At 33.3% G+C, this 72,089-nt stretch overlaps 3 protein-coding genes and 1 long non-coding RNA gene across 6 annotated transcripts; 3 read left to right on the top strand and 1 right to left on the bottom strand.

Annotated features, from left to right (window-relative positions):
- The first annotated feature begins 21,072 nt into the window (after nt 1-21,072).
- On the top strand, nt 21,073-24,695 carry LOC111409834 (serine/threonine-protein kinase SRK2A-like). The gene is made up of 9 exons (XM_023039915.1): nt 21,073-21,782; nt 22,052-22,126; nt 22,236-22,337; nt 22,459-22,512; nt 22,645-22,737; nt 22,839-22,931; nt 23,111-23,215; nt 23,329-23,427; nt 24,093-24,695. The coding sequence occupies exons 1-9, from the start codon at nt 21,663-21,665 to the stop codon at nt 24,426-24,428; spliced, it is 1,077 nt and encodes a 358-aa protein (XP_022895683.1). The 5' UTR covers nt 21,073-21,662; the 3' UTR covers nt 24,429-24,695.
- A 3,016-nt stretch (nt 24,696-27,711) lies between these two features.
- LOC111409836 (E3 ubiquitin-protein ligase RNF170-like) lies at nt 27,712-31,812 on the top strand. Of its 3 annotated transcripts, XM_023039918.1 has the most exons (6): nt 27,712-28,536; nt 29,455-29,651; nt 30,492-30,590; nt 30,809-30,860; nt 30,945-31,011; nt 31,303-31,812. In XM_023039918.1, the coding sequence occupies exons 1-6, from the start codon at nt 28,383-28,385 to the stop codon at nt 31,328-31,330; spliced, it is 597 nt and encodes a 198-aa protein (XP_022895686.1). In that variant the 5' UTR covers nt 27,712-28,382; the 3' UTR covers nt 31,331-31,812. The 3 variants fall into 3 exon arrangements, with proteins under 3 accessions (XP_022895686.1, XP_022895684.1, XP_022895685.1); XM_023039916.1 differs by lacking the exon at nt 30,945-31,011; XM_023039917.1 differs by lacking the exon at nt 30,945-31,011 and having other exon boundaries at nt 27,712-28,518.
- A 3,069-nt stretch (nt 31,813-34,881) lies between these two features.
- Nucleotides 34,882-37,813, top strand: LOC111409837. The gene is made up of 3 exons (XR_002705562.1): nt 34,882-36,035; nt 36,753-36,869; nt 37,253-37,813. It is a non-coding gene; the product is annotated as an uncharacterized LOC111409837 (long non-coding RNA).
- Nucleotides 37,814-56,943: 19,130 nt separating this feature from the next.
- Nucleotides 56,944-64,746, bottom strand: LOC111409838. The gene is made up of 12 exons (XM_023039920.1): nt 64,336-64,746; nt 63,476-63,600; nt 62,771-63,215; nt 62,567-62,685; nt 61,601-62,384; nt 60,254-60,694; nt 59,925-60,113; nt 59,569-59,796; nt 58,712-59,066; nt 58,410-58,599; nt 57,480-58,050; nt 56,944-57,059 (listed from the first exon to the last, which is right to left on the bottom strand). Exons 1-11 carry the CDS (start codon nt 64,525-64,527, stop codon nt 57,579-57,581), a joined length of 3,540 nt encoding a protein of 1,179 aa, XP_022895688.1. The 5' UTR covers nt 64,528-64,746; the 3' UTR covers nt 56,944-57,059; nt 57,480-57,578.
- Nucleotides 64,747-72,089: the final 7,343 nt, after the last annotated feature.

The following is a 72,089-nucleotide window of genomic DNA, read 5'->3' on the forward strand; positions in this document are numbered from 1 at the left end:
TCCATTTTCATACATTATGGTTATGCCTTTTCTAATATCTGGAGATGCAATATCTACAATAGTATTGAATCCTATTCTTTCATCCCATCCTGATTTTAAAAGCTTCAAAATTATTTCAATTTCAACACGCAACCATCGTTTCCATTTCTCTTTCTCCTATATACAATCTTCTGTTTCTTCATTTTTCACACAAAAATCAAAGACTACAAGCAACCCATTTTTCACACAAAAATCAGAGCCTACACACAACTAGTATTCTCATGTCTTTGCTTGTAGTTATTGGAGCGACAATGGCCAAAGAAGCAGTCGAACACTGGAGGCACAAAGCAGGATTTCATTTTTATTACTTTTCTGAGGTGCTCTTCCTATAGTTTTTTTTTTTTTTTTTTTTTTACGAATTTCGCTTGCTTTAACTCTAATCTCTCTCTCTCTCTCTCTCTCGATGGTAGGAAAAAATACAAACAATTTACAGGAATTGAGACATATGCTGGTAAGTATACTTCTCACGTCTTCAATTTCTTACTCTTATGTATGTTTCTTCTGGTTTTTAAGTTGTGTTGTTGAATGATCGATTTTTCCCTATTTTGTTTTCGATCTTTTAAGAGATCCAACCCAACCCAAATCAAAGCAAATATCCTTTGACGGGTGTTTCCCTATATATGTTTGAGCTTCAAATTTTGTGTAATTTGGTTATAAATTAGGTTTTAGATTGAGCTTGATTTCATTACATATTATGATCAAAATGTGCTTCAAAAGGGTGATATTTTGAAGCTATCATGAAATCTTCATTTTCCTCTTTTTGTTTATGATTGTTCCATTTCCTTCAACCTGTATTTTTTGTGTTTGATCTTTTTTTTTTCTATCTTTGTTCCAAGTTTAACGAAACCTCCTCAGAAAAGTGGAAATTTTGCCCAAAAATTGGTGATTGGCTCTCAGCTTATAACTCTAATTTTCGCTGACGGTGGCCCCCTTGGTGGGCCTTGCTTGTCATTCGCTAATGGGTTTGGATAGATCAGAGTCTCAGCTTGAAGCCCAGTTTTAAACAAATTGTGGATAGTGTTTACAAGGCAACTTCTAATCCTGTTGATTTTCAAACTAAGGTTAGTTTAATTTCTATTTTCAATTATAAAACTCATTAACCTGTTTATCGTTGATGAAGGTTTGAATGTTTCCTTGTAACATTTTTTTGCTTATTATTGGTGTCAAGAGGTGGTTTGTATGCTGTCAAATTTCATTTTTTTAATCGAGACTTGATTGTGTATGTTTCTGAAATTCAATTTGATGGCTTTGACACAACTAATATGATCACTTTTGGGCAAAATAAGCAATGAAATTTTCAAAACTAATTTCAAAAATTATTACAATTGGTACATTTCATCCATTTTTATTAGTTTGGTTAATGGGAAACCTGTTTCTTCCAATTGGATTGTTGATCTTAAAATTTATTGCAATTGATTGTTTTATCCATTGTTTTTTAATTTTGTTAAGGGAAAGCTGGAGTGGATGTCCAGTATTACCAATGAAAAATGAATTTAGTTCAATTAGTTAAACTACTTTTGCTTGTTTCTATAAATTATTTGTGAACACTCTTTTTATTTACACATTTTGAGGAACCATTCATTTCTATCCAATTGTAATTTGAACTGTTTAAAAACACTCCCTAACACGTTATTATTTAAATAAACACAAGCAAGTTTAGCCAGAGGAATTTGAGCTCGAATTAAATATAGATTTTGGAATTCCCTTGACAAACTTGTTTGGTCCGAGTCAGTATTTCTCAAAGAACGATTTGTTCATTTTATGAATTTTTCCAAGTTTCAATGGAATTGAACTTGATGTTAAATATCTTTTCTGATGGTGAATAAAAATGGTTCGACTTCTTCTTAAAGTAAAAAATTTGACTTCTCTGATGACAGGCAAAAACAAAAAATTCGACTTCTCTGATGAAATTACTGGGGTACTGCTATTCATCGGGCACGTTCTTAATCATCTTCTTGGCTAATCAAATGTACTGAACTAGACTATTACGTATACATAGTCTTATATAATCGATTGAGCTCTGTATTTTTTTAATTCTGAAAGCTTCGACTAGCTGTGCTTATGATACTGTATTTGTTGCCTGTCATCCGATTTCTCTAGTTTTTGTAAAGGTGGTTCCATGCATACACTTGACTGTTATGTGCTTTCTAGTATCTTTATATGAGCATTTTCTGAGACTGATCAACATGTTTCTTTTCTTAAATTCATTTCAACTTAAAACTGGAATATTGATTGCTGGAATGCCCTTTACATTGATGTGAAGTCTGGACTTAATAACGCTTTGGCTTTCACGTCTGTTGAGGAATTCAATAAAGCAATATTGTATGTTTTAGTTCAAGAAGTGTTGGGAGAGTATAAATTTTCTGCTCCATCGGAAGGGCCTTCATTTCACTATACTAACAAAATTGAGTTAATCACTTGCTTTCTCTACTCCACATGGCATAGATTACTTTTCTGGCGATAATTAAATTAGAAAAGCCCATATTGATAGTAGAATGAGCGCTTAAATTATATATCACATACATTTAATATGTGTTTAAACGTTATTAATTTATTGAAGCACCAAATTCACAACCACGAATAAACATATGCCGGGAAAACTCATATCTAAGATCGTTTCAAAGTTGCCCTCCAAATCTGTGCTTCATTGTATGTTAGTTAGCAAATCATAAAACAAGGTATTTTTAAACTGTTAATTACTGATATATCTTCTATCTTTACCCCCCCCCCCTTTTTGGGATTTTTTTATGGTCAATGTTGCTAATGAAATGTTATTTATTTATATTGCAAATTTTGTTGGTTTCTTTCGATGAGGCCATATTTATTTCAGGTTTAATAAACTTTTAGGTTCAAACTCATTTTCCTAATTTTGTGGCCTCGATTTGACTATGTTATGGTGGTAATTGGGAAATAAGTTGAAGAAAAAATGTTTCTTCTCTGTATTTCTATTGTGGTTGACAATTTTACTTGTTTATTGGTTAGGACTTACAATTTGAATAAGGGTATTTATAAATATATATTTTGCCATTTACTATTGTGCTGTCTTTGGAGTTTATTTGACTAAAAGGTATTGAAAATGGTTGCTTTGTGAAGGCTTAATGTTAGTTAAATTGGTCGAACATCGTGTACAATAATTTTATTTTTGATTATATGCTGGTTTATGGACTCAATGGGTCATTTCGTCTCTATGTTGCCCACCGTTTTGGTGTTAAAAGACAGGAGCGAGACAAGGCTGTACCATAAGTATAATTTATTTACTTCATATCAAATCAGTTTTTATTTGGCTATTTTTGGATGGAAACAAGTTAGTAGCCTATTTTTGTCGAGTAAAACTTTATGACAAAAATCTGGGTTATATCATAATCATTAAACTTAATGAATTTTGTCCTTATTAATAGGATATAGAGAATGATTTACCTCTGGCCTTGGAGAAAGAGGGAGCTTGATAGCATTTGTAAGAAGCAAGTAGTTAAAATTGAGCATCTAAACCAACTGGTAATAGAATATTTTCCTGTTGTAAACTGTTTGAACTATAACTGTGTTTTAAATTGGTCTAACATGTAAATTTGGTCTAACGTTTCTAACTTCTTATAAAAACGGCAGTGAGGGACTACTGTAAATGCAACAGTAAATTAATCCAATTTTACTGTGCGTGATGTCATTTTTGCATTTTTCGAAAAATTTTGTTTATGGTGATCTGGCAAATGTTTTTCCACACACATCATGTCATCACAATTAAAAAAATAATTTAATATATATAAACTACCATGAGCAAAAAAAAAAAAATAAATAAATAAATTTATAGAACTTTTATGTTTGAATTTTATATACTGACAAAAATTAACTTACATTGTGTAAATCTCTATCATTATATATAGTTTTTCTAATTCTTATTTTCAATATTTGGTGAATTTGACTCTTTATTTGATCAACTATTGGTTGAATTATTCGAGACCAATGAATAGACTTGGTTTCCTCCCATGTATTATAAACTGTTTTAAGTTACAATGATAAATAAAAAAAAATAACAAAAAAAAAAAAAAAAAAAAAAAAAAACACTCCACACAGTGCGGAGAGTTGGAGACTATCTCTCTGCACTGTGTGGAGGCATCTCTCCATCTCTTCTCACTGTGCGGAGGGTTGGAGAGAACTCTCCGCATAGTGCGGAGAGCACTCTCTGGAGAGATTTTCTTTCTTTTTTTGGTATTTTTTTCTTTTTTTTCCTCCACTCTTTCTCGCTCTCCTTACTTTTCTCCATTTTTTAGGTAATATCTATTTTTCCTTACTTTTTCGACGTAGTATATATAAATTGTCATGAGCGCAAAAAAAAAAAAAACTCTCCACACTGTGCGGAGAGTTAAACAGCATCTCTCCGTACTGTGCGGAGAGTTGGTCTCTAACTCTTCGCACGGTGCGAAAAGATTTTCTTTCTTTTTTTTGGTAATTTTTTCTTCTTTTTTCCCCTTTTTTTTCACTCTCTCTCGCTCTCCCTAATTTTCTCCACTTTTTGGGCAATATTTATTTTTTTCATACTTCTTCAACATAGTATGTATAAACTGTCATGAGCAAAAATAAAAACGACAATGAGGCAAAGAATTTTGTTTATGAATGTTCTTCAACACGCATCGTGTCATCACCATTAAAAAAAATTAATATATACAAACTGCCATAAGAAAAAAAATACTCTTCGCACTGTGGGGAGACCATCTTTCCATCTCTCCGCACAGTGCGGAGAGTGCGGAGCCATTTTTCCATTTCTCCGCATTGTGTGAAGAGTTGGAGTGTACTCTCCACATAGTGCAGAGAGATTTTATAGTAATTTTTTTTCACTCTTACTCGCTTTTCCTACTTTTCACCATTTCTTTAGCTAATATCTATTAATATAAACTGCCATGAGCGCAAAAATAAATAAATAAGTTCTTCGCCCTGTGCGGAGAGGATTTTTTTATATCGATAATTTTTTTCCACTTTCTCTCCCTACTTTTCTTCATTTCTTTACGCAATATCTACTTTTCCTTACTTCTTCACGCAACATTTATTTTTCCTACTTGTTTACGCAACATCCATTTATCTTTCTTCTCTCCTCCAATTTTCAACCCATTTCTTTTTCTCTCAAACTCCTTTCTCTCATCCAAATTGTAAAATTTTTGCTCAATTCATATTTTATCTCTCAACATACCATGTATTGATAGCTTTACTATACTTCAGATGTCTACAGCAGATGAAGTAGTGGATCTTCGATTTTTTGGATCCAAAAAGAGGTTTTGACCTAATTTTTTTTAAAAAAACTTTTACGGTTTCACAGTACAAAAAGCCTTTTGCTGGATGTTTGGTTTTCATTGATGATTATATAATTAAAATTTTGGTATCATTCTCTTTTTACAGTTGTCATAATAAATTTAATAAATTTCCTGAATATTAAGCTTGAGTTTTTGGCATCTTACAGCTGTGGATGTCAGATGTATATTTCTTTACTAATGTAATTTTTCTGTTTTTAATAATAGATTTCTTATATACTTTGGCTTTTCTTTTCTTTTTTCTGCTATTTTTTAATTTTTTTTAATCTTTCTTATCCTACCTCCATACCTACCTCTTCTTTTAATCTTTCGTTTCCTTTTTTTTTTTTACTTTCACCTACAAGATTTTCTACTTTTGTTTATCCAAGGCTAAATGTAGTCCTTCATTTGGGAAACGAGATATTTTGACTCTTGAGAATTTATTTTTACAGATAAATGGATGAACACTTGTGCTGGAATAATTTTCACATCACACGCCTTAGATTTTGGAGTTGTAAATGTATATTTTTAAAATTGTATTTTATTAATCATCGACAATGCCTTTAAGTTTCTAGTGAATATCAAGTTTTTCATCCATATAACTACGGAGTACTTGTTTATTTTCTGGACTGGCTATATGTTTTATGAGGAATATGGAAGAATTGCATCAATACAGTTAAAATTTTTTGCTTCCCAAGGCAAGCATGCTGAACAATTATTGGTTAGTTAAACTTGCATTGCTATTCTGATATCATGTATTAGCAAGAATGGATTACTGCAGTTATTAAATAGAAAATAAAAGTTGTTTGATTTTTGTTTCAAGGCACCTTATTATTTCATTGAATGGCTATTGATATCTATAGCATTTTTTTCAATTAAAAGTATAAAGAAGTGAACAAAAAAGTAAGTAAATGGTATACTAAATGAAGTAAACTTGATATTTAATGCTGCGCAAAGTGGATGCTTCTATTTCATTTCCTGTCCACGTGCATTATGATTCTCATTTAATTCAATTATTATAAGAATTCCTTTCGATAAGTTAATGTGTGTCTTTACAATGTTTTACTATAGATGAGTGACATATAACATAATTGCCTCCTAAAATCATCTTTTCATTGTCGAATATGATATCAGTGTTGAATATGTTGTTGCAATAATCGAGTAAAAAGTTCCAGCATCCACATTTGTCTAACTCTTTTACAAACATATCTCATACTCCCATGTAACTAACTTGCAACTGAAAACTAATATATCAAAAGGTTTTTTCATATATCCTTGGATTCATCCCCACGCAACTAACTTGCAATTGAGTAAAAACTATATTAGACCACTTGTTTCATTTTCAAGTTTGTTGGTTGTGATGATTTCTTGCAAGCTGTTTTTTTTTTATCGATTGAGTTTGACATTTTCGTCAATTTTGTTAAAAATCATTGGACTAATCAGTGCTTAACTGGAATTATATTCCTATAATCCGTGTACAGCTGATGAGTCATTGTTTAGAATTTCTTTTGCGAAGCATCCGATGAAAGTTTAATAGAGAAAATGGGTCCCATTGTTTAGAAAGTTGATAAATCGCAAAGGATAGATTATTGAATTGAATAGAACAATGTATGCAGGCTTCCAATATTTTCCTTGACTTGGTGCAAGTGTTTTTTTGTCAATATCTTAAGAATTCCATACTACTCAGTTTAGACATAATGATATTACTAATACATTCAGCTTTTCTCACACACTTGCCTAAACTAATCAAACACATACACTAGATAGTTTTTAATTTTTGGTTTAGAAGAGAGTGATTTTTGAGATAGTATGAGCATTATTTACTTTAAGTTTATTTAACTAACTGCAACATAAGTCTATGCATGAGGATTTTATAGATAGAGCATTGGCGAAACAATAATATGCTCCAAGACTCTTGAATAATGTAATAAATCGTCAACATTTTTTTTAACACCTACAATTTCTACACTAATAAAAACACAATAAATACAACATTCGTGCAATGCACGTGACAAGGACTAGTTAATGAAATAAATGGAGAACAACGAAGACAACACCTAAAATGAAGAAATTAAAATTATCCAACAGAAAAATTATAGCAAAATAACATGTGATAACACCTAAATGTAACAATAAAAAAAGTTCATACGCAAAACTCATAGAACAAAATCACATTTTTAGCATTAAAAAAATGAAAATCTCATTTTTGGAAAAAAAAATCCTTAATTTACTCGACTAGGATTGAATTGTGAAGGAAAATCAAAAGAAAACCTCTACTGATGGTGGTGTTTTTGGTGTGCAAAGTATTGAGATTTTACTTCAAATGAAATATCTTTATTATTGTTGGAGTCGAAACTTGTTCTCCTCAATTGATGCTTCTAGAATTTGATTTGTGAAAAAATCATGTTTTTTATAAAACATGATTTAATAAGTGATGACAATTTACTGGATGGCCAACACGTGGACTATCTTTGGACGTTAGATTAAACTAGTTTATCTGCCCTTCGTTAAATGGTGGAGCTTTCTGGAACGTCACACACACAACCCTTCATCTTGCTTTCATCTCTAGGGTTTTCAGAGAGAAAATATTGGCGATCTGAGAGATGTTAATTTTCTTTGAGTGTTTCATGTGTAGAATTTTTGATTTTACGTACAGTATAGTGAGATCTTCTTTTGATTGTTGTATTCAGTGTGAATAGTGAAGAAATCTGAGTGATTTCTCTGTTGTGTCATTTTGGTGGTGTTCAAAGGTTTTGCGGGCTGAGATCTGAGTGAATCTATGTAGATCCATTACTATACTTGAGAGATAAGTTTCATTTTCATCTTTCTGAACAATATGTAAATCTGTTGCCATTTTGGGCTGTTTAGTGCAACCGAGCATAATCCAATTCTTTGGATGCTCAACGGGGGATGTAGGCATTAGATGTGGTCGCCGAACCTCCGGGGCTTAGGCCGAAATAATTCCTTTGTGTTCTTTTAATTTCCTGCAACTTTATTTCTGTTCGATTAAGGTTTTCTTGTTTCTTGAGTTCAATATCGTGTGATCCTACCTTTACAATTACCATTTGCGTTCTACGATGAGTTAAAAGGCTTGTCTTTTGTTGAAAAGAAGATTGATGGATGCTAAGGAATTATAAAATAATGATTTGATGGGATTTTTGAGCGAGAAGCTCCTTTCTTCTAGTGTTGAAAGAGTGCGGTTTAGCATTTTTTTTACTTCAATTGTTCGTAGGTTCTTCAATTTTTTCGCTTTATAATTGAAAGTGTGCTTCAGCGCACACTAGTTTGGGGGTATTAGTAGTTTTATGATGTATTAATTACTTGTTTAAATAATTTAATTAATTTAAAATTTCATTATTCAAATTAGTTAATTTAATAGGATAGAGGGCCTAATTTCCCAAAATAAAATTGGGTTAGTTTAACATTATACATATGTTGGAGAAGAGAGATATTTGATGATATTCGAATGATTTGCTAATATTGGAGAATATTGTGGCGCAATCACGTTTTGGAAGATTTTCATAATTCGTTATTCTCTTTCCTTAATTGCCTCATCCTTAATAACGGAATGTTGATGTAATGCGAATATATATGGTTCATTGTAAGCTCCAAATATAAGTGAATAATATACAAGCTCTCTCTTCTCTCGTGGATATAGGTTGCTACATTGGCGTCGAACCACGTAATTCTTTGTGTTCTTTTTTAGTTTGTTGAATTCTTCATGGTATCAGAGCGGATGTATTGTTTTGGTCCATTGCTATTCAAACAAAACCTATTCTGAAATTCAGAAACGTTCCATAATCTCCACGAAAACAGATTTTTTCAGCTTTGCGAGACCTCCACGGAAATGGCTGTATCTTTCAAATCATAAATCGGAATTACGCAAGGTTGGTTGTTGGATTCGTATCGTCTGTATCTAGCTAAATGTCTTTCGGGCTATTTTCGACAATGTTTGGTGGGTTAAAATCATCTTCAAAGTCAGCTGTTCGCGTTTTTCAATTTTCTGCTTCACGTTTTTTGGGCTCTAATTATTTGCTTTTTAGTTTATAATAACTAAGAAAGTAATTAATCCATCTATAATAATGGAGAATGATGTTAATCCCGGATGGAAGTTATCTATTATTCCTTTGAATGGTATAAATCATATACCATGGTCAAGAGCCGTGATGTTGTCTCTTGGTGGAAAGAAAAAATTGGGTTTCATCAATGGCACTTGTTCTTGTCCAGATTCTACCGATCCAACATATGAAGGATGGATATCAAATGATCAACTTGTTCGTTCTTGGCTTCTAAATTCAATGGAAGCGCATATTGCTGAAATCTTCACTTTTTCAGACTCGGGAGTTGTGGAAATCTATTGAGGAACTTTATGGAAACCAAAATAATGCTACTAGAATATTTGAATTATACGGGAAATTACTGTTGCTGAGCAAGGAGATAAGCCATTCATTGAACACCTTGGTAATCTTAAGAAGATGTAGGACGAATTGAGTATGTATCGTCCACATACGATCGATGCAATAATTTTACTAAAAAGGGTTGAAAAAGACAAGATCTTTTCCTTGTTGAGTAGTTTGAGACCAAAGTATGAGAATCTTCAGAGTAATATCCTTATGAGTCATACGCTTCCATCCTTTTCGAGTGTGTGTGCAATTGTGCAGCGAGAAGAAGCTAGAAAAAAGACAATGAATTCAGAATTAAAGAATATACCTGACTTTTCTGCTCTTACCGTTAAAAGAGATGAAAAATGGAAAAATTTTAAGAACAAGAAAAGATGAGAAGCTCCCAAATGTGACCACTGTCAGAAGCTAGGACACTCTTAGGATTGTTGTTGGGAACTTCATCCTCATCTTAAGCCATCTACTATGAAAGGAGAAAATAGGGAAGGTGTTGCCGTTGCTGATACTACCATTTCATTGAATCAATTGGCCCAAATTCTACAACAACTTGGTCATCTTGGTCCTTCTACTCCAAAAGATTCAACTCCTTCTAGCACTCATGTCTTCGGTAACCTTAAAGCTTATTTCTCTTCGTGTACATCTAAATATTTGAATACTTAGATTATTGATTCGGGTGCTACAGATCATATGGCAAATGATGCAGCATCTTTGAGAGATTTCTCAAAAAATTCATTCAAACATGCTGTCTCAGTTGCTAATGGTACATCAGTTCTTGTTTGTGGATCTAGAAAAATTACTTTTTTTCCTGGTCTTCCTAATTCGGATGCACTTGTGATTCCTTCATTTCCAACTCAACTTCTTTCTATTGGAAAAATAACTAACTCTTTAAATTGCAATGTTATCTTTTCTCCTAATGATGTTATATTTTCGGATTGAACTTCGAGGAAGAAGATTGGTGAAGGTGTATACTCACATGGACTTTATCTGTTGAAACCATTCGGTGCCACTACTACTAATAGTGCACTGTTAGAAAATCATATTGTGCATCAAAGATTTGGACATCCTTCTAGTCGCGTTTTATCTTTTTTGTTTCCATCTATATCTTTTGGAACACATGTTTGTAACATTTGTCAGTTTTTCAAACAAGTTCGTCTACCATTTAATAATTCGTCATCTATGTCTGTTAAACCTTGTGAGTTAATTCATTCTGATTTATAGGGCCCATGTCGAATTGATTCATATGATGGTTTTAATTATTTTCTGCTGTTTATTGATGATTATTCTCGCGCTACTTGGATTTATTTATTGAAATCAAAGAATGAAGTCTACCCTATTTTTAAGGATTTTCATAGCGTGGTGGGCACTCAATTTGATAGTAAAATCAAAGTTTTTCGTTCGGACAATGGAACTGAATTTGCAAAGGGTCCCCTTCCTGCCTTCCCTTGCGATAAGGGCATTATTCATCAGACTAGTTGTATTGGTACACCCCAACAAAATGGAGTGGTCAAAAGAAAAAAATAGATATATTCTGGAGACTACGAGAGCCCTCATGCTTCAAATGAATATTTTGAAGAAATTTTGGTCAGATGGAGTTTTAATAGCAGTTTACTTGATAAATAGGCTCCCAAGTTGTGTTATCCATTTTCAATCACCATTGAAAGTTTTAAAAGGGAGGAAACCTGACGTGTCTCACCTCCGGGTATTTGGTTGTGTTTGTTATGTACACCACCAGTCTCTGCATAGCGATAAACTTGATCCTCGTTCCATTTGATGCGTCTTCTTCGGATATTCTTCGACAAAAAAGGGATAGTATGCTATGATCCTCAATCTCAGAAGCTATTTGTAGCACGAGATGTGCGGTTTTTTGAGAATGAACCTTATTTTACTGCGCAAAGTTTGAACAAGAATTTACCTCAGAGGGAGAGGGAGAGGGAGAGAGAGAGTTTGAACGATCCGCTTCCCACTATATGGACATCTTCTTTCAACATTGCAAGCCCTAACCGAAATGAAACTATGGAATAGAATGGAGATATAGAAAGAACTGAACAAGATGGAAACAGTAGAGACACCGGATGTTCTTTGTCACCAGAGCATGTACCAGATGCTCCAGAAGAGGTTCTTAGAAGGTCAAATAGAATATCCAAGGCTCCAGAAAAATTAAAGGACTTTGTTACTTATGAAGCCTTAAGTCATCCTATACAGGCTCATCTATCATACTCCAATATTTCTGCATATCATTCAGCATTTTTGCTTCAACTCAAGAGCCGAATGACTTTGAACAAGCAAATTCTAGTCCTATTTGGAAACAAACGATGCAGGAAGAGTTACAAGCCCTTAATGATAACAACACTTGGTCAATTGTGACATTCCCTCCAGGAAAGAAGATAGTAGGGTGTCGTTGGGTTTATAAAACGAAGTTTCGAAGTGATGGATCTATTGAACGACATAAAGCACGTCTTGTTACCAAGGATTTTACTCAAACTTATGGAGTTGACTACGATGAGACATTTGCTCCGGTAGCCAAAAGGAACACGTTTTGTGTTCTTTTATCTCTTGCCGTTAATCATGATTGGAAATTGTTTCAGATGGATGTAATGAATGCATTTCTACATGGTGATTTATGAAGAAGAAGTTTACATGAGTATATCTCCTGGTCATCCATTGGAGGATCGTAGTGATCTCACATGCAGAATAAGAAAATCCATATATGGTCTTAAACAATCACCTCGTGCATGGTACGCTAAACTCAGTCACATTCTTATCAAGAATGGTTTAAAGATAAGTAATGCCGATTCTTCCTTGTTCGTGAAAAGAGGTATGCGTGGTATTGTTATTGTTTTGATTTATGTTGATGACATAGTTCTTACTGGTGATGACCTTGTTGAGATATCAAGGCTTAAAAATATTCTTCATACTCAATTTTCTATTAAAGATTTAGAAATTTTGAAATATTTTCTCGGACTAGAGATTGCATATTCAAAGAAGGGCATATTTCTCAAACAAACAAAATGTGTTGGATTTGTTACAAGATACTGGTAAATTAGGTGTTAAACCAGCTCAAACGCCTATAGAGTGTAATTTAAAATTACCACTTGATGGTGACCCGATATTTGATGTGGGTCAATTTCAAAGATTGGTGGACAGACTGATTTACCTCACAATTACTCGACCTGATATCTCATATGTTGTCAGCCTGATTAGTCGTTTTATGCAATCTCCACGAGTTACACATATGGATGTTGTTAATCGAATTTTGCATTATCTTAAGGGGTCACCTGGAAGAGGTATATGGATGCGTAAGAATGGTCATTCTCTTATTACTACATACACAGATGCGAATTGGGCTGGTAGTACTATTGACAGACGATCTACAACAGGGTATTGCACGTTTGTTGGAGGAAATTTGGTGACATGGAAGGTAAAACACAGAATGTCATTGCCTGCTCTAATGCTGAAGTTGAGTATTGGACAATGGCTTCTACTACAAGTGAAATTATTTGGCTTCGATCTTTGTTAAAAGATCTTGGATTTGGCTCGTCACACCCCACACAGATGTATTGCGATAATCAATATGCTATTCATATTGTTTCAAATCCAGTTTTCCATGAACGGACAAAACACATTGAAGATGATTGTCATTTTATATGAGAACAAGTCCAAGCCAAGGTTATTTGTACTCCCTTCGTTCATAGTAGTGAACAATTTTGCAACGTTTTTGGAAAGTTGCGAAATTTTTTGCAGTGTTTAAAAAACTTTGCGAAAAATCTACCTTTTGCAATGTTTAAAAAACGTTACGAAAGCTCTACCTTTTGCAACGTTTAAAAAACATCGCAAAAGATACCTTTTCACAACATTTTTTAAACGTTGCAAAAGGTAGAGCTTTCGCAACGTTTTTTAAACGTTGCAAAAAATAAAACTTTTTGCAACTTTTCTTGCAACACTTAAAAAATGTTGCAAAAAGTATCATTGGCAACATTTATTTTAAAAATGTTGCCAAAACTCAATATCATTGACTAATTGCAACATTCACTTATTCAAATGTTGCAATAGACCATTTTAGCAATACTTAATTACCGAATGGTGCATTTTATGTGTTGCAATAGACCATTTTTGGTGTAGTGATGATTTCCTCAGTTAGTTTAGGTAAAGTGGAATTTAAAGTCTTATCCATGATTAAGCGCAAGTTTTAACGGTTCATTCCTAAAGTAAGTCAAATTCTTCCAATCAACTTTCGATTTTGATAATAGATAATAAAATACTACTTTTTCTGAAATCATATAAGAGTTTGATAAATTTTTGGTGTCCTACTTATCTTAACATATTACTACTGCTACTGCTACTGCTGCTACTATTATTATTATTATTACACACACACACACACACACGTGTGCATGCACATGACAACAACATAATTAGGATTAAATCAAATTTAATTCTGTTTTAAATAGAACTTATCTATTACTTTGGCCTCACATTTTACCTAAAGAAAATAAATAGTCAAGGCAGAGAGAGAAAGAAGCACAAAAACGGGGTCTTCGCGTGCATTATTTAACATTCTTTTGCAACCTTTAAACAAATGAGGTAAGATATTTTATGTGCAAGTGGTTATTTTCATATACTTTTATGTTCAATTAATTATGCATGAATTGTCAAAGGACCTTCGGATTCAACCTAATGGAATGTGAACTTTATTGGGTTCTTTATAACGGAATGTGAAATCCTTCGGGAATTCAAAATGACAAATGATGGGTATCTCGCTTGGTCACCGAAATACTCTATGAGAGAAATGTGGTATGCAATGTTTAATTTATTCTGATATAATTGTCTAAGAAAATTACACGTATCTTACTGGGTATTTGTAAATACTCACTCTTACTATATTTTACAAATTAGTTCAAGTCAATTTGAACGATGGCGGGATGTAACGCATGCTACCAAGTGGGTCGAAGGAAAATGATAACAACAGAAAAAGAATCACTTTAAGCTTCCATGTTTTTAAATTCTTAGTTAGTTTAAATTTGTTCGAAGATATGTTTTTTAATTTGTTTGATGAACATTTTTGTTTTTATTTCATGTTTAGTTTTAGATTTTAGATATTTTTTTATTCTTAATGCAATTTATTTTTATTTGATTCCGCCTTTAATATAAAGAAAAGAAAATTTTGTTAACACCTAAAAATACAAGATTTATGAAAGTTTGGGGCGTTACCCCCTCCACCTAACCTGACCGATAAGGGTCTTAGTTCTTACAGCTAGAACACGCTCATAATGATTGCTTCTTTTCTAAACTAGTGGAGCTTAGCTTATCGATGATGATTTAGTATCTTTTTGTAGGAACTCTCAAATTGTTGGTTTCCTTCTCAATTTGTTTATTAAAAATGGGGTTTTAAGTGAGCGTAAGAGTTGGAGAGACTGAAATACTCTCTGAGGTTCTATAGATTTTGGTCATTTTTACTTTTTTCAATGCAAAACTAACAAATACAGATGATAGGGAGTATTCTATAAGTTTGAGTAATTTAGGAGGGGTTTTTAGACCAAATGAAAGGCTAGGGAGGTATTCTACAAAATATGAAAATGCTGAGGGGTATTGATCCAATTATCCCTTTGAAAAATATTTATTTCTTTGAAAGCTAAGAATTAATTTATTTGTTTATAACTGAAATTTGAAACTTAGCCAAACATGTTGTTTATAACTGAAATTTGAAGCTTAGCCAAACATGTTGTTCGCCTCAATTTTTACTTCTTCAACAAACTTTCTTTAAGTTGAATAAAACAAGAAGAATTTGGCCAAATGGTTTCGTTGGGAAATAAGTTTAGAGAAATGACCTTTGACCAACATTAAAGAAAATAAATTAAAATATTTTAATTGGCAAAATGACAAAGTTGCCCGATCAATAGCATAGCTCTTTCTTTCCCCGGTCTCCTTTCGAAGGAGAGTGCATGATTAAGGTGTTCAAACACAACTTGAAAGAAACATTGAAGAATTACACAGGTTCTTAGCGATATTTGTATTCTCTACATAGATTTCCTTGTAGTCATGGTAACGTGTTCTAAAAATATATTATACATTATATTTTATTAAATTGTGTTACTGAAATTAAATTTATAATTCTACAAATTTGGGTGTTTGAAGCAATTCTTGATGTTGGAAAGAGGATCGATCGTGTGGCAGGTAATGGTAGAATTCCAAGAATGATGGACTGAGCAATGTACAAGCAACTTAAGGGAGAAATACTTGGCAAGTTTTTGGAATTTTCAAATGTGAGTTTCTTTTATTAAAATCTAAACGAACATATTGATAATGATAACTAAGCGATTTTTTGAATAATTGTAAGTTTTGATTTTACATATCGAGGTACATAGCATGAATCCTATAGATGACAAAATTGTGGAGCCATTTTGGCATAAATCAACACCTTTTGATGATGATGTTTATCTATAGTGGATAATAAAGCGTGTGAGGATGGTGGCGGAGAATAATCTGAGAGTGATGATGCACCATCTATTTCCAGTCACCCACAATATCCTAAGACATCAAATCGACCATCTGTGCTAGCTAGCAACATTCTCCTAAAATAACTGAGTGACCATCACCATCTCATGATCACTATATCCCTCAGGTAGTAAAACAGAAATAAGAGAAGTTGATGAGAGATATCGAGCACTTTGATCGAGTAAAAAAGGAAAATTAATTTGTTGCTCCAATTAGTTGGTAGAGGCGAATTTCAGTCACAAAGAAGTGGATTTGATGATGGTGTTTTTAGTACGGGCAATTGAAAAGGTAAGATTGGAAGAAGAGGGGATTATTGAAGATTGCTCTCCAAAGAATAAGTCACCCCGAACAAACGACATGAGGCTTTCACTATATATGATGATATATTTCCTTTTTTCATTTTTGCAATAAGCTGAAGATAATTACTTTTTTACTAGGTCCCATTAGGATTTATGCCCGATCCTTCATTTAGCATAGTTGTTTAAAAATTTTAAGATTAACGAAGCTCTTCAAGATGAGGAAACTATAGAAGCTCATTAAAATTAGGGAGTCCATTATTAGAAGTGGCTCCGTTGAAAAAATCAAAATAGAGGTAAAAACTACAGAATATCACAAGTGCTATTCTAGACACGAAAACGACCATTGTGTCATTAAATGAGCAAACATGAGTATAAGCAATCAAGTCCCATTCGTGCTCCAAGAACTAATAAATGGAAGTTATTTATGTTGTAATGTACATGATATATACAAGAGTTGAGAGATATCATCGTTGTCTTAATCGACACGTATTAACAGGTTGAGTTGTGCTTTCACCAACTTGATAATATATAATCTGTATCATTTCGATCGTTCTCTGTCCCATGTCAACCTTTTGTGTCATATACATTAGTAAGTCCATTATTAGATGTTGTTTCATTATAAAAACTAAAATCTACGTGAAAACTACAAAATAGATCAAGTGCCATTATTGGACATGAAAACGGACCTCGTGTCGTTATGTGTAAACACAATAGGAATAAATGACATCATATATATGTTGAAGATAATTGATATTAAATCCATAATATGTAGTTGTTGAACCTTATCGCTATGTTTTCCATGTAAAATAGTCAAAACAATACTAATGATATTTTACGATTACCAAAACAGCCCCGCCTGCCGTTATATCTTCATCTTTCATTCTAAAACAATAGAAAGTCAACCATTCTAAATATTATAAATAGTTTACATTTCAAAATTATGAAAGTAGTACATCATTACACCACTACCATTTTTTAATATTCACAAATTGCTTATTGCATTTTAATTTCAAAATAAGATAATCGGTCCAAAAATAGAATAAACCGTATAACATATTGCATTCGATAAAATAAAATAATACCTATTCTGCACTTGTCATGCTGAGGGGTGCACGATTTGTACACATGATGAAGTTATACCCAATTTTTGAACACCTACTATACTTGCAAAACTTGCGCAACTCTCAAGTTTATTATTTCCTTTTTTGGTGGACGTCCGCTGCCTCTTTGTTTCAATGGTCACATCACCTTTCTTGACCTAACATTATAAAAAATTTCCCAGTCCACCTTATTTAGTAATAGGTGTATATAAATTCACATACGCTTTTTTCCAAAGAAAAATACTATAAAATAGTGAGTAAAACCTGAACAGTTATCTCCAACATCTCTTACTACAACAATTGCACGTGTTATGGAATTTGGTCCAAATCAAAATCCTTGCATGAACATCTCTCTCGCTCTCTCTCTTCCCCCAAATTAACAAAGAAACTTTCCACTTCCTACTAATTGACATTTCATTTGGGCTAACAACTTTCACCTCCAAGCCTTTTGATTCATTATACTTATTGTCCATCTTCTCCTCCAAAGACGAGATGAGGTGGCTTGTACATTTTTTGACATCAATATGTCTATCAAAAAACCATTTTGCATCATTTCTCTGATACTCTCAATTGAAGCAAGTATATGAAATTCTCGAGCACTTTTCAACAATGCATTCAACGATTCTACATTGTTTATGACCATGCTATTGTATCTCGTCCCATTGAAATGTGCTCTTGACCAAAGCTACACACCAAAATCCTTTTCTAAGTACTCTTGGATTTTCTTATGTTGATTGTATAATGCTTGCATGCTGATCTCAAAATTTGCCAAACTATACGTCTCTGACCATTTTGCATCATTTCTCTGATACTCTCAATTGAAGCAAGTATATGAAATTCTCGAGCACTTTTCAACAATGCATTCAACGATTCTACATTGTTTATGACCATGCTATTGTATCTCGTCCCATTGAAATGTGCTCTTGACCAAAGCTACACACCAAAATCCTTTTCTAAGTACTCTTGGATTTTCTTATGTTGATTGTATAATGCTTGCATGCTGATCTCAAAATTTGCCAAACTATACGTCTCTGCGGTAGCTTTGAACAGTTGCACGATAATAATGTGAGAAAATATGTTCTTCGGGTTATTTTGCGAACGCCATGTGCAAAATAAGTGATATGCATCATTAAGATAGACATTGCTAAAATAAATTGATATGCTTGTTGCATGATCAAATATAATCACTAGCTTGTCTAAATCACCAATTATTTGTTACAACTTATGAGAGAACCAAGTCCATAAAGCACTGTTTTCTAAATCTACTATGCCTTATGCGAGTGGATATATTTGAAAATTTACATTTAGCAGGTGGCAACAAGTAAAGTACCTTGATATTTAGAATTCAAAAGTGCTCTATCCTTACAAATTGTTGATCGGATTGAAAAGCAGAATCTATATATGCTTCGTCCTAATACCATTAAAAAAATACTTGAAATGTCCATCTATATCAGTTTCAAAAAAAGTCAACGTACCATTTTTACTTTTTTTTTTTTCCAAAACATGACAATATAATTGCAATGTTGCATAATTTTCATTAGGGCTATCTCGAACATCTTCGTACCCAAATTCTTTAGCCATATACGCCTTATGATATTTTACAATTATGCCAAACTCCCATGAGTGACATTGATGATGTTTCTTGGTCTATACACTATGTTGACATCATGATACTTTAGAGCTACATGCTTTCCAATTTTGAATAGGAAGCATGTCTATTATCTTCGTGACGAATACTATGGAGCAAGTGTGATGATCAAAGTATTTTCATACTTGAAAAATCTCAAATTCAGTCATGTTCATTGCCATCAAAGCTAGCTGCAACTTTCCTCAACCCAAGCAACTAAAGTTTGAATTCAAATTGGTACTTCATAGCAAGCAATTGAAGTTTTGATATTAAACCAATTTTAGCTGTAAATAATTCTTAATCTTGTACATCCTCATAATGAATTTAAGTCAACTTGTGTTGAAGTACCTATACTTTCTCATAAGTGGAGAAGTTAAGATTATTCTTATCTTTCCTAGGAGATTTATCTTGAAAATCTTGTTTTCCAGAATTATTGTGAATTATATTCAAGTTATTCCAATCCACAAAGTTTCCTTCCATTTTAATAATCTCACAATCATTATTGTATTGCACAAATTTTGTTCTGTTGCTCACATCTCCTTTTTTGGCTCTACCATTAGTTTCTGCCCCCATCATCTCTTTCAAACTCCCTCACATTATCACATTCGCACTCATCTCCAACTTTGATCAAAATAATTATGCAGAGATGATGCGTTTTACATATAGAAAGAAATCAAAAGAAATCATTTTACTTTCATGTCAGAGTTAATCCTTTTTGGTGGAACTGAAAACTTGGAGATTCCAGGGTTAAGAGATATCATCTCAATTTCATGTGACCTTGAATCCATGTTAACTAGCTCTTGCACTTTATTGTACAACTATATATATGATAGAGAAGATCCACATTTTCTTCACCATTCCCTATATAACTCATGTCGATTTGTCTTTTTCAGTTTTCTCAAACTCAACAAAATGACATACTTGTTCTCATATCATCTTCACAAAATCCATAACTGCATATAAAATTAAAATGTTATATAGTTTACTCAAGTATATATATCAAAGTAATATGAAAATATTAGCCATATTCAAATCATCAAAATGACCACATTGTAATTATTAATAAAAGGAATGCCCTTATATATTAAAGAGAATGATTATGGTTCTATTTTACAGGATAGATAATGGTTGTAGTGCCATTCTACATAGCAGATAACGGTTGCAGTGTCGCTATCATCCAAAAGTTACATACAAAAAAAAAAAAAAAAAACCTCGCATAGAGAAATACGAAAACACCACCAATTAAAATATCATTTAATACTATATTCAATAATAAAAGTACAACTTATATTGAATTTTTAAAAGAACATATCTTTAAATGTAAATAATATATAACTCTTATTAAGCCTCCATTTGAGCCTCATTATTTCTTATTACATTAAATTAAAATTTTCTCTCTTCTACTTTTAACAACGCAATCTTTAATAAAATAATATTATACGTAAATCAAAAAATTTTCAATCACTCATTTTTAAAAAAATATATTATTCATCTCATTATAATCTACAAATAATGAGGCTCAAACGGGGGCTAAAATGTTCAAAAGATGCGAAGAATACAATGAAAAAGGAAATTTTATGGTAACTATCATGGATCTTGAAGAGGAAGAAGGTGTCGGGAATTTGTGATATCTTGAATACGTAATTAACTAAAATTAAATTGGATTAAAAAGGGTGTTGGATTTTTAGTTATTTATTTTTTCTTTTCCTCTTTCAACGGTGGAGGTTTTTAAGGCATTTTGATATTGTTTTTTTTTTTTTACTGTATTTTATACGTGGAGACCAACAGCATTGAGAGATAATTATTTAATCAAAAATATTGATTGACTGATGTCCAATGTAATTTTCTTCGTCCTCTCGTCTTTAATCCCGAATAATTTCTCTCTCATGCACAAACCCACACACACCACACCCACGGCAAATGGTGCTACATTATTCCCTTGCTTTTTCTTTAGGTCCCATAATTAAATTCGAATTATTTCCTATTCCTTGCTAAAAACCCATTTTAATTGCCGTAAGATTATAAAATTTTCAATCTTTTTTGTTAGTTTTGGAAACCCTAATTTCCCAATTTTGATAAAAGAAAAAAGAAATTTCAAGTAGCGTTATTGAATTCCAAGCGTCTTTAATCGTATAGTTCCTAAATTGGGCATTCTCATATAGTGATTTATAGATCCCTCTCCAAATAATGATTTGAAGCTTGATAGATATTTCTAATTAGCTTGATTTTTGTGTAATTATTACCGGAGAAAAGATTGAATATTTAGTTGAAGAAATCCCCGGAGAATTGAGTTTTTGAATTACTGAATTTTAGCTTTTGATTCTTGAACTATGGTTTCTAGTTTAAGCTGAGGCTTTTTAAAGTTTTTGTGGGTTTGAACTTTAATTTAAGGTGTTTGTACGGTAGAAAGTGAGGGAAAGGGGGAAAAAATGGAGAAATACGAGCTTGTGAAGGATATAGGTTCTGGGAATTTTGGTGTGGCGAGGCTCATGAGGAACAAGGAGACTAAAGAACTCGTGGCTATGAAATATATTGAAAGAGGACATAAGGTTTGCATTCTTTATTTCTTTTAGTACAGATCTCTAATTTTCTAGTCAATAGTCATTGAATGTTCTATTATATGAGATATTTTGGTTTGCACTGTGTGTCTGCGTGATTCTTTAGACATTTTTTACTCTGATTTTCAACATTCCAGATCTCTTTCTTAGTTATGTAAGTAAATTATACAATTGTGAAGTAGGATATGATATTAAATTTCATTAGCTTTTTTTTTTTTTTTTTTTTTTTTTAGTTCAATTTGATGAAACTTTGTTTGTAGATTGATGAGAATGTGGCGCGAGAGATCATTAATCACAGATCACTTCGGCATCCCAACATAATTCGATTCAAGGAGGTGAGGACCCAAGGTTTTCCTAGTTTTCTCTCACATTTTCTGTTGATGTAATGAGATGTGCTTAAAAGGTTTATTCTGCTGAATATCTGTTTGCATTTTGGATTTACAGGTAGTGTTGACTCCCACCCATCTTGCCATTGTAATGGAGTATGCGGCAGGTGGAGAGCTCTTTGAGAGAATTTGCAGTGCTGGAAGATTCAGTGAGGATGAGGTAATATCACTTATTTTCAACACCCCTTTGTGCCATGGAAAAGCTGGTTCAAGAGAATTATTACTTAGGTTTTTGACATTTTGAATTTCCATGTGATATATGTTTTCACTTTCATTTCCAGGCTAGGTACTTCTTTCAGCAGCTCATATCTGGAGTCAACTATTGTCACTCTATGGTAACTGAAACTTAGTGTTCAATTTAGCTTGTATGTATCAATGTACTTGTGGGTATAAATTATTTTTGGGATCCCATCGCCCTTTTCAAGTGCTGGAACTATGCTTTCTTGAATTTGTCTTGTGCTTTGCAGCAAATATGCCATAGAGATTTGAAGCTGGAGAATACCCTTCTGGATGGAAGCCCTGCACCCCGACTAAAAATCTGCGACTTCGGTTACTCAAAGGTCAACACATTGTTTTCTGATAATTTAAAGATATGTGGAGTAGCTGGTTTTATCATGTGAAGCAGAATGTACTTAGTGTGTTTGTATTTCTATTTCCTTAGTCATCTCTGCTGCATTCAAGGCCCAAATCTACAGTTGGCACACCTGCTTATATTGCTCCAGAGGTTCTATCAAGAAGGGAATATGATGGAAAGGTAAACACATCATTATCACATTATGTTTTTTTTGAAATGTAAGCATGGCCTATAAACCCCATGGTTTCACTAGGACTCTGTTCGGTCATACTCTCTTCTAAGCGAGTATGTCCATAGCAGAAATGAAATGTTTTTTGCTTTGCAGATTTTTCATTAACTTTTATTAGCATTTTTTTCAGTTGGCTGATGTATGGTCATGTGGAGTGACTCTATATGTTATGTTGGTTGGAGCCTATCCTTTTGAAGACCAAGAGGATCCAAAGAACTTCAGGAAAACCATCCAAGTAAGTTTCTTCATTTCTGTCTTTCAAATGCTACAAGGCCTTTGGTTTATGTTCCCAAATAAATGAGGGAATTATTAATTGTTACTCATGTATGCTTTGATTTTCTTTTCCAGCGAATAATGGCTGTTCAGTATAGGATCCCTGATTATGTCCACATATCTCAAGATTGTAGGCACCTCCTTTCTCACATATTTGTTGCCAATCCGGCCAGGGTATGTATGCTCTTGATGGATTGCACTTTTGAAGAACTCACTTTATGTGCATTTTAGTGAATGCTAAATGATTATTATCTATTTTATTTATTAATCTTGGATAATAACTTCTTATTAATTTTATAATGAAAAATTATATGCATTCCGTCAGCCTCTAGTTGCCTCTGGCGTAGGCTTTGTCTCTGAGTTTCAGACAGTTACTGTGTCACATTCAAAATGGAAGTCTTGGATTGTGCATATGATCATGGCTTCCTAACACCAGATCAGGAAAACTGTCTACTTTTTTCAGCCCACTCTCCGCATTTTAAACAGGGCATTGAATTGTGAAGTTTGAATTGTTTGAAATCCGTAATTTTGTTGTATTGTCAACCATGTGTAGAAAGCATCTTCAAATTCATAATAGAATTCTGATTTCACTTTCACTGTTTGTTGTGCCATATATCTAATAATTGCTGATATTTAAGTTTATCGAGAATGTTTTATCATTCATCTTCCTAAGTTGTGATGTAAGCTGAGTCGTTATCTTGATTTAGTATTGATTTTTGGATTACTTGATGTCTTCTATTTTTCTTGTTGGTCATCACAAGCGGATTCTATATTATTCCACTTCAGATTTGACATATTGTGCTTGGGTTTCAGATTAAGAAATGATTTTCTTGGTGCAGAGGACCTCAATCAAAGATATTAAGACGCACCCATGGTTTCTGAAGAATTTGCCGAGGGAATTAACTGATGCAGCTCAAGCAGCATATTACCGGAGAGAAAACCCCACCTATTCCCTTCAAAGTGCAGAGGATGTCCTGAAAATTGTGGAGGAGGCCAAGACCCCCGCTCCGGTCTCCCGTTCTGTTGGAGGCTTTGGTTGGGGAGGCATAGAGGATGAGGACAAAGAGGATGAAGAGGAAGAACTAGAAGAGGAGGAAGAGGAAGAGGAGGAAGAAGACGAGTATGATAAACAAGTGAAGGCTGTGCATGCAAGTGGAGAAGTGCGTCTCACCTGAGCCCTATGTGCTGCAGCTGAGTTGAAATCTGATGCTATTATGGATGTAAAAAGTGTATTTTACTGCTTGAAGTGTCGGTTTTAATAAGTTTGTAAATTCCTAGTGGTGTGGTCAAGGGACGTGTGCATTTGCATGGATAAATTTGTGTGTGTGTTTGCATAGCGCATATTTGGAGTGGATCAAATTACTCTTTAGATTTGTTACATATTCGAGTTTTATGGAACAGTTGTGTGCATTTTAACCTTGAACTGTGTTTAGTCGTAAGGATTTTGATGTGCTTTTATTTGTTACCTCTCCCAACCCATAACCAATTTCTGTTCGAGTCAATTCCATCATAATGCTTAAAATGAACTTCTTGTGCTTGTTTCTGTCATAATGCTAGAACCTGAAGGATGTTATTCATTTTGGTGCCGCACTCGGCGTGTTCATTCAGCAGAACAAATGTTTAGATTTGCTTATTTCTTAAAAAGTTGGGATATTTCGAGTTTACTTCAAATTTGTTCAGGAGCACTGTTTCATTTTAAAACCAAATAGTTTTCTGCTCAATTTTGTTCAGAAATGATGTGATCGTACCAAAAGCAGAAATTAGGCTGGCAATGCAAATGCTTAATTTTAAAGTTGGTAATGCTAATTTGGCAAAAGTTCTGGGGCATATTTGTTTGCTCAATTTTGTACAGAAGTGACGTGATTCTCTACATGCCAAAAGCAGAAATTAGGCTGGCAATGCAAATGCTTAATTGTAAAGTTGGTATTGCTAATTTGGCAAAAGTTCAGGGGCATATTCTAGAGTGTCTATGGTGCAGGCTGCCTTGCTGCTTCTAAAGATTCTTCCATCAATGAATTCAGGCCCCGTTTTCTCTAGATCTTAGAGAACTGACGTGGTGGTATAGAGATGAATGTACTTTTCACTAATTTTGTCTTGAACCTTATTGAACTACATTCGATTCATTTGTGGGACTTGTGTCCACCATTGAAACCTAAATTCAGTTGTTTTTGAGCATATTGGTTCCTCTCGACTTGGTCTGCAACGATTTCCTCTATTTCGAGGCGTATTCAATCAATGGATTCGCCTTGCCTTCTGAATTCCCTAGTCGGGTGGAAAATATTGAGGACTTCACATCTCTTTTAGGGCTTTGAGGTTGTACAAAAAAGAGTGTCATGTTATCTAGAAGTATTTAATTGAAAGAGGAAAAAGATAGGGTAATGTTATTTAATAGCACCGACGGTAATAACACTCTTCTAGATTGCAGTGAATGATACTAATCCCTTGTTTGATTTCGATAAAAATTAGGTTTTTAGTAAACTTTGATAAAAGTTGGAGAAATGTGTGTCAGAAAGCTGAGGTTGTGAATTGTACAAAATAGGTGTCTTGTCATCTAAAAATGGTTACATGATAAGGAAAAAAGGAGGGGTAATAAAATTTAAGACCGGTGATTATGATAACACTCCTCTAGATGGCACTTAGCGATATTAATCCCCTATTTGGTTTGGATAAAAAAAATTTTTTAGTATATTTACATAAAAGTTAGTGATATATGTGGTTAAAAAGTTCTGGATCCTGTTAAATATATAATTGAAATTAAATTTAAAAAAAAAACTTTAAGAAATGGGGGTCAAACATGGACCAAATGATAGAATTAATTAAATGACTCATCAATTGTCTACAATTAATTGAACATATCATCTAATGACACATATAATGGTATTGTAGCACTACTATGCTATATATATTATTTAAAAAATAAAAAATAAAATGGTGGGCTAGACATCTTAATCTTGTACAATTTATTTTCATTGGGGGTGTGTCCCTATTTTTTTTATTTTTTATTTTTCGTTTTTTTCTCCTCTCTTATACATGTGGCATAGAACTAATGCAATCCATATCCCCATTTGAGATTTTCTTCTCCCTTTCCATTTTTTCCATCCACATGTAGAACAATTGACATTGTTGCACTGGAGATGTCTTCAAGAAGTATTTATAGCATGTTTGATAACAGTCATATTATAATTTAAAATGGTCAATAAATTTTTTTTCCCATACACGTCGAATGATCAAGGAGTTATTATTCAGTTGTCATTTATCCACTATTGAGATCAACTTATAAATTCTTAAAAATACTACCAAAGAATCACTTAGCTATCTCATTTCCTTCCAATACGATCAAGTCCGATCAACTTTGCAACTGTAAAAAAGGTACCCTTATCCTATGTATTAAATTAAAAAAGAAAATGAGTTTGGAATTCTTTGGTAACAAATAGCACCCTTAGAAATTTTTTCCTTTTCTAATTGAAATTAAATTAGGAAGACATAGCCTCCAAGATTTCCTATGGGGTAGTTTTTTTATTGCCCTATAATTTATAATATTCATCTTTTAAATTAGGAAGTCTTTACGTAATAGTAACCAAAAATTCTCTATTGCTAATGTAGTTTGTATATCTGGCACTCAACAAACGCTTTGCAATTTATTTTTTTATTTTTATTGTTTTAAGCTATTAAAGAACCTCTTATTTGTAAAAGTTTATTATGATTTTTCAGTGTTTAAACGTCCACTTATGTGACATGGGTTGTCTTTTTGAAGCATATTACATGGGTAGTAATTTTTCGGATTTTTGTGTAGTGTTTCTTGTATCGGTATTAACTATGTGTAACAATTATTGTAATTTACTGCTTTTTCAATCAATGAACAATTAACTTTTGCTTTCAAATCTTCTATAAGCTTGCCTTATTTTAGTCTCGATATAGTGATTCTCGCAATTGCATAGATTTGTCAAGCATATTATTTGTTGCTTAGCATTCTCTATTCTCGTCCTTTATGAGAGAAGACGACGATCATATGTACATATGTGGTACTATTATTCATTCAAATCACGACATCTTAAACCTCGAGCTACTCAAATTGCATTGCGTACTTATTTTCTTCTCTCATACTATCTTGAATGTTGAGAAGTTGCGATTTGAGTGACTTGGTGATTGAGATTTCATAATTAAACAATATTATTTAGCATCAATGATATTGAACAGTACCAATTTATATGTCAACATATCATGGGTTCTATTGAATGAGCTATAATTCTTTATATTTAATTGAACCTCTAATTTAATATTAAATATCACAAGTACTGATTTCATTACTTTCAATTATTTTCTTTTATTTTCAATCACATAACTTTTAATAAAATAATATTACTAGTAAATGTAAATTTTTTTCATATTTTTAATCCCAATTTCTTCATCAAATATCTCGATTTCTAGGAGGCTGTAATTTTGGGTAAAAAATTTTGAACTGTGATCTTTCCTCTCCGCTTTTGAGTGTGAAAACTGAGAAATGTGGATGATGAAGAAAGCTGGGACATGGGTGGTTGGTTGGGACCGTCGACTGGGTAGGAGTAGGGTAGGGTTGGGGGTGAAGTAAGCCCAACCCAACCCGCGGCCTCCGCCACTACCCTCGCCTCCTCGACGGCCACCTCAGCCCCTTGCAGCCTCTGTCCCGAACTTGTCTCCGATCCTTTCCATCATTTTTGCGGCTCTCTGAAACATAATGATTTCAGCTACATTACGTAGACGTTCTCATTTATTCATTCTCAGTAGATGTATGTGTGTATTGCAAATTGTATTTCGAATACTAGCTATAAACTCTAGCTCAATTCTTAACCACCTCCTCCTGGTTTATTGACCACTCTTTCCAATGACGATGAAAATATGGAGCTCCAAGCCAAAGTTCCGGGTGAGAATAAAAATGGCGAAGTTGAAAGCCACAGTATCAGAATATGAGACAAAGTGATGATGTGCCGTCCCGTCCCCTTTCTAGAAGCCGCAAAAATGCACGTGTAACTTCAAAAATGGAATACGTGTCAGCTTAATTGCAATGGTGTTGACAGCGAGCGCTGTGGGTTTTGGCTATAAGTCCGATCAAACGCGAAACGAAAGCACCCTTGCAAGAAATTGAAGAAGAAATGGAGAGGAATTACCCAGAAGTTGAGCAACAAAATGGAAATAACTTTGATGAGCGATATAAAGGGGATGGACCTCCGACGGATGACGTCTGCCCAATCTGCCTTGATCTCTTCACCGTACCTTGTAGAAGCAATTGTACACACTGGTTTTGTGGCAAGCCTTTTCTTTTCTTTCTCCGAATTTTTATTTTATTTCAAGATTAAGTACTGTTTAGTGACTATTTTGCATCGAATCAGTATATATTTCTATTTATAATCATTATTGGTGAATAAAAATGGATGCTATAATTTTCGGGAAACTTGTGGTTTTGCTGCTTTTCAGTGGTAACTCTCATTTATTCAGCAAACTGATAATGGTGTTTTGTCCGTGGGTTTATGTTTCCTTACTTGATTTGTTGGAAAATCAAATGTATGAAATTGTCCGCTGATTTTTGGATTATTCCCTTTAATTCTTTTCAATGAAGTTTCGAATAATTGCTTCTTAGTTGATATATGTTGCTTGGCAACTGCTGATATTGTAGTTTATCTATCGATGAAAAGTATCACATGGCATTGTCATTTACCTGTTGTTCGACCAGCGGCTGCGATTGTCGTTTATCTGCAGTTTTATTAATGTGTGATTGTTGGTTAACTGCAATTCAGGTGACAACCACATTGTTGTTTATCTCTAGTTTGATTAGACCCCATATTTGCCTTTACAGAAATCGAGTAGCCACTGTATTGTCGTCTATCTGTAGTTGAGTAGACACTAGTATTTTCGTACACATTATTCAATCAACTGGTGGATCATGAATTTGTGTATTTTCTAATTAGTTTGTTAGTCCAAAAAATTGTTAGTATTTGTTTCAGAATATATCCAAGAAACTGATACAAGTACTTGTATTTTGCTTGCTTCATGTTTGTTCAAATACTTGCTAATAATCCTTTTCTTGGATTTTTAATCTTTTATTATGCACTGTTATTGCTTAACTCCTGGATCTGTAAATTAATCCTCTCCTGGATGCTGTACTCATATCTATAATCTCAATTTAGTTGTTTCTTCTCTCTCATTTATCGGCCTCCACTATTCCAGCCAATTGCATCCTGCAGTTCTGGATGTATATATCAGTGATTCAGCAGTGCAAATGCCCCTTATGCAGTCTCCCAATTACAAACTTGGTTTTGGAGATGTCTCAACTTGTTCAACCAGGAGAGGATGTCGAAGAAGTTATCAGAAAAGTGAAGCATTATAATCGCCTGTTTGTTGGTGGATTGGATGCTTTCTTCCTGGTAAGTTGATATGATGACGACTGTATAGACCTTAAGTTTTCATCTTCGTTTTTTAGCATTATACTTTTACTACGTGATCACTTTCAGAGGGTGTCTATCTTGATGAATGACACATGTTGAGCTTGTGGACAGTTTGTGATCTGAACACCAGATGAACCATAATATGCTATGAATGCTTAATATGAGTATCTAGTATCCTATTTCATGTACCTAATAATTTCTGTCTGAGCTCTCTCAATTTAGTGGACTGAATTTTTGTGTAAAGAGTATGCCTAACTGAATTTCTATATGAATGCAGTTGTATATTTTTGAATTTAATATGAGCCTTCAAAATTTCCAAAACATTCTTCGTTGGCCCTATCAAACTTGTTATTTCTGGAGGGAGTCGCAAGTTTCTCTCTGTTTTATAATTCATTTAGTCAACAAAACAAAAAAGAAGCAGAGCTGGCATCTGCTTCAATTATCTTGCAACGGAATGGCCATAGATTTTTCATTAGGATTATAAAAAAAGGTATGGCATTGATATTGCTGCATTGTCATCAATGATATGAAAGGAAACCTTTACCATATATTTTAAACTGTCATTGTACCCCACCTTGTCATCCTCTACTAGGATGCATGTCATTTATTCCTCAACATAATACCAGAGCAAGAAAGAAATAGAATAATGAGATTGTAGTCTGAATTTTGCAGAATGATTTGTAATGTCTACGCTGGATTTTCTCTCTGATTCCTTATCCTGTATATTTCTGTTCTTTTTTTCTTTTTCTTTTTTTTGTTTACCTCGAACTGTGAAATGTATATATTTCATGTTGACATGTCCCACTTCATATTTGGCAGAAGGTACTAATGTTGCCGGACTTGATCAAGAAAGTGTTCAGATTTCTGATGGATCTGGAGGCTTTGACATGCGACCTATGTGTAATGCGCTTCCTTGGGGTAATTGTATATTTACTCAACTACGTAGTAATTATAATTCCTCTCTTGTAATTTTAAACCTGGATATGTTTCTCGTTTATGAGTAGATTTTCTATTTCTTTTAGATAAAATATTTAACCCAGTACTTCAAGATTATTCAACATCCATATGTGAATTTTAGTTTTATTTTGCACTTTAGCTTCTCCATTTCTCCCTAAAATCATTACATAGTTTTGCAGTTGCTGCTGATTTTATTCTACGGGATGAAGGAATTTCAGTTGATCTCAATTGGTATGTTGTTTCTTTACCTTTAACTTTTGTGGTAAATTTGTATCAAAACATTCATCTCTACTTTTTGGCATGTAATACAAGCAGCAATATCATTACACAAGTATACACAAAAGTGGCCTTTCAGGCTCCCCGCGACCAACGCTGCATTTTGGTAAGGAATAGATACTTGGTGCAAATTAAATAAATGACTACAATCAAATACTAAAGGCAAGACAGCATGATAATATCTCGTATGGTCATTATTTCTATTGCTATATTGACGAGTCTTGGACAAATCAAATGCTATATACGACTGTCAGCCAAAGTGTTCATGCATTGTTTTGTCTTTAATTGTACCCTTGTTCAAGTTGGTGCCTGATTTTCTTCTTTACATATCTATAAACATCCATGAGTTTACACGGTTTCACTGCAATTCTAACCTGAAAAATGCTTCTGTATATAGGAGCATTCGGGATACTAAAAATCTTTGATGTTGGGGCTAACTTATTGCTCGCCAGTCTCTTTGTCTACCATATGTGGCAGCGATGGGAGCTTAGAGGTCTTGAAAGGCGCCTAGCTGATCTCCAACTACGGAATGCTTTGATTGATCTACAACAATGGGATGCTTTGATTGATCTACAACAATGGGATGCTTTGGTTAATCTAGAAGAATGAGATGCTCTGGATAATCTATCAGCAGAAGATGCTTGATCCCCAAGTTCATGTGGATCTCGACTTGAGGCTCCCCTTAGCTTGTAGCAATGCATCTATTTGCAGCATGATGTTGAGCATTACTTGGTTGGAGGGTTTATTTTCGAATTGCCACTCCTGATAGTAATGTTTATATGTAGAATCCCTTTGTAGATTGGGAAATTTATAGAATCAGTTTGATGCACTTGCGAATAATCGTACTTTTATGGTGTTCAGATAATTGTTTAAAAGGGAAAAATTAGCCAAAAAATAGACTTGATTATGTCTGTCCGATCTATTTTGACAACTTCACCATCCCAATTGTGGTCACTGGTTTTGTGGGAAGTTTTTCTTGTTGAAACCTTATGAAACTTCCTTTTTGTTTCCTATTTACATAAGGATGAGAATGAAAAATATAGTCGTTACGAATCCAATACAAGAGATAGAAATTCAAATATGGTGATTTTGTGTGATGGAGTCATATTTTTCATTTTTATAGGGAAAGAAAGGGAAATAAATAGGGACTTAAACTTTATAAAACTTTATGAATTGTCAAGATTTTCATGTCAAATCATCAAGAATATTAATTAATAGGGAACATATTTTAAGTTATTGAGAATAATTCTTTGTTACTAAATCTTGATTTTGGATTTTGAATCTCGAAACTTGGTTCAAAACAAGAATCGAATTTTTCTAATTTTTTAAACTATATTTATGTTAAATATTTTTTTTAAAAAAAATTATCAATCAATTAATTGAGCCAAACCCACTCAAAATATCACTTTCATGTCGTGGAAATTACATGGATGTGGGTTTTGAAATATTCCCTCTCAAAAATCGACTTTAAAGTTTGTTTCTACAAAAATGAGGGAAAAATTCCACAATTTAATATTATTATTAATATTATAAAATTAAATAATTTATATACCCGTTCACCCTACATCCATCCATCCCAAACACAAATCCTTTTTTTTTTTTTTTTTTTTATCTCTCTTCTCTCTCTATATTTCTACATTTAGGGGGGTGTTGGAGCTACACTATTTTGATAATAATGCATTCTTGAATAGTGTATTGATGAAAAATGTCTGGTTAAAAAATAAGGAAAAATTTTTAATTTGCGTGTAATATTATTTTATTGAAAAATGTGTGGTTGAAATGATATCAAATAATTATTTGAGAATACATTTTTTTGGAATAATGTGGCTCAGCCCATATTCTTTTTTCTCTTTACAACACAGTTTCTGGAATCAATTTAAAAAATCAATCCTCCCCGCGCCCCCTCCACCCGCATCCCTCTCTCTCTCTCTCTCTCTATATATATATATATATATATATATGTTCTCTCTTCTTTCTCTTTATAACAAACCCACCATTGAATTTCAAAAGTCTCACAAATACTACAAATATCAGTTTAAAAAATCGAACTACGAAATCAAAAAAAAAAAATCGAGAATCCCAAGGGAATCAAACCTGGCTTTAGAAACTAAATTTGAAATGGAATTCCTGTCTTTGTGGGTAGTGTTGTTGTTGCTTTGGTGGTGACTGATGCGTGGTGTTGCAGATTTTTAGGGATGGGAGGGCAAGTTAGTGGGGGTAGTGTTAGTGGCGACAATGGAAACAGCGTTGATGAAACTGTTACAATGTTGTGGTTGGTGGTTATGGTGTTGCTTGTTCGTAGATGTTATGCGTTTGTACTTGCATATTTTCCTACAGGGTAATTTAGCACAAAACGTCCATACCTTTCGATGTTTTTTGTGGAAAACGTCTATACCTTTCATTTTTTGACGAATTACACCCTCACCTTTACATTTTTTTGCGCAAAACGTCATTCTGTCAACTTTCCGTTAAAATGTTCCGTTAAATTAAAAGGTAATTAGTACCAAAGGTCCCTACCTTTCAATATTATTGTGCAAAATGTCCCTACGTTTCATTTTTTGGCATAATTAGCACAAAAGGTCCCTACCTTTCAATGTTATTGTGCAAAACGTCCCTATCTTTCATTTTTTTAGTATTTTCAACCCTACCTTTCACCTTTCATTGCGAAAAGGTCCTTCTCATCCATTTTTTCAATAAAATGACGATTTTACCCTCCTATTCAAATAAAACAAAAAGAAAAGAAAAGAAAAATAAATAATTCATTGTAATCACAGTCCTAAATCTTTCAAAACATTACAGATAAATTCTAAATTTTTCACTACCGCCACTTTCATAACCCCACCAATCCACCACCTATATATCCATATAGCACTACCTTTCGGCTACAACACCTATCGGACTCCACCACCACCAGCCTCACCTCACTCTTCCCAATAGCTTCCTCTATAGTATTGGTCATTAATCTATCCAAAACAACCATATTTATGATGGTAGAGTCTGGTGGGAATGGTTGCAGAAATGTGGTATTATGTTGATTTATAGTTGGCAGCTTGATAGGTTGTGAAAGTGGTGGTGCTTGGGAATTTATGATTTCTTTATAATTTTTTAAAAATTTAAGGACTATGGTTGCAATTGGTTATTCATCTTTTTTTTATTTGAACAGGAGGGTAAAATTGTCATTTTATTGAAAAAAATGGATGAGAACGACCTTTTTCGCAATGAAAGGTGAAAAGTAGGGTGAAAATGCTAAAAAATTAAACGTAGGTACATTTTGCACAATAACATTGAAAGGTAGGGACCTTTTGTGCTAATTATGACAAAAAATGAAAGGTAATGACGTTTTTCACAATAATATTGAAAGGTAGGGAACTTTTGTGCTAATTACCTTTTGATTTAACGGAACATTTTAACGGGGAGTTGACAGAAGGACGTTTTGCGCAAAAAAAAGTAAAGGCGAGGGTGTAATCCGCCAAAAAAACGAAAGATAGAAACTTTTTCCACAAATACATCGAAAAGTGGAGACGTTTTGTGCTAATTACCGTTTTCCTATTTATTAAAAGGGTGGGTTTGCCCCCCGGGGCACAGCTCAACTGGTGGATCAATCAACATTAGCTTGTTTCCAGCGGCAGGGTGGAGAGTTCGATTCTTGGTGGGAACCTGCGACCAAAAATTTGGTATGGAGCAATCACTGTGGAGGAGTGTCTCTTGTGCGCAGAAGTGTACAGTCAATGGAGGGAACCTGTGATCCAGTTGAGGCATAACTCGCGATTTACCCCCTTCAAGGTTCTAGGGGCATGGGTCTTGAAGGTCCAGAATTTAATCTGGTGTAAGTTGGGATACCTGGATTAAAAAAAAAAAAAAAAAAAAAGGGGGTGGGTTTGTATGGGCACTGTTCCTATGGTCGCGTGCCCTCCAATTTCTTTTTCTATTATTTTTTCGTAATTTTTTTCTTGACTGAACATTAATGTCAAAACAACGCAGTTTCATGTCCACTGTATTTACCATAAATGCTCTGCGACTCGCGCGCTATATTTCTCTCAGACGTCATATAGTTTCAGCTTTCCCATTCCTTTTCCTTTCCTTTCCTTTCCCTTCCTTTACCCTTTCTTCGACTGAAACCCTCACCAACAACTACACCGTAGCCATGTCACCTTAACACTTCAATTAGCCGCAGGTGTCAACTTTGTATCCTTGGCCGAAGCTAATATGTAACGCCCTGCCTCAACATCTCGATAGACCCCCTTCACATTCTTGGGCATTTCTAATGATTCCACTGCTTTTGGCATTTTTTGAGGATATATATCAAGATTATTTCAAGAATTCACACTTTTGAAGTTGGGTTCTGCTGTTGCTGAGCCACATTGCCCTACCCTACCCATCTAGTTGGAAAATTTTGTTGATGTAAGCTAAATTAATCATAAAAAGTACTTGTTTTAGCTAAAGTTCATTGAGTTTGCTCTGGGATCTATTGGGAACGGTAGATTGAAGAATAATTTGGATAGAATTTGTTGGATTGGCTTAGCTAAGTTTATGTAAGTTGCTACCCAGATTTTTGATTTTTGGAGTTTTATGTATCCAAACTAATCGGAGAAATTCGAGAGTACACAATCCATATGGATCCCAAAGGCAGGTCATTCATTCAGTGCATTTCAAGTGCTTTGCTTATAAAAATTGATTATCAAATAGGATTATAGGACGCAGACAAAAAAAAGGAGGAAAGGAAAGGATGGATTAGATGATGAAGAAATTACTTTTCAACGTATGGTCGCCAAGGTTAGCGAATCCTGTCACTTCTTTTTTCGAGCCTCTAGATTATGGAAGGTAAAAGTGTTTCTTTTATGGTGAATTTGGCATCATGTTTCTGTGATAATTTAAAGAACTTTTAATTGATTACGTTCTTAAGCTTACTTTTCATTTTCTTTTTATCCACCATTTGGATGAGCTGTAAGAATTCTAATGTTACGATCCTTTTACAAGTTTCTGTCTGGCTGATATTGGCGGAAGGAAGGAAACGAAGCCGTGTGATGATCAGACGGAGATTGTGAAAGCACTGGAAGTGAGTGAGATTCGATAGCAATCTCCAGGAGCTTCACCTCTCTCTTTTCTTCTCTTCGTTTAGTCCTCTCACAGGTCTCTATACAAATTATTATAATCAGTTTTTTTTGTTGATTCATGTTGCTAGCTTTATTGATGACTAAGTTTAGAGAATTGAAATTGTAAGTTTTCGATTGTATTTTTCGGTGCAAACTTCATGAAAAAGTTGAATCTTTTAAAACAGAAAGTTAGTTTTTGAAAAAAGATTCCTTCTTCAAATAGAGAGATGAACCAATTTAGATGTTTTAGAATAGTGTGCAGCTGACAAATATAATGCATTTATGAAATATTGTTACCTAAGAAAGTTCATGCTATTTCGAATTACCTCCTGTTTTATAGAACAATTAAATAGAACCATTAGGAATTAGAATTTGTAAAAAGTTAAATTGAGATTGGATGGAAAAATATATATAGTTCCAATTTTGAAGCCCAATTTATGCCACCAAATGCAGAAGCCTAGAAAAATTGTTTAAAATTTAGAAGGATGCAGTTATATATCCATAATGCCCATCGTATCTATATTTCTATGTTACAAGCATAGAGACTTGTTCATAGTTTCGAGTTATGACATGGAAATTGGGCAGAAACTCTTGTCATACTCCATCAGCTGCTCTATGAAGTGCCTAAGATGCTTTAGGGTAAACTTTTTGGATTGTATTGTGAACACCAGCTTTTATGAAATTTCTTCTTTTGAAGCTGCTAATAGTGTGCTATATTTCAATAGAATCAGCTGAGCTTATATTATTCCTGCAGGAAGATGACAAGTATGAATACTCAGAGCCAACCAAGATTCAGAGTTTGGTGAAAATATTATTCACAGTTTGTTTCATTCCCCATTTACACATGGCCGAGAAGTCGAGGAAATTTGAGGTGAGATTTTTATTTAATCTACAACAAAATCAAATTGGGATTTATTCTCAAGAAAGTTGGTGTCCTTACTAGACTCCTTTTTTCCCTGTCTATTTTTATTGCTACACCCGCTAGAATGTCCAACCTAACTAAGTCCGTGGCGACAAAGATATTGAATGAGTATTTTACATATAAATTTAAAAATTATGTTTATTGCAAGTTTTTGATGGAATCATGGATCATCTATAGCACTTATTATTGATTAAATCCCATCTGTAAAAAAAAAATTCATTTCATTATGTACTATAGCAACCGTATGGATTCATTTTCTCAGATCACCACGACACATTTCTTTCTGCAAATAATTTAACATCTCCAAAAAGGTAATTTTAAATATTCTATAGGATGGCAGAAGTGCTTTGTGTATATACATTGAGCAAGATCATCCATTGTTAGGAATTTGTCTTCGAATGCAATTATTATTTGAATCAAGCGAGGAAAATGGACCAGGTAATCTTTTTGAGTTTTATAGCTAGATTTCATTGCATTTTAAACTTCCTTTGAGGTTACAGTCCATTTTTGTTTAGCCGTTACTAGACTTTTGGGGTATAAAATTCAAGTGGAGATGAGAACCTTTTGCTAATCAGAATAAAACTATAATTTTGTAAAAGTTAGAATTGAATCGAACAAGTCCTGCTTTACTTATCTTTTTTAACTCATTTTGGGACATGGGATACGTGTTATGTTGGTGGTATGAAATCAAGCATCGACAATACTTTTTATTAATTGCTCGAAGTCTGTAAAGACTCTACATCAAACCATTGCTAGATAGCATTCGAGATGCCTCAATAATTCTCAGCTATTTGGAATCAAGATATCATTCCGAATTGTGGTTCAAAATTTCTTCAACTATGTATTCAATTTAATCAACTCCATGATCCGTTATGCCGAATGCATATACTACAGCTAGGGTTGGCAGGGTTGGCAATGGGCCGAGCTGGGCTCGGCTCGGCCCTTAATGCCACGAGCTCGGCTCGTTGAAATTGGGCGAGGTCGGCTCGGGGGCTAGCCTATTATTTATTTATTTATTAATAAAGAATAGAGTTTTAAAAATAAAAAGTGTTAAAAAATACAAATAATTTAACGAAAACAAGTTTTTTTTATTTATTTATATCATATTGTAATTTGTAATACTTTTTATAAAGTATAAAATATTTATATAATGAAAACGAATTATTTTTTGAAATACATTTACAAAAAATAAAATAAAAAGTGTTAAAAAATACAAATAATGTAACGAAAATAAGTTTTTATTTATTTTTTATTTATATCATATTGTAATTTGTAATACTTTTTATAAACTATAAAATATTTATATAATGAAAACGAATTATTTTTTGAAATACATTTGTAAAAAATATATTTTTTTGATTTCTTTTTGAAGTTAAGAAAATGTAAACCCTCCGCCTTTATCCAGGCTTGGGACCGACTACATCAATTTTAAGTATGTGAAGTTAAAAATTGTATACGAACAACTTGTTGTAACGTGTACAATTTTTTAAAGAAAATTAAATTTAATGATTAAAAAATAAAAAAAATTTGATTAATATAATTAAATCAAATATCACTTACCCGACGACATGCAATTTCAGTGTATTTATCTTTGTAGTCGAAAATGAGCGTCTTGTCAATCCTTCACACACATTAACGCTTCCAAAACATTTTCTTTTAGTCGGCTCCTGACATTGGTCAAAACCCTTTTACCTGCACTAAAAGGAGACTCCGAAACAACAGTGTTAACTGGAGGTGTCAATAGATCTTTCGCAATTGTAGAAACAAATGGCCAACGTCTTTCATACTTTCGCCAAAATTCAATTACTTCTTCTGAAATTTTTTTAATTGTTCTGTCTGTTGTCATATTATAATTGAAATAATCAATTAATTCGACAGGCATCGCATTTTGAGTTTCGACCGATGTTTGATGAGATGCAGATGTAGACGACATGGCACTAGATGAACAAATTGCAGTTGCATTATATCTAAATGTATTAATGCCCTGAAATAAATTCATTATTTCCACAGCATTTTCTTCAGTTTCAGCAAAAGGAGTAGGTGCAGCAGAGGGTATCCGACTAACATTCGCACCCATTCTTTCCGCATATAAATCATACATTCCACATAATGTTTGCTCTAAATTCTTATAGATGATAGCTTTATTGATTTGATCAATTACGTATTTAGTTCCCGAAATATTATATCGAGGGTCCATTGCGCATGCTAAAGGAAATAACATAGGCAGTTCTTCCCAATATTTTCTAAACTTTAATTCCATAGTAATTAAAATTTCACTAAAAGCAGGATCAATTTTATATTTATGGAATGTTCTTGCAATTATATAAAGGCGTTCAAGCACCATATAGTTTGTGAGATAATAAACGTTGGATAAAATCTTTGTGATCTCATAAAAAAATGTCAAAAATCGTTTAACTTTCAAAGTTAAAATTCAATCGGATTCATTTAACATACCATCGTCATCACTTCTAACATGTCTATTGTTATAAAAGTCAGTTATTAAATTTTCGAAACCTTCACATGATTTTAATAGCAAGTATGTAGAGTTTCATTTATGACCTACGTCGCTAATAAATGTTTTAGCAGTCATCACTCTTAGTTCGGCACAAAAATCTTCAAATGCTTGTTTTCTACTAAGAGAGATCGTAATATATACTAATGCATTCCTAATCCTTTGAAGTTCATTCTTTCTATATTTTAAACCATCTTGCACAATTAAATTCAAGATATGACACACACAACGAATATGAAACAAATACCCACCAAAATCAGGTTGAAGTGTCCTACACAATTTATCGACGACTACCTTATTAACACTAGCATTATCAAAAGTAAAAGATCAAATTTTAGTCTCACAATGATATTCTTTAACAATACTGATAATAGCATTATATATATTATTAGCATTGTGAGGAAATTCAATAATTCTAAAAGCAATAATTTTCTTATGCATGCACCAAAGTGGGTCTATATAGTGTGCGGTTGCTGCTATATATGCTCTTTTATTAATCCCTTCCCATATATCAGAAGTTAAGGATATAACACCCCCATATTGTTGCAAATCCATAATTAATTGTTGTTTTGAATTATTGAAATAATTTATTGTATCGACACGAAGAGTGTTTCGACTTACCCCAACGTATCTCGGTTGTAGATATTCTATCACGAACGAGATGAAGTGTTGGTTGTCTACAATAGCCAGAGGCAACTCAGTGGCGGGAGTATCGTCCTCCGAATACACCCACGTGGATAGGGGTAAAGTTGTAGAACCAGCGCCTGGACTGTCAAATTGCAATTGTGTTTGACCAAGTGGAAGAAGTCCATATCTGGCTGCACATAATTTATAGTGGCGGTTGAGATGAGTGGTACCAATTCCTTTTAACCATGTCAATCTTTGTTGACAGTATTTACATATTGCTTTATATTCTGCAAGGCCATCAACGACTTTTCCCGATGAAATCAACTTAAAGTGATTCCAACATTTTGCTTGTTTTTTGGCCTTTCGCTTTCCTCTCGCATCTGGGATATTTAATTGCTGATCTTCATCTTCATGTTCTGTTTCGGGAACGTTAATACCATCCAAATCAATTGGATTGTGGTTTCCCTGACCGTGAATGTGAACATATTCAGTTATCGGTATATCATTTAGACTGGCAAATTCATTTGGAAATTGACTTTGCGGCGTCCTAAGCGATTCTCCATGATGTGGCTCACATCCTGTATCGAACAAGTTCTCAACAAATGAACGTTGATCCATTTCTGTGATTGTTTATGATGAAATCTTGACTAGATGAATATAAATGTAGTGAGATTTTGAGAATTGAGAATTGGATGAATTGAAATTGTAACTAATAAACTGTAAAAATTGAATTGATGTTGTATATTTTGTAGCACAAGAGAGTAAAAACTCGATAATTGATATAATAAAAGAGAGTTGAGAGGGTTGTAATCTTAGAAGAGCAATTGATATGAAAATTTTTTTTTGGGAAAGGGGGTATTTATAGTAGAAAAAGGGAGGGAGGGGAATAAAAAAATAAAAATAAAATTTAGTGACCAAATGGTCACTGAACTCACTGAATAAAAGTTCAGTGACCGTATTTAGTGACCAGAACGGTCACTGGATCGACGAGCAGGGCTCGTGGGGCTCGGCTCGTCAGGAGCCCGAGTCCGAGCCGCCCACGAGCCTCTTTTTCACAAGCCGAGTCGCCGGCTCGACCCAATTGACATCCCTAACTACAGCTTGGAAGTTTAGTGCTAGGTAGAAATTCTTAAATTTTGTTCTCATTTTATGTTCTTTAGATGCTTAAGAGGATTGGTTTGACAATAGGATTTGGTTTTTAGAATATATTCTCACTTCAAACATATTTTATGATATATTCTAATTAGCCAACATCGCGGCAGGTAGAATTCAAAATTTTGTGCAATTAACTTTAGAAATGAGGTAGAACATATCCCTAATTGCATGTAGGGATGTCAATTGGGCCGAGCCGACGAGAAAAGAGGCTCGTGGGCGGCTCGGGCTCGTGAAATCACTCGGCTCGCCATTTAGATGAGCCAATGTTTTGGTCACTTTTCAGTGACCGTTTGGTCACTGAATTTTATTTATTTATTTTTATTTTCCCTCCCCCTTTTTCTACTATAAATACCCCCTTCCTGCAAAGATTTTTCTCCATATCAATTGCTTTTCCAAGATTACTTTTATTATATCAATTATCGAGTTTTTACTCTCTTGTGCTGCAAAATATACAATATTAATTCCATTTTTACAGTTTATTATTACAATTTCAATTAATCCAATTATCACAATCTCACTACATTTATATTCATCTAATCAAGATTTCATCATAAACAATCACAGAAATGGATCAACGTTCATTTGTTGAGAGCTTGTTCGATACAAGATGTGAGCCACATCATTGAGAATCGCCTAGGACGCCGCAAAGTCAATTTTCAAATGAATTTGCCGGTCTAAATGACAAACCGATACCTGAAGATGTTCACATTCACGGTCAGAGAAGTCACAATCCAATTGATTTGGATGATATTAACGTTCTCGAAGCGGAATATGAAGATCAGCAATTAAATATCCCAGATGCGAGGAGAAAGCGAAAGGCCAAAAAACAAGCAAAATGTTGGGATCACTTTAAGTTGATTTCAACGGGAAAAGTCGTTGATGGTCTTGCAGAATCTAAAGCAGTATGTAAATACTGCCAACAAAGATTGACATGGCGAAAAGGAATTGACACCACTCATCTCAACCGCCACTACAAATCATGTGCAACCAGACATGGACTTCTTCCAGCTGGTCAAACACAATTGCAATTTGGCAGTCCAGGCGCCGGTTCTACAACTTCACCCCTATCCACGTGGGTGTATTCGGAGGACAATACTCGAATCGGAATGGTGAAATTTGTTGTCGCTACTGAGTTGCCTCTGGCTATTGCAGACAACCAACATTTCCTCTCGTTCGTGAAAGAATATCTATAACCGAGGTATGTTGGGGTAAGTTGAAACACTCTTCGTGTCGATACAGTAAATTATTTCAATAATTCAAAACAACAATTAATTATGGATTTGCAACAATATGGGGGTGTTATATCCTTAACTTCTGATATATGGGAAGGGGCTAATAAAAGAGCATATATAGCTATAACCGCACACCATATAGACCCACTTTGGTGCATATATAAGAAAATTATTGGTTTTAGAATTATTGAATTTCCTCACAATGCTAATAATATATATAATGCTATTATCAGTATTGTGAGACTAAAATTCGATTTTTTACTTTTGATAATGCTAGTGTTAATAAGGTAGTCGTCGATAAATTGTGTAGGACACTTCAACCTGATTTTGGTGGGTATTTGTTTCATATTCGTTGTGTGGTCATATTTTGAATTTAATTGTGCAATATGGTTTAAAACATATAAAGGATGAACTTCAAAGGATTAGAAATGCATTAGTATATATTACGATCTCTCCTAATAGAAAACAAGCATTTGAAGATTTTTGTGCCGAACTAGGGGTGATTACTGCTAAACCATTTGTTAGCCACGTAGGTCATAGATGGAACTCTACATAGTTGCTATTAAAATCATGTGAAGGTTTCGAAAATTTAATAATTGACTTTTATAACAATCGACATGTTAGAAGTGATGACGATGATATGTTAAATGAATCCGATTGGATTTTAGCTTTGAAAGTTAAACGATTTTTGACATCTTTTTATGAGACCATAAAGATTTTATCAGGCGTTTATTATCTCACAAGTTGTATGGTGCTTGAACGCCTTTATATAATTGCAAAAATATTCCATAAATATAAAAATAATCCTGCTTTTAGTGAAATTTTAATTGCTATGGAATTAAAGTTTAGAAAATATGGGTAAGAACTGCCTATGTTATTTCTTTTAGCATGCGCAATGGACCCTCGATATAATATTTCGGGAACTAAATACGTAATTGATCAAATCAATAAAGCTATCACTTATAAGAACTTAGAGCAAATATTATGTGGAATGTATGATTTATATGCGGAAAGAATGGGTGCGAATATTAGTCGAGTACCTTCTGCTGAAACTGAAGAAGATGTTGCGGAAATAATGAATTTATTTCAGGACATTAATACATTTAGATATGATGCAACTGCAATGTGTTCATCTAGTGCCATGTCGTCTACATCTCATTAAACATCGGTCGAAACTCAAAATGCGATGCCTGCCGAATTAATTGATTATTTTAATCATAATATGTCAACAGATAGAACAATTAAAAAAATTCAGAAGAAGTAATTGAATTTTGGCGAAAGTATGAAAGACGTTGGCCAATTGTTTCTGCAATTGCGAAAGATTTATTGACACCTCCGATTAGCACTGTTGCTTCGGAGTCTACTTTTAGTGCAGGTAAAAGGGTTTTGATCGATGTCAGGAACCGACTGAAAGAAGATGTTTTGGAAGCGTTACTGTGTGTGAAGGATTGACAGGACGCTCATTTTCGACTACAAGATAAATACGCTGAAATTGCATGTCGTTGGGTAAGTGATATTTGATTTAATTATATTAATCAATTTTTTTTTATTTTTTAATCGTTAAATTTAATTTTCTTTAAAAAATTGTATACGTTACAACAAGTTGTTCGTATACAATTTTTAGCTCCGCCTACTTAAAATTGATGTAGCCGGTCCCAAGCCCGGATAAAGGAGGAGGATTTACATTTTATTAACTTTAAAAAGAAATCAAAAAAATATATTTTTTGTAAATGTATTTCAAAAAATAATTTGTTTTTATTATATAAATATATTATAGTTTATAAAAAGTACTACAAATTACAATATGATATAAATAAAAACTTGTTTTCGTTAAATTATTTGTATTTTTTAACACTTTTTATTTTTAAAACTCTATTCTTTATTAAAAAAAAAATAGGCGAGCCCACGAGCCGAACTTGCCCAATTTCAACGAGTCGAGCACGAGCTCGTCTCGTTGAAAACGAGCCACGAGCTTGCCCAATTTCAACGAGTCGAGCACGAGCTCGTCTCGTTGAAAACGAGCCACGAGCCGAGCTCGCGGCATTAAGGGCCGAGCCGATTGCCAACCCTAATTGCATGATTGCTGGTGAAATTTGAAAATCCAAAATTACCAATTTTCAGTTCAATGTTGACAAAAAGAGAAGGAAACTGAAGTTCCAACCATATATTATCTTGCAATAGGGAAGGAGAATGAGGATGGGGACAGGAGAGAAGAAAGCAATTTATGCTGTAGTTGACTTGGTTGCAACAAAAGCAAAGGTTAATTATACCCTTATAACTCTTCTAATGAAGAGGAATTTGCTCTGCCTTGAGAATATTGAATTAACTTGAAATAAATAATTTAGCATAGTTATTGGAAGTGAAGTTTCAATAATTAGTAAGATCGTGGTATTATGCAGCTAATTTAAGCAAAATTAAATGACAAAGAGATTAAAAGGATAAGGGTCCATGAAGATGGGGATGGAGTTACAGCAGCAAAATCGACCTCCCACATGTTTTGCAAGACTTCTATTGTTTCTGACACCAGTACCAATGGTGGATTTTTCGTTCTTTGTAGGGCGGTTGAAGATTGCTTCACATTCTTAGTTTGACATTACTTGGTCCTTTTAGCATCTTATTATTAACAGTAAGTGTAATTTACTTTTAGGCTCACTACAACGATACTATATGGATGGTTCACCTCTTAACACCACGGGAACATGCCGTAGAGTAGCAGGTCCTATAGGAATTACTTATGAAATTGTACTAAGTGATGCGAGGAGATACTGGAGGTATTTCAACTGAAAAGATGTGGTGGTTAATAAGGTATATTGTGGTTACAACTACTACAGATATTGCATATTGATATCTTGTTTTATCTATAAATCTTCTTCACATTAATTGGGAATTAAAATTGATTTTAGGATTGCATGGATATTGATTCTCTCTAACCTCCCACACATGCACCATCTCTAGGATTTTAGTTCATTGGGTGTGCACCAAACAATGATTTTGCTCTCGGGTTGGAGAAAAAGAGGTGGTGCGCGCACGCCATTTTTGGCCCCCGCGGGTGCCGTGTTACACGCATGTCCCTGGACAGCTCCCGGTAATTTGGTCATAACTTTCTCTTCCGAACTCCGATTGAGGTGATTCAAAGTGCGTTGAAAAACTGAATTAAAGACCTACAATTCTTCTTGCAAATCAAATTTTCCAATTCAAACGTTTTCCACCCTAAAAAGGGGTCTCAAATTGAGGTTGAAAATTCGGAGCACAATTTTTTCGGCTGGAAATTGATTTGTCAAAATGCTTCAACTTTATTTCATTCCTTTGACCTTCAATAGCATCCAATTGATATCATATGATCTTCGATCGTTGTTTTATGGTCCAAATTAACTAGTGGATGTTTACACTTTGGTCCCCAAACTTTCGAATTCCTTTGTGTACACTATTTTCTCTTGTAATTTTGTTCATTTATCTTCCAATTGTATCCAATTAAATCCTTGACATCCTCGATCTTTATTTTGTCGCCTTCTCATCTATGGATTGTTTGTAATTTAGTTCCCGAATTTTGGATTTTGCCCTTTTTTCACTAATTTTGCATTCTTTTCTCCAATTCTTCATCATACATCAAGTTTTGCCTATAAAATGTAATATAACACAAGTTAGATAGTATTTTATCCAAAAAAAATAAAATATCATATTTTAGGACCTCGAATAAGTATAGAAACTACATTTATCAAACTCTCAAACTTGAATCTTTGTTGTCCTTAAACAAAATTAAAACCTAACATCATACAAACTTGCAGTGCTAATTATCTAATTGTTGGCCAGTCAATCAAGAAATGAATTTTATTTTTTGTTGCTAGCTAACCCGACTTTTTATCCGAGGATTGAAATCATGATATCAAATCTATGCACAGCTTCAAAATCACAACACAGAAATTAAAATTTATGTTTTCAATGTAAAATTGACGTATATGTGTGAAGAATTAAGCATAACATCATGAATTCACAAGTAGCTTCAATTCCCAACCCTCAATGGTCAAATATGTCATTTCATTACTCGTGAGATTCACACACCTCCAAATTTATTCTTTCCGCTATTTTCAAGCGTGTGACCTAAAGTTGAATTTTTATACTATCATCACCTCTCTAGTTAGGTAAATCTTGTTAATTGCAAGTCGATAAATCAATAAATAAGGATTCTTCATAGTTGATTGCTTCAATCTTTAGAACTCAACTAGGTTAATAATCTCTTATCAAAAGTCAATTTTCTTAAACAAGTGTTAAGAACTTAATGAAGGCATCTAGTGCGTCTTCTATTTTATGTACCAGTTTTTTCTCTTTTTTTTTTCCTATTTTTATTTCAACATTTTTTTCCTCATTTTTTTATTTGCAACATTCTCTCCCTTAAGCTTTCTAAATGACCTTGTTAGCGAGGTTTAGGACTCACTCTCAAGTTAGTTGATTTTAGGGCATCAGATTTTAACACCCTTACATGTTTAATAACTTGAGTCATAAAGGCTACGAAGAGAAATTTTCAAATAAAATTTTTTTTTTTATTTTTTTACACCTTGATTAGTGCAATATACCTCATTAAACACCTATTCAAGTAAAGCAACTTCTAACTTGAGACTTTCATCCAATTTTATCCTATTGACCTCAGATAATCCACACAAGATTTTATTTATTATTATTATTTTTTTTAGTTTCACACATGGAATCCCCATTTATTTCAAAATCTTCCTACAACAGTGAAATCATCCAAATGATTCTGAATTTGGTTTAAGGATGTAAAATATAGTCATTTTGGGTTTAGCATCTATGATCCACTATTTCAACCTATTCATTTATGAAATTAACTCATTCCTACACCATGCTTAACTTAATTCACGTGCTGAATATATATCAAAGTTCACATAGCAAAGTAAAAATTAACTTAAGCATGCAACTTATTCACCGTTCGTAGATTGATTCATAATTCAATATAATCATCATTGCCAGCTTGGCCAACTAACTTACGCAAGCAACCACACAAAGAAAATATTTTTTTGGAGTTTTTCAAAAAAAAAAATTTTTTTTTGTCTAATATCTGAAGTAATAAGACACACAAAAGTAAAAGAACAAAATAAAACTCATGTTTTCCACTCACAAACTTAAACTAGACATTGTTCTCAATGTCTTAAATCCTACATCTGCATATAAGGGGTGGGGAAGAAAATGAAGGGAAGACTTCCCTGATATGACATAAAATTCAATGGCTAGCTTTCCAATGTCTCCCGTTGTTCCTTGGTAATGATTGGTTCAAGTGTTTCACAACGTCATGTTCCTGTACAATGTGGATAAATAAAGCATTAAGGCACAAAAGATCTAGAACAAGTGTTACTTGACTCAAACATCAATAAACCAACAAGTAACCTAAGGAAAAATGGGATATGGATGATAATTCCCTAATTAAAACTACAAAAATAAACTAAATTATCTTAAAAGTAGAAAGCAAAATAAATAAAATGGATAGAAAGATTGGGTTGCCTCCCAACAAACGTTTATTTATAGTCTTTAGCTTGACTTTGGCAATTAGTATCATGGAATTCTGAATAGTGCTTTTGATCCCCTGCTCATTTTGCTTCTTTTGACTTTGCTCCACTCTTCGTTGATTCTATAAATGTTGACATTGCCCCCTCCAACGTGATCTAACTTGCTTATTTTATCCGATTCAAAATCAACTAGGCATACTTCCTCCTCATCTTCATGCTTGATTACAAATTCAATGGTTGAACAATCAATGAAATCAAAAGAATGTGTTAATTTCTTCTTCATTAATTGCATCTTCTTTGCTTTGCTTCTTTGTAACTAATCTTTCATTGTCGTTGTGCTCGTCTTCCATAATTGATATCTCCTTAGATTGAATGGTCAGTTCACAATCTAAATCCACTGGCAATGGAAACTCTTTTTGCTCAAACTTCTCGAGTGAATTATACCCCACCTTTTAAATTCGACCTAGTATATGCCATCTTCCACACATATTTTGCTTTTATCTAACTTGACAAGATTGGTATAGTATTTTGCAAGTACCTCATCGTTCAACATGGAAGGACTAACTCCCACAAGCGTGTCTGAAGGGACACACTCGCCCACAGGCATGTAGTCTTCATTAACATTGTCAAATGCTAATCTTCAACAATCCAAATATTGTTGAAACCGCAGGAGCTTGAACATTTCTGGGTCAGTGCATGTATATAAGCAGTAGCCAATATAATGCACTCTATAGTAGAACTCACAATATATATCTTCTTCCTCATCGTCCATGTCAAGATTAATTATTGCAAAAATGATTCTACAATGCCATCGTCATAATCTTGCATACACTGCTGAATGGCACTTGGAAACAATACCAAATAAGAGAGATCATGGTGGGTACCCATATTTAACAAAAATAAAAATAACAATCGAATTCAATATAAACTATTTAAACTAAAATTAAATCCGTTATTTTCCAACAACGGCTCCAAAAATTTGTTTGTAGAAAGCCCACAAACATGCAGGATCATTGTACATATAATAAGATTTGTGAGTGAAAAGTATCATTCCCACAAGAAATAAGGTTTAACATCTAGTTCAGTAGCTTTTATTAAATTCGAAATAAAATAAAATCAAAAGAATGGTTTGTATGTATTCAATACTAATCCTAAACTAATAAAGCAAATAAAAGATTATACTAATATGTGAATGTTTATATTTGAATCGTGAATCCCCCTATTACCATTTAATTTAACTCTTAATTCATAATTTAGTAAATTCATATATTTAAAACAATCGATAATCCACTTTTATTTAATATTCTTTTTCAAAATATATTAAACATATGTTCAACACGACCCGATCTTATTCTTACTCCTAATTCATATGAAAAATACATTGATTCACAGGATTTATCACACATGTTATAGATATTAGTCATATCACCTATTGACCATGTGTCAATTTTATCGCATTCTAGACTTATTGTTAGTATTCCTATACTATAACAAGCAACTTACTATTGAATTTGTAATCAAGCAATCAAATAGTTTAATGAGAATGCAAAACCAATCAAGAAAAATCATGAAATACTAAATTAATTATCTCGAATCAAAATAAATAAATAATAGGGTTCATTATTCATCCGATATAATAAAAAACTTAGTCAACCACCCTAATTATTAAATCATATAAGAGATAATGAAAAGACATCACTTGGATCAAAGAAATATGGAAGAAGGTAGAAAAATCCACTTTCTTGAATGAAATCTTGATTTTGGATGGATAATTTTCAAGAATCTTGCACAATTTCTTTGATGTTGATGATCTAGCCTCGTTCTTCGCCTCCAAAATATGTATAATATGATGAAAAATTAGGTCAAGAGAGATCTCCCTACGTTCTAGGCATGTTTAGGTATATATAGGATGTCAAGATATTGTTTCCATGTAGAATTTCATCAGAATAAGGAAATTTGCCCGTCACAGAAAATTTGGCTCGTGCTCGCGCGCCATATAGTCCACTGCATGTACACCAGTCAATAATTTTGCTCTCGGGTTGGAAAAAAAGAGGTGGTGTGCATGCCATTTTTGACCTGCGCGTCGTGTTACACGCGCGTCTCTGGACAGCTCTCGGTAATTTGGTCATACTCTCTTTTGAACACCGATTAAGGTGATTCAAAGTGCCTAGGAGAATTGAGTCAAAGATCTACAATTCTGTTTGAATTAAATATTTTCCAATTCAAACGTTTTTCATCCTAAAAACAGGTCTCAAATTGAGGCTGAAAATTCGGAGCACAATTTCTTCAGCTGGAAATTGATTTGTCAAAATGCTTCAACTCTATTTCATTCCTTTGACCTTCAATAACATCCAATTAATATCATATGATATTCAATCATCGTTTTATAGTAGGAATCAACTACTAGATGTTTACACTTTGGTCCCCAAACTTTGGAATTCCTTTGTTTACGCCCTTCTCTCTTGTAATCTTGTTCCTTTATCTTCCAGTTGTATCCAATTAAATCTTTGACATCCTTGATCTTTATTTTATCACCTTCTCATCTATGGATTATTTGTAATTCAGTTCCCGACTTTAGAATTTTGCTCTTTTTTCACTAATTTTGTATTTTTTTCTCCAATTCTTCATTATACATCAAGTTTTACATATAAAATGTAATATAACACAAGTTAGGTAGTATTTTATCTAAAGAACAATAAAATATCATATTTTAGGACATCGAATAAGTGTAAAAACTACACTATCAATTTTTTTTCTTTATTTTTATAGCAATAGTTTGTAATGCAAATATAAGCTACTTAAGCCAGATTATTTTCTAAAATTAATATGGAGAGTCATATATATATATATAGAATTGGAATTGGAATATATTTTGTGAGATTTAGGAATTGGGATTTTATGGAGTAACCGGTAAATAAAGGAGAATATTTTAATGGATAATATGGGAGCTGAGAACATAGGGTTTCATCACCAGCAAAATTCTGAAACTGTTAAAAGTAATTGCTTTTATTGTCACCTTTAGTTTTAGATATTTAAGTTTTTATTTTTTTGGCTTTTTCGGTTAATCCCATCTATCTGCGCTTATAGAGCACAAACATGCTATTAGCTTCATTCCCTAATTTGAGAAGGCACAAGCTAAGATGAAAAATGGATGCACCATCTTCATTACACAATTTCAAAAGGCATTCTTACTCTCTTTCTTTAACCTATATTTTTTTGTGTTCTATGATTATTTTTGTGTAATCTTCCCACTTAATGGTATTGGCATCATATTCATGTGATAATTTAAAGAACTATTAAATATTATGTTTCTAAGTTGAGTTTTTATTTAGTCTTATGTCCCTTTTGGACGAGCTCACCTTTTCTATTCGCCTAAACTCCTTCATTTCATGTCTATGTATTTTTTTATACCTAGGTGATTACATAGTCAACTACGCCATGTCACATGCCTTACACATGTGTCTTACTAATGTCTTTAAATAAATGTGTGTTTGTGTGTGTAGAATTAAAAACAGTTTCTAAAGAATTAAAAATATAGTACTAGAGGAGGGGTGGAGAAGGCGGTGGTAGTGTAGGAGGAGTCGAGGATCTGGTGCTGATAGTGGTTAAGATTCTGGATATAGGTCTATCTATGGTCGGGATATGGGTCACAAGTCATAGGTTGTTGTGCAGAAGTCACAAATAACTATCCACATGTCGCAAATTAAGTAGAACTGGTCACAAATTATGTTTACAGTTCATGTCATACTTCACAAATCATATGTCATATTATATAGGTCACGATCAAATTAACTGGTCATAAATCACATGTCACATCTTTATTCACTAGCAGGTCATAGATTCTAGTTTATAGGTCACAACTCATATGTTATATGTTATAAGCAACAATTCAGAAGTTATAGGTCATATTTTATAGGTAATAGATTAATATTTTCATGTCATAGATCATATTGTGCCTAGGTTAGAGATAAATGTACACAGGTCATGGATTATGTTTACATGTCCTAGATCATAATTCATAGGTCATAGATCACCCCGCGTATATCTTATCATTGAGTCTTGGGGTGAACCAAAGGCAAGGGAATGAAGACTCGGCTAAGTCGGGAGTGTATCATCAGATTTGGCTACAAAGAAAGGAGCTCGAAGTGGACCGACTGGTCGAACAGAGATGTAGAGGCAGAAGGCCAAGAGCCTAGTCGTGCAAAGATCCAAGCAGTGTATTTTGATTCGACGAAACTGTATAATGAGAAAATGGAGTTAATTTGTTTACCTTCGATTCGAACTTCTTTAAAGGTCACAGTTCGTATGTTACATATCACATACCACGTCATATTGTATAAGTAATAGATAGATGTCCACGTCACAAATCAAATATAACTGGTCAAAGGACATTGATTTCTCTAACCTCAGTTTGGGATCATTGCCTTCAAAAATTCTAATACACAGTATATATAACTTTCAATTTGTGACCTCAATCGTCCGATGGGTTTCAATTAATCAAATCTCAACGGTGAGATATTAGTTATCTATAGATTCTCTCTTTATTCAATCTTCTAATACGCAATGCATACAACTTTCAATTTGTGACCTCGATCGTTCGACGAATTTCAATTAGTCAGATTTTGATTGCAAGAATAAAAGTTATTTGCTTCGAAGATTCTTTAGATTCTGTTTTTGTTTGTTCTCCTGATAGCTTTCATTTTGAGACCTCAATAGTCTAATGATTTTCAAACAATCAGATTTTGATGGAAGTAATGGAGAATATTTGCATTTGAAAGGTCTTGTGGCTTTTCTATTTTTCTAATTTGCTTAGTCTCCACGATTTATTATTTTGGATAGTATTGTTTAAAATGGAAACTGAAAGCATTATTTTATGATGTATATTTATTAGAGTTTATTTTATATATATAATATTTATTAATTATCACCTGAGTTTTGAACTTCATAGTTTGTTATTTAAAAATGAAATAAGGTATAGATGCCTGATTTATGTATTGTTCCCTTTCGTGTTTCTAGTTCAAGCCCAACTTTGTAATTCAAATTTCAAAGAATCAAAGTGACCGAAGTTTTTCTCAAATCCCAATCATTTAGTCATTTCTAGATGAATCGAAGTTTAGCGGTTGTGCCTCTCTTTATTTTACTCATTGAATTTCCTCCACTTTGATCAAGATAAGCTTAATCTCATTCCTTTAATCCTTTCTAATAATGTTTATTGTGAGCTTGTGTAGTTACCATCATTGTTGTGTTCTTTATTTTCACCATTTTTCAGCTGCTAACTGATACTAATGAATGTCTACCTATAAAACATTTTAAGGCCATTTATCAAAGAAACAACACCCATTTACTACTTTTCAACACAAGAATTGAACCTCGAAAGAAGATAATTCAATTGATATGATGACTATGTAAAGCGTGGAACCCAAACCTGATACTTTTCAATAGCTCTCCAATCCTTCTCAATCAGCTTTGATTCATGTTCTAGCTTTTGAGCTATATAATCTTGAATGACAAAAAGCATAAAGCAAGAATTTCTGGACAAGGTCTGAAGAACAATTATAGGAGGCAAAATATCAGCCCTTTCAATATATGTCAAAACTTCTTTTGCTTCTTTGGAGCAATCTTCTCTATTTTATTAATGCTGTGGGGATGGAGGGCGCGTTCTTGATCTGTTTTGGAGTTCTTCAACTCCTAAAACATGTGAGGCCTTGATTTGTACACGAAACTAACTAAGAGAAGAATCTAGACTTTTTAATGAGTTTCCCAAGATAGAGTTTGCATCGAAGAGACATAGTTCAATAAGAACATTAAGAAGTGTAATAAAAATATATTATATTTTTTCATATTAAGAGCGTGTTTGAGCCCCGTTATTTCATAAGAATGCATTTCGAAATAGTAAACGATCACCTTGCAAGCAAACAATACAAAGTTTATACTTGTTTAATCAAGGTAAATATATAAAATTGAAACCACGGGCCTCACCCCATGTTCCGAACCCAAAACATATACCACATTTGCTCCATGTACTCATAATGGCTAAGGTCAGCAAAACCAAAATAGAATAGATAATCACAATAATTAATCAAGAGCTTATAAAACATGCAATGAAGATATAACATAAGATGATACATAGATTTTTTCAAAACATGATCAACAGAAAGAACATCAAATTAACAATAAGTTAATAAATCAAAATGGCCAACGAATAAAACAAATGCATAAATGATCCCACAAAAGTTCTCACCCCAATTATCCTATCCCATTTTGTGTTGCTCGCACCTCAAGAAAACACATATCCTCTTATCGTTTACCATGCTCACTAAACTAGTAACTAACTCATATCTAACTAGTAAACCATTGTAGATCCTAAGTCCATAAAATGATCTTCTATCATTACCTCACATCTCTCAACCTAAGTGGATAATGACTCTCCACCTAATAGAAGTAAAAAGAGTGTTCCCAGTCATGATTCTCAGATAAAAGATTTCAATATTTATTTACATTACCTCTTGTTATCCAAATATCACTCTCTACCTCCACCTTACATGTCACTGATGCACCATTAAGCATCTATACTCTATATTATCAATAGACATACTTACCGCTAATGCATCACAACCCTATGTTTGTAAACAAATTACACAGTAATAAAATTAGTCTCAAATTCAATGCACATATTAAACATATTGAAAATGAAACATAGAAAAGTGCAACAGAATCAAGCAATCATAAATGCAAAAAGAGATTTCACATAGATGCAAATGCAGTAACTAAGTTTCTTATCAATAAATCTCACTTGGGTACTACACCCAATAGTAACACTCGCCTTACCTCTTACCTTATCTTTCTATTTATCCTCTTCTTAGGATAGTTCCTCATAAAGTCTCCAATCTTACCATAGTTGTAACACCACTTGCCACCGAACTTGTCCCGACCTCTTCCCTCCTTCTAGCCACCTTTATCACTCAAATCACTGCTTCTATCAATATTATCTAGAACCCTATAAAACTCATTTGCTTAAGTTGTGTTCTACTCCTCATCATATGTATTTCAACACTCCTCTTATCCTCGCTTTCAGCCTTAATCTCCATTTCCTTACACCTAATGAAATCTTTGATAATCTCGAGTGTTAAGGTGTCCCTATTATACTTAATTGTATTCTTAATCTCCTTCTATGACTTAGGCATAGAATTAAGTAAAGTAACGACTTTATAGGTTTTGGACACATTTTAATTGCAACTAACAATATTTTGAACAAGTTTTGACAAAATACTGTTAAAAAAATTCAAATTGTCATCAAGATTTTTTGAAAAAATCCATTTTAAAACTGAAAAAGCTTTCAAGTAAGTATAATTTGTTAGGAGTAGATTTAAACAAATATAAGTTTTCCAATTTTTGTCAAAGTTCTTTTGTGCTTTTAAGTTTTTGACCTTTTCTCAAAACATCATCAGATAGGTATAAAATAATTAAAGTGTTAGCAAGTTCTTCATATTTTTCTTTTTGATCTCTTGTCAAATTTTCAGAAAAATTGCAATCAGACTTTTGAAACATTTTTGTGGAACCAAAATGCCCTTTATTTTTGTTACTCAAAAAATTCTCATTTCCATTGAAAACCCCAAATCAAAATATGTAGTCATTTTGATCATGGAATAACCAAAATGCACACAATTATGTCACACTAAGATCACAATAAACATTGTCCTGACTTTTCAAAATTTTGTGAGATTCGCGATCTCAGTTCAAAGAAAAAGTCAAATGGGTCAAGTGCAAATATTCTAACAAAGTCACTCTAATCTGGAAGTCTATGACCACTGAAACAACACTATCAAGTGGAAAAACCTCTTAAGAGTTTCTTCTTCATCTCCAAAAATGTAAATGCTTTAGTTGCAAGTAATTCAATTGCCAACTTTATCACTTCTTGTTTACTTTTACTAGCTTGAATCCCCATAAATTTTTTGCCAGGATCTTTTCCATGACTAATTTTGAGTTCTTCAACGACCTCCATAGGTTCTTCCATCAATTCACAGTCCAAGTTCAACACCATAATCCATGTTTCCAACAGCCCCCAGGTCAAAATCTAGAGTTTTAGGATTCAAAACAAAGCTCTGCTTCGAATAGTAGGAAAGCTCAACTCTCTACATGTTCAGATTTGAACCTTCGTCAAGGTTCCTTCTATTTTTTGTGCTTCAAATTCTTCGTCAGCAAAGAAGTAGCATTGGAATCTTCTCATGTTGAAGATTTTTTAAGAATGTAACTCATTGGAATTAAAGCATTGCAACCATTTGAACAGTTTAAGCTACTCTCTCTGTTGACATAGTTAATAAAAAATACCCGATCTTGTTATTGAATTACAATTTTGCATATGAAATTATTGGAGAAAATTGCCATTTTAGAATTGGGATTTAGGGGATATAACAAAAATCTAAAGACTCAAAACACAACTTGATTTTACACAAAATGCAAGATATATTACAGAAGAAAGTAAGCATTTCAAAATAAAATTCGAATAAGCCGTAAACAAGTTTAAAACAATGGAAAATTAACTAACCTTAGGTTTATAAATGTGCGAATAATTCTCTCTTTTTCTTTCAAAAAAACTTGATTTTCTCTTCATCCTCATCCCCATCCCCATCCCCATCGATTCACTTTCTTCAACCATGATTCGAGTCTATAATCAACAGTGTTGAGTGAGTGGAGTCTTTAATGTGTGGATGAATCGCCTTCTTCTTTGAGTAAGTGAAGATGCTTCCTCTTTGCTGGGTGAATCGTGTGCTATGCGGGGTGGTTTGAGGTTTTTCTTTATAATCAATTGGTTTTGGGAGCTTTTGGAAAGATTTTAGGGCGTATTAATTACTGCCATTAGATATTTTAATTTGTTTAAAGTGCAGCAATCTAATTTATTCATTTTTACAGTAGAGGGCCTAATTTCCTCAATTAATTAACTTCAATTTTTTTATATAATGAATTTAAGCTCTACTGAAAAGTGAAAATAATAATCAATTTTAGTTTGACTCTTATTCACCCATTTACCATATTTACAAATTCTGTTTTCCATGAATATCTAGATTCTACACAACTCAAGTTTCATCAATAAACCCCCCCCCCCCCCCCCCCCCCCCCCCCCCCCCCCCCCCCCCCCCCCCCTTTTTTTTTTTTTTTTTTTTTTTTTTTTTTTTTTTTTTTTTTTTTTTTTTTTTTTTTAACTTGTACTCTTATATTACTTATAATGCAATGAATTTCGTTACTTTTTTGGAGTTTGAAATTTTGATGTAAATTTATATTCCAATAATTTCTACTACTGTCATTGTCATATATGGTGAAGGGTATCTTAAATTTTCAATAATATTTTTTATTGTGTTAAATTAGGGATGTTTACGAGTCGAACCAGCTTGAGTAAAATATGCAAGCTTTTTTTGGGCCCGCGCTTTTGCTCCACCAAAAAAATTAAGCTCGGCTCGACCTTTCATCTCAGGCCTTTCGGAGTCGAGCTGGGCAATCCCCCCCCCCCCCCCCCCCCTCTCCTTCAACCCAGCACCCCTCAAGCATAATTTACACGACAAACTAAGAATAATCAGGTAATCAATCCTAATACGTACAATAGAATCATATAATGAACCAATTACTCCTTTTTAATCAAAGATGCATACCAAGGGCCATGAACACTAACAGAAATCTTGGCCGCGGCCACCAATACTGAGGCAGCAGCCACCACTTCATCAAGGAGCAAAGCCGCCCCCGCCTTCTGCAATGCCTTTTCTGCCAGTTCTCTTCCATCTTTACCGGTTCCCCCAAGTACGACTCCTCTGGCAGCCAAATATATTGTGCGAGACACCATGTTAAAAACAGCATCCTCTTGCTGCAGATTTTTAGCCAACATTCTTGCCATAATTTCCTCCATTGACTCAAGCTTCATGCCAATTGACTTCTCCAAAGCTTCGCTGAGTACTTCAATGATATCTTTGATACCGGCATCCTTGCTAGAGTCAAGACGTGCAGAAAGTTTTTCAACGCTGCTAGAAAGAAGGTTTTCCATGTCTGCTTGGCTTGTTACCTTTCGCTGACTCACGAGAGCCTGTCGCAAGACTAGAATGCTGCAATCACATAATGGGTGGGATTAGCATAAGGAAATTGGAGATGACAATGTTGGACAATTGGAACGCCTAACATCGTTATGCATTCATATTTTTTTATTAGAGGGTGGGGGTGGGAGGGGCTTTTTCTTGGGGGGTGTGTGTGTCTCTCAGTTTTCTCAACTGTGAGAAAATTACCATATATCTGCGTGTAGTACGTTTAATCCTTTTTTTTTCCCGTTCATTATAGCTATTGAGGTTGAGATTAGTGCTTAATCCACAGGCAGGGATATGGGGAGAAAAGAAGATAACTCAATCACCCTTGAATTCCTCAGACACGTGCATTGCCCTGCCGGAATGGAAAGAGGGGTTAGACATACCTTGTTGCAATCACAATGATCTTCTGAACCCGAGACTGAACGGCTCTTAACCTGGAGAAGTCGAGCTTCATAGTTTCAGGAAGCTCATCCTCTTCCAATCCATGTACCCTGTTTACCAACTTTAGCAAGCCCAATCTCACCAACACATCAATCTCCTCTCCATTGCATTCTGAAGCGTGGTCGATGTTCTCTGTAAGCAAGATTCCGTGTTAAAACTAAGAGGACAATACAAAACAAATTCAACAAAAATAAGGGTGCAAATTGAATCTAAATGGAATTAAATCTCGAGTCCAGAAATCAACCTGTCAAGCTTGCAGCATAGGAGGATGAAGAAGATGCATCAACTGGATTAGAGCTCATTTTAACTAATGAACTTCCACCAGTTCGAAGAGTGATGGATGGAAGGAAACCCAGAGAAGAACTCTCTCTTTTGTTTGTCAGTAAGGAGAGAGCACTTTTATGTTCATTCCATTCCTGATCTTTACTGCCATTCACAGATGAGAGCCAATTTGCTGTTAATGGTAGAGATGTGAAGGCATTAGAAGGATGTCCATAATGCTTGGTGAAAGCTTTTCCAAGAAACTCTAAAGCCCCTGGCCCTTTCAAGATAGGCTCCAACATTCTTATACGGGCCCTGCTTATTTCTTGTTTGAGTTCCTGTTTCAAGGCAGTGTCAAACTTTGATTGTAAAGGATATATAGAATACAGCAAAGACTATGGCCAAAATAGACAGTATGGACATCTTTATTATAACTATAATCTCATAATAAATTTCTGAATAAACCATTTCCTCCTAGCTCATCAACCAATATTTGTCCCTGATAAGACAGTTTTATCTAGAACGACACATTCATTGAATTTATTCTATAGGAATTCCTCATGAAACTTTCATAGACAAAATCGGCTCTTTTATTCATATCATTCAGGCACCCACAAGTGGCATACAAAATTGAGGTTCATATAAACATTTTCATAAAACAGATGACTATAGAATGAACAAAGCAACTCATTCATCAGAGAGATCTCTAGCACTGTAATTGTATGACTCAAGCTATACTGCCATATGACCCTAGAAAGCAGTGGGACCGAGCAGTGGCAAAGCAAGCTTTCTACATGCAATGGAGTGAAAAACCAACGTAAAGAAAACAGATATAAATACCTGTATCTGTTCTAGAATAAAACGCAAGCCCTTAATGAGTGCAATAACATGTGAATTCTCTGAACCGTCACTGGCCCAACATATCTCAGTCAGCTCTTTCAAAAATTTCTGGTGTTTTCCCTTCAATTCATCCTCATAAGCAGGAGCAGAGAGCTTCTGCAAAGTGATCAATGCGAATTCGAGAATCTTTCGCATGTAACCAATGTCCACTTCGCCTGAATTCAACACCTAAGAGGGTAAAATTTAAGAGCACATAGAAGCTTCATCAATTATGTACAACAGATGAGAATGGACATAGCAGTAGCCAGGCATGAAACAAAAAGAAAAATAGAAATATAACTATGATTAATGGTCACCTCAGTGAGAATTTCCAGGTCGATAGCTTCAATAATTTCTTGTCTCCAACTCAGAGGAGCCATTGCACAGATTTCATCGCTCACCTCCCTCATCAACTCAACAACACGACTGTAGTTAGACTTGTCCTTTTTCACAGACTCCACGATGCCATCCCAATAAGCCTTCTTCATAGTCTCCCTAACCTTTGCCTGAACATTGATCAATCAAAACTCAGTGAATACTCATCTTCTTGCTAAATGGAGACCGATATATATCTTGGTCTGGTAAAGCCTCATAAAGAAATAAGGGAGAGAGTTGTTAACTGATACTACGAAAACCATGCACTAACCATGATGCTGTCTCGGCCTTCGTCAGCAGAATTATGACTATTAATAAATTTGAGGTTCTCCCCATGGACACATTCATTCACAATCCTCACATTCTCCATGTCCAACTTCTCACTAGAATATTGGTATGGGCTACCGCTAGAAGTTGAGGAACTAACTTCCTTGGGATAAACTTCGTTGCTAAATAAAGATCGCACTACAGGGCTTCGCTTCCGGGTATTTTCAGTCAAATCATTTGTTTTCTTCAAGCTATCAAGAGGAGGTGGGGAATCAGTAGTTGGGGATAAAGCTAGCGTAGATAACGGGTTGATTGGTCTTCCATTTTCCCTTGCCTCAAAGAATTTCATTCGTGTGTCAGAAATTGCATTTTCCATACGTTCGATGCCAGCATCTCCACTGAGGTGTAGAACTTTCTCCCTCAAAAGCTTCTGATCTTCATTGACCTGCATTACAAATGATAATAACTCACCAAAACAATTGATTTTTACCCAGAATTTTTGCTCACGGAGGCCAAAAAGTAGTAGTCTTAAAATAGTGGATTTCTTCTGACAAAATGTCCAAATGAAAATTTGGAATTGCCACTTAACTTTCACAAAAGTTCCCCAATTGCCATTGAACTTTAAAAGTTCTCACCAAACAATAGAACTCTAAGAATAATGGATTTCTTCTTACAAAATGTCTTAACGAAAAAATTAGGGTGAAAAGTCCCAAATTCTACTAAACTTTCACAAAATGTTTCACAATTGCCATTGAACTTCAAAAGTTTTCTCCAAGTTGCCCCTGAACTTTTCCAAGATGTTTCTCAATTGCCAATGAACTTTAAAAGTACTTGGAATTGCCACTAAACTTACTATATAGAACTGACGTTATGAATTTACCAAAATGTTATTCCATTTGTCATTCCATCTACCGTGTCATCTAATCCGTTAACTTTTTAAATGGAAAGTGGCAGAATAGCGGATGAAACAACATTTTTTGTGAAGTGTCGAAGAACTTAAAAAATTCAATGGAAAATGAAAAACATTTGGAGAAGTATATTGTCAACTCAAAGACACTTCAAATTCAATGGCAATTGGAAAAATATTTAGAAAAGTTCAATGGTAGTTGAGATATTTAACCGGAAAAAATTAGAATGCAGTTCCAGTCTAAAATCCCTTTCTCTGGCTTTTCTTCTCTTTCAAATTATCATGCATCGAACTTCCAGAAAAGTTGCATTGCATAGAACTCAGAACAAAATGTTTATGCACCAAAACAGACCAATCAATGAAACAAAGAATTTTAATTTTTACAACTACATTATTCAGTTTTGATCTGTCATCTGGAAGAAGAAAACGGGGCTGGGAGGTAACCTGTTTTTGTATAGCCTTCATATCATGAGTGAGAGAACCACTATCTCCATCAGGAGTCATCTTGCAGGTCTGAATCATGGAGAGTTCTAGCCGACAAGCAGCCTTGACCAAATCTTCCTCTAACGACCTAGCATCTTTAACCTTCCACACCACGAAGCTATTCAAAAAGGAACACCATGCCGAATCAAATTCTCCAAGTTGAGACCTGAAAGTCCTACACCCTCCCAGTAGACGGTTAGACAACCCATCAGAAACTTGTATAGGTCCATTTAGTGTTATCTTAATCAGCAACTCTAACTCCTTCACAAATTTCTCAGCTGATTTTGCCAAGGCAATCTCACGCTCCCCACGACCACTGATAACGGCATCTGGATGTCCCAGTATCATGTAAGCACAAAGTACAACTCTCACTTGGTACCTTGATAATTTAGCAGGAATTTTCGCTGCTTGCCTAATGGATGCAGTCATTTTTTCCTCTCTACTTGAGATGTTTTTCCTAGGTGTTTCCCTCTTTTTCGGGGAGGCCACTCGCTTGAGAAGATGATCAATATCATCCAAACTAGAAGTATTAAGGGCAGATCCAGCGTTTCTTGACAAATTAAAGCGACTTTCTATTCGGTCGAGTAAAGCTTTCACTGTACGAAGGGTGACAGTTGACTGGATAAGAAGTGCAAACTGCTCAAATGGCATTCCCTTCACAGATCCCTCATTGATGTTCAGCTGAATATAAGCTCTGGCAAGATGTGTTGTAGTTTTTCTTGACGTCATGAATTTCCTCCAGCACCTGCAGAAAACAAGATTATCCTAGGAATGAGATAAAATAAAAAAATAAAAAGTTCATCGTGCGTGATGATATAAAGAACAACATTTCATAGTATTAACAAAATTTTTAAGAGATTCAATGTTGACTAGACTCGGGAATCCCATTCATAATAATTGATAAGAAAGTAAATATGCTGCATGTACCTTGCTAATTTTCTGGAAAGAATGTCAGCCTGCTGGTCTTGCATGTTATTCCAATCATAACAAACAAAATTCTGTACCCTTCCTCTCTGCTTTAAATATTCTGCTCTCTGTCTCCTTGCCTATTCACCATAAAATCCAATTGTTAAAAATGACAAACAAAGACAAGACCACCAAGCCTTAATCAACATGGAACTATGAGAATACCCTTTGTAGTCTGTCCTCTAGCTTGTTCTTCATTTCCTTCCTCTCAATATCTCGCAGGTGAGAAATGGACCTTGCTACCTTCCGGACCTGTGAGACCCTAGCACGGACCCTCCTCTTCTCTGCTTCCAGCAATGCCAGTCGCTTCTTCTCGGCAGCTGCACGCTTTTGGCATATTGCAGTGCACACTCGTTCTTTATACTTGCTCTCCCTTGTCATCCTTCGAAGCAATGATTGAGACGTTCTCTCCTTTATTGAGGCCCTCCTTTGCTTATGAGCCTTAAGGATAAGCATTCTATTGACCTCTGCCTGCTGAACCCGCATTTCAACCTTTTTACCTAACTCAGCACGTTCCTTTCTGAAGCGCATTTCTGCCTCTATTTTAGCAGCTTGCCGCAATTCATCAAGCTTAGCAAGGCGCATCTGTGCATTTATCAGAATGCTCAACCTGCCAAATTAAAGAATGGAATAAATATGTAGCCACAAAATCCTTCATATTTGAAGTTTCTAAGGCCAGATATCTAAGCCACCTTTCAGGTCTGGGAAGTATATCAAGGTGCTAATTATATTAGGGCGAGAAAGGACGAACTAGATGAGTTCATGAGCAATATGAAATTCCAACTAGTTCATATGCATGTTATCCAGTGCGCTAGCAGATTTCAGCTATATCAATTGGCTTAAATTGGAATCAACAGAAGAAAAGTTTACCTTTTCTCTTCAGCGGCTTGGAGCTTAGCCTCAATGCGCTGCCCAAGATCATCTTCATGAGATGAACATCGCAAGGGGCTTCTAGGCTTTGGCCTTGCTTTGCTGGACAAATTCTCGTAAAATTTCTGTAATTTTATTTAATGAAATGAAATCAGTCGTGTTATAGCATGTCAGGTGACGAAAAGTTCATAAACAAGTAGACAATATTGAAGCAAACGAGAAAACTGAAATTTAATAAAAATTTTGGAAAATTAAAAAAAAAAAAAAAAAAAAAGAGAGAGAGAGAAGAGAGAGAAGTGTGAATTAACAGCATCCAAACATATAAAATAAAAGAAGTGCAATACAAATCAAAAAATAAGGCAAAGTGAAAAAATAATTCTACCACCCGACTCTTACCTACCTCAGGGTTGAAGAAACCCAACCCTTAATAGATAATCTATTAGTTTTCTTTGTGTGGGAGAGAGAGATATAGAAAGTCAAAACGTTAAAAAAGAATTGGGAGAAATGAAAGACGTTCCAAAATCAAGAAACATCAAGAAAGCTCTTTTCTGATAATTTTTACAAACATTTATCGTTGTAATCCCAAAAAAATCATACCCAACTTTCCTATAATTATCACGACTTCACAAAAATGGCTAGCATATTAGTATCTCGCAAAGTAATTTTTAATTGCTGTCGTTAATATTAAAATAAAAAACTCTAAAAACTCAATTCACGCTTTATTTCAATAATTTATCGCGAAATGAAACGATGAAAAATAGTTAATTTTACTGTACTAATTGTTAATTATTACATGAACGTTAAGATAAATAACTTCTTATCATAGGCTTAAACTTTCAAAAGACAAAAGAAAAAGAGACCTGACGGCGAATATCAGCGCCCCGAAGCCTGGCTTCGATTTCTTCAACAGTAGACGGTGGCGGCGTCTTGGATTCGGACAGCCTCCGACGGAGCCACGACGGCATAGTCGGTGGCGAGCACGACATCGCGCCGTCGTTCACCGGAAACTCCATCGCCACCGCTGACATCTCTCTTTCCGGAGACTCCATCATATCATGTCAACAATTTTTCACACCTTAATCGCGGAAATCAAATCAGTATTTACTAATTATACACAAAAGAACACAGTTGACAGTATAGACTGTAATTAAAATAAATTCTTTAAAGGTATTTGTGTCGATATATATGATATTTTACAGAGAGAGATGAAATTGGGAAAGATTGCAACGATTGAACTGTGTGTATTTTTGAGGTGAGTTTTATGGCTTTATGCATTTGTATTTTGTACTATTTGCAAGAGGAGAATTCAATAGAAGAAGCGTGTTTGAGGAGCGTGCGGCTATGCGTGTGGAGTAATTAGTAATTTACTTATCTGCCACGTCATCCTTTCCTTTTTGAAGAATTTTGGAAGGTTTAAATATTGAGTAATACTATTTGTAGTCGTTCATTGCGATAGTCGTCTTACGTGACATATACATGACAGTTGATTATTTGATGCATTAATATGGTAATTTTTTTATTCATTAATACATCAAATAACCACCTACCATGTGTATGCCACGTAAAACGACTGCCGCAGTGAGTTACTATAAATAGCATTATTCTTAAATATTAGAGAGTGGGTAATTTTTTTTTAAAAATAATCCCCCACCCCCTGACCCCCTCACACATCATGTGAGGGGGCCTGTATAGGCCCTGTAAACACGAGGGCATTTTTCTAAATATTAACACTGTAATTTTTGTTAGTTACACTGCAGCCTATCTGACATTCTTTCAGAAAAATACATTTTTAAACAGTGATTTGATATCATTTCAATCATTTATTTTTCAATGAAATAACATTTCACGTAAATCTATTTTGTTAATCATACATTTTTCATCAATATACTATTTAAAAATGCATATTTATGGAAATAATGTGACTCAAACAAGGGCTACATTTTTATTACAATGCAAATCCCTAATTTTTCTTATTTATACACTTATGATCTCAATTTCTTTTTAAATTTTTATTTTTATTATCAACCTTCTATTAAGTTTTACATCTTTTCTATAGAAATGATTTTCATCCAAAATATTTGGAGTGAGAGCAAAAGGACATATTTCTCTCTCGCTTTTTAAATAATCAAAATAAATGACTAATATAAAAGTTAAACAAAATATTTGTCCATCTTTTCAATGTACGTTAGTAGAATATTTGGATGAAAATCACGGTTAAAGACAAAATATGTTAATTAACTGAAGGTTAAGAATGACAATTCGAAGCCAAAAAGTAAAGGACATAAAAGTAAGAATGAGCAAATATTGAAAACCTTCTGTAAATAAAATGTGGTGCAGTTATTAAAAAAAAAATTAAAAAATTAAAAATTATAGTGGGAATATGTAAATACCCATTTTGGAATCACCCCTTTTAAGAATTTGACACATCCCCGAAGTTGGGTAAAAGGCTTCCCTCGTAAATTTTAAGTTCAAAGCCTGTTTGAATCACATTATTTCAAAAAAATGCATTCTTTAACAGTGATTTGATATCATTTCAACCACACATTTTTCAATAAAATAATATTACACTCAAATAAAAAAATCTTATTTTTTAACCACACATTTCCCATCAATATACTATTCAAGAATACATTATTAGTAAAATAATGTGACTCAAACACCTCTCAATTTGGATTACATCATCAAATTTAATATTCTATATGAATAAAATTACTGTAGCTGGGCAAAGAGAATGACTTGGGATCCGTTTGGCATGGTTTCCCTTTTTACCTTTGCTTTTTGCAGAAGAACTTTCAAAATAAACTACTTTATTTTTTATTTGATAATTAATGTTTAAAAGAATTGTCTATTTTGATAATATTTTTAGAGAAAGCGACATTGAATCAATTTCCTTTAAAAATTCTTTTAATTAAAAGCAACACTTTTATGCAATTATTAATCATGTGTGTTCGAAAGCAGCTTTTGAATCTTAAGGGTTTCTTTTGACTTTTCAAAAGTTATGTCAAATAAACTGATTTGAATTATTTATTTTTATATGTATTCATTACATAATTAATTCTTAATTTGGTTTAAAATTATACTTTGATAATTTCTCGATCAAATCAATCGTGTTAATTTCTGTAATTTCATGATAAATTTGGGTTTGTTCGTTTTTGGCAAATTGCTAGTCTAATTCGATTGGAATCGAGTCAATGAAAAGTGATTTTTGACATTTTTTATGGCATGCAAGTAAAATCACAAAGCTTACGCTACAAATGATTTCCTTCTGAAGCATGAAAATAATTGAAAGATAACCAATCGATATTGTCATATTCGATTTTATCATTATAAGCATAGAATTCTCATTAATATTAAATTTAATCTAGTTCTCATCATAATAAGATCGTATTTATCCCTATTAGAAATTTTACGTCAAAATAAATATCATATTCCGTGTGGAAATAAAAAATTATCAACTCCTACTATCATCATCTTTCTCTTTATATCTTAAGGTAATATAAAAATTGAAATACACAAAATTGACATAAAAGTAAATGTGGTGGTGAATTCTATTAGCTAAAGGGACCAATCAACTATACCCCCATAACTTCTTTTTCTATTTAATTAATAGGAAAAGTTGTGATAATTACACTTTAGTGCCTTTGTAATTGCTATGTATCATTATGCCATTTAATAAAGAATTCTTTAAGATTTCAAATTCCCCTATCCATAATTATTTTAGTCAATAAAGTTACTGGTAGTCAAAGTTTGAATATAAAAAGATAAAGGGGTGAAATAATCTATTAAATTATACAAATAAATTGCTTTTCTCATGTGGTGATAATATTTTCATCTTTCAAGGAATTTTATGAAACGAAGGTTCATTCCACAAAACTAAAAGATTAGCCGTTCTTCAATTCTTTTGTTCTCGATTTCTTACTTTGCAAATTTCTTTAAGAATTATTCTTGATGTACATTATCAAGTGGACACCCTTATGTATCCCTCATATACACCAAGAATAACTCTTTCTTTAAATTAGTTTGCAACAACGGCCTATGGATCATGGCTCCCACTTAAATTTGAAGGGACAAAAAAATTATATATATATTTTAAGTTCATAATTAAATTAGGCCCCGGAATCAGAGTTCGGATTTTGTCGATAATTGGTAATGAATCTCTATGATCACAAATGGTAAAAATATCGAATGATTAACATTTTCAAACACGCTCCTCAACTCTTTACTTGCTTACTTAACCCTTGTTTAACTCTCTTAATTTCAAAATTTTTTATTTCTAATACTTATTTTTACCACACTTTTACAGGATAAAATAAAATATTTCCCATATAAATCAATTTTTTTTTAATCACAAATTTTGCAAAAAATTACTATTTAAAACATTATTTTCCCTTAATCTCTCTTTCTAATGACCATCAAATAGTGACTTAAAAGTTAAGAAAACTGCCAATGATATGTCACGTGTCTATTAATTAGAAAAGGAAAAGTTACACCACTAACAAGTAACAACAAATTCATTTTCAAAAGTTGACAATATGCAGATGCAAAAATTAAAACATTAAACAAAAATAGAATGTATGTTGTGACAAATAATGATACCGTTATGATGCTTTTCTCTTAATCCTTGTTTGAAACCCATTTTTTTTTCTGTTGTACTAATTTTCGATCAGATATTCTTTATTAAAATAATATTACACGCAAATAAAATTTTTTTATTCTTTTTAATCATACATTTTTTATCAATTTATTATTTCATAATTCATTACAACAGATTAAAATGGGGCTCAAACAGGGCCTTAGTGCTCTTGTCAATTATTAATGGTGCATAAAGGAGCCTATGATCAGATTAATTTAAACGCATGTTTTTTTAGTGTTGAGAAATATTGCAATTATGGTTTGTATACTGTATTTACATGGTTTATTCTCTACATCACTTGTAATTTGTCAAAAATATTATTATTGTTCATCTTTGAGGAAGATTTGGTAAAATAGTAATTATGCATTTACTATCAATGAAAATTGAAAGGATAATTATATTCACACCACAATTTCTTGTACCACATTTAATTATATCTAATGTTCTTAATTTTTGTCCACTATAGCACTTATGTTTCCAACGATTTTACATGTCATTCTTATCCTCAAACTTTTCATTAATAATTATATTATTATATTTGATAACAATTTTATGTTCAAAATTTTGTTAAAATGAAGTAAAATAATTTTATTTTCTATCTTATTTTTTAAAAAAATAAATAAAAAGTACGAAAAAATATTTGTCCCTCATTTTAAAGTATAAGACCAAAATATTTTGATATAAATTATTATCAAGGACAATGCATACTAATTAATGGAAGATTTGAAGATAAAAATTCATCGAAAAAATTAAAGTAAATAATTGCTACAATCATCAAAGATTGAGAAGTTTAGCTGTAATTAAAATATACTGTATCAAATAAAGCCCTTGTTTGAGCTAGGGCTGGACAAAACTCCCGAACCGAACCCGAATCGAATCGAACCGAACCCGACGGTTCTTCTCAAATTAAATACCCGAACGGGTATTTGAATTAAGAACTGACGGGTACGGTTCGATTTTGGTTCTAGGCCAAGACCCGAAGAACTGAATCTCCTTAATTTTTTTAATTTATTTATTTTAAATAAGCAAAATTATTTTATTTTTTCTAAATAAACTTGTTAACTAGTTAATTTAATTCAAACCACAAAATATGATTTTTCTATTTCTAATTTTCAGTTCAAAATCAATTTAATCAAATTGACCTCAATTTTATCCAAATATGTTATTCTACTGTAGTGTCATTTCTACTGGAGAAAATCGAATTAAAGCTCTACAACATCTCTCTTAATTATTTTGAGTTCGCTATCTTTCTCTTCCTGTAATTTTAATAATCAAATTTATGAAGAATTCAACAAAGAGAGACGTAAAAGACACATAAGATTGGAATAGTCCATATTTTGTAAGAGCTAATATTGAACATATCATTAATTAAATTAATGTAACTTTGTATATATCAAAAATTTAATTATAATACGGAACCGAACTGGACCAAACTGAACTGAACATAATGGAACCGAACCCGAACGGTTTCATAATTAAATTTGGACCCGACGGTTCCACTTACTAAATGCCTGAAAATTTCGGATCGATTCGATTCTCTTTAGAATCGAACCGAATCGGATCATGTCCAACCCTAGTTTGAGCCTTATTTTGTGGGAAAGAATGCGTTTTTAATAGTAAATTGATGAAGAATGTATAGTTACAATTAAGTGAAAATTTAGATTTATATTTAATATTATTTTATTGAAAAATACGTGATTGAAAGTACTTTTGAAAAAATACAATTTTTAAAAGAATGAGGCTCAAACAAGGATCGAAATTCAAACTAGCCTCCGTTTGTCTCTCACTTTTTTTCAAATTTTAATGGTTGAAATAATATTTTTTTGAAAAATTTTTGGTTGAAAAAGAATGAAATTTTTTTTATTTGCTTGTAATATTATTTTATAAAAAATTATGTGGTTAAAAATAAAAGAAAGAAAGAGAATGAGGGTGAAAAGGAAAAAATTAGGAAAAATCCCAAAATATTATCTCTACTTATACCCTTTACGAAAAAAAATGGACAGATAGAAATGAGGACAATATAGTAATTATGTATTGCCATTCTGCAAAGCTAGTATAGGCGTACACGCGTAAGATGCGACACCCTCTTGACGGATAGCCATGTTTCGAAAGTACAAAACATTTCATACTCGCCCATCCTGACGATTACGTAAGGCGACTTTCCTCTGACGTCATTTCGGTGGAAGCACGATAGCTACGGTAGTCCGTTCCGCACAACGCAAACTTTTCCTCTGAAAGTGAAAGTTAGATGCTACCACGAAGCAAACGCAGGATTTCAACACGTGTCCACAGTACCCTAAGGTGGAGTTTCAATCATGTAAGTATTTGTCAATTGTTGGGTCCCACCTTTGAAAATAAAGCGAATGGTTTTTGGAAAACCTTAGGCGGGGGCCCCACTAGAAACCTAACAATTTTTGTCAAGTATTTGATTATCTTTACACTTTAAGAAAAGAATATTTGGGTGTGAATCAAATTTCTTGAATTTACATTTAAGGTTCGTTTGTTTCCCATTAATATAAAAATAAAAATAAAAAATATAATTATTATGAGCGCACACAAAAGATAAAAAAATTCAAATATGATAACTTAATGTGATAAATAACGATCATATTTTTCATTTTAAAGTCCAAATAATGGAAAACAAACAAGGGTTTAATTTCTAAAAAGATTGTTAAAATTAATATATTTTTCTTTTATCGAGTTCCCGGAAATTTCGGGGGAGTTAAATAGTCATCCTTATTTTTTGAATTGAAATATTGACACATTGAAATTTTAAAAGATGTTGGACAAAGCTAATTCTTATAAAACGTATTCGTTTACTCATTGAATCATATGTAACGAAAAAACTTTTGCTTGAAACAAGTCATATATCTCATTAAAATTTTTTCGAGATTTAAATTCACGCATGACAAATTTTATATAAAGATTCTTATAGAAGAATAAAATTAAAATCGGATCAATTGTTTTGGAATTTAAGTAAAAAATGCACATTGTTAGTCCTTAACTTATTGTTTGAGTATCAAATTTGTTATCAACTTTTATACAAGAGCAAGTTTTTCTTTAATTTATTTATATAGTAATATAATCAATCTTAAACTTAGAAAAAAATATATGAAATAATTTCAAACATAGAATTATATAATGATATGATAAAACTTAGGTCAATTTTATATGAATAGAACTCATTATGCGAGTATAATGAATTGTTAGTGATTGACTTACATTCGATTAATAAGTTGGGATCAATTATGTAAGTTATCATCGTGATAATGAATAGAAGAGAACCTAAAGTCATAAGAGAAATAATATTATACATAGAAATAATAGTTATTGCGTGATGTATAATAAATAAATTATAATGTGAGGTAGTTTGCATCTTTGTACGTCTTCGTCTTAATCATTATGTTGACTATTATTTATTGTTATTTCCAGAATTTGTGCCATAACTTGTGGGTGTACAATGTCAAACCCCATCTAATCAAAACATGTCAATAGCACTTTACTTCATACTTCCATCTCCACAAAAAACTATTTGGTTCTATTTATTAAAAACTAGGCTTAGCATTCAATTAAAATTGAATTATAAATAGTTTTACTTGTAGATTTTCCATATGCCGTGTATTGGCTGTTCAAATTAGCATTCAATTAAAATTGAATTATAAATAGTTTTACTTGTAGATTTTCCATACGCCGTTTATTGGCTGTTCAAAACCAACAGTTTAATGTGTGTGTGTGTGTGTGTGTATAGGGCCACCCTTGCGACCTCGTGGCATATAACTATTTTGTACTTATGGTTGAGGTCTATATATAGGTGAGCCATGTTAACGGGAAATATGTTAGAAAAACATCTCTCAATCCATACTTTATTCCAACAACAATTAAATCTCGATTTATATTCATATTCATCCTTTCTTTGTGTTTTTCAAGTTTTGGAGAATTTCACTTTGTACTTTGGTAAAATTCTTTACAAAGTTTGTTATA

The sequence above is a fragment of the Olea europaea genome, chromosome 15 (genome assembly GCF_002742605.1).
Source record: "Olea europaea var. sylvestris chromosome 15, O_europaea_v1, whole genome shotgun sequence".
Classification (NCBI taxonomy): Eukaryota; Viridiplantae; Streptophyta; class Magnoliopsida; order Lamiales; family Oleaceae; genus Olea; species Olea europaea.

Bases quoted from the DNA above. Each gene is read 5' to 3' on its own strand.
- LOC111409838 (XM_023039920.1), bottom strand. From the start codon at position 64,527: ATGATGGAGTCTCCGGAAAGAGAGATGTCAGCGGTGGCGATGGAGTTT. The intron at 63,601-64,335 runs GTCTCTTTTTCT...ATAAAATTACAG, and splicing joins GCGCTGATATTCGCCGTCAG to AAATTTTACGAGAATTTGTC. The intron at 62,686-62,770 runs GTATTCTCATAG...TATGGTGAATAG, and splicing joins TAGAGGACAGACTACAAAGG to GCAAGGAGACAGAGAGCAGA.
- LOC111409836 (XM_023039916.1), top strand. From the start codon at position 28,383: ATGGAGAGGAATTACCCAGAAGTTGAGCAACAAAATGGAAATAACTTT. The intron at 28,537-29,454 runs GCAAGCCTTTTC...CCACTATTCCAG, and splicing joins TTGTACACACTGGTTTTGTG to CCAATTGCATCCTGCAGTTC. The intron at 29,652-30,491 runs GTAAGTTGATAT...CATATTTGGCAG, and splicing joins GATTGGATGCTTTCTTCCTG to AAGGTACTAATGTTGCCGGA.
- LOC111409834 (XM_023039915.1), top strand. From the start codon at position 21,663: ATGGAGAAATACGAGCTTGTGAAGGATATAGGTTCTGGGAATTTTGGT. The intron at 22,513-22,644 runs GTAACTGAAACT...TGTGCTTTGCAG, and splicing joins TCAACTATTGTCACTCTATG to CAAATATGCCATAGAGATTT. The intron at 23,428-24,092 runs GTATGTATGCTC...TTCTTGGTGCAG, and splicing joins TTGTTGCCAATCCGGCCAGG to AGGACCTCAATCAAAGATAT.